The sequence below is a fragment of the Mus caroli genome, unplaced genomic scaffold (assembly GCF_978045245.1).
Source record: "Mus caroli unplaced genomic scaffold, Mus_caroli_1 scaffold_2, whole genome shotgun sequence".
NCBI lineage: Eukaryota > Metazoa > Chordata > Mammalia > Rodentia > Muridae > Mus > Mus caroli.
In genome coordinates, this window is record NW_028227257.1 from 94,259,708 (window position 1) to 94,331,796 (window position 72,089).

At 37.1% G+C, this 72,089-nt stretch overlaps 3 protein-coding genes and 1 pseudogene across 3 annotated transcripts; 2 read left to right on the plus strand and 2 right to left on the minus strand.

Annotated features, from left to right (window-relative positions):
* Positions 1-16,211: 16,211 nt before the first annotated feature.
* LOC110289613 (olfactory receptor 8U3) lies at positions 16,212-17,171 on the minus strand. Its single transcript, XM_021155895.2, has one exon. It carries the CDS (start codon positions 17,169-17,171, stop codon positions 16,212-16,214), a length of 960 nt encoding a protein of 319 aa, XP_021011554.1.
* Positions 17,172-17,183: 12 nt separating this feature from the next.
* Positions 17,184-43,326, plus strand: LOC110306415 (E3 ubiquitin-protein ligase RNF6 pseudogene; annotated as a pseudogene).
* A 3,114-nt stretch (positions 43,327-46,440) lies between these two features.
* On the plus strand, positions 46,441-47,409 carry LOC110289508 (olfactory receptor 8U3-like). Its single transcript, XM_021155739.2, has one exon. It carries the CDS (start codon positions 46,444-46,446, stop codon positions 47,407-47,409), a length of 966 nt encoding a protein of 321 aa, XP_021011398.1. The 5' UTR covers positions 46,441-46,443.
* Positions 47,410-54,736: 7,327 nt separating this feature from the next.
* Positions 54,737-55,669, minus strand: LOC110289931 (olfactory receptor 5M9-like). Its single transcript, XM_021156341.2, has one exon. The coding sequence runs from the start codon at positions 55,667-55,669 to the stop codon at positions 54,737-54,739; it is 933 nt and encodes a 310-aa protein (XP_021012000.2).
* Positions 55,670-72,089: the final 16,420 nt, after the last annotated feature.

The following is a 72,089-nucleotide window of genomic DNA, read 5'->3' on the forward strand; positions in this document are numbered from 1 at the left end:
AAGATCTTGTTTTGGGCCTTCTCTTTGGCCAGGAGTAGGTCCAAACACCAGATATCTGTGCACCTTCCCTGTAAGAGGAGAGCTTGCCAGCAGAGAGTGTTCTAACCACTGAAACTCAGAGGAGAGAGCCTGTCTCCCAGGTCAGCTGATAGACATTAATCAGAATAACCAGAAGAACAATCTCTAAACAGAGACAACTATAACAACTAACTCCAGAGATTACCAGATGGCGAAAGGTAAACCTAAGAATCTTACTAACAGAAACCAAGACCACTCACCATCATCAGAATCCAGCACTCCCACTTCGCCCAGTCAGGGCACCCCAACACACCCGAAAAGCTAGACCTAGATTTAAAAGCATAACTCATGATGATGGTAGAGGACATCAAGAAGGACTTTAATAACTCACTTAAAGAAATACAGGAGAACACTGCTAAACAAGTAGAAGACATTAAAGAGGAAGCACAAAACTCCCTTAAAGAATTGCAGGAAAACATAACCAAACAGGTAGAAGAGATTAAAGAGGAAACTCAAAAATCCCTTAAAGAACTGCAGGAAAACACAACCTGTTTGGAAGGAGATGGAATTGAATAAAACCATCCAAGACCTAAAAAGGGAAGTAGACACAATAAAGAAAACCAAAGTGAGGCAACGCTGGAGATAGAAACCCTAGGAAAGAAATCTGGAACCATAGATGCAAGCATCAGCAACAGAATACAAGAGATGGAAGAGAGAATCTCAGGTGCAGAAGATTCCATAGAGAATAGGCACACAACAATCAAAGAAAATGGAAAATGCAAAAAGATCCTAACTCAAAACATCCAGAAAATCCAGGACACAATGAGAAGACCAAACCTACGGATCATAGGAGTGGATGAGAATGAAGATTTTCAACTCAAAGGACAAGCAAATATATTCATCAAAATTATAGAAGAAAACTTCCCAAATCTAAAGAAAGAGATGCCCATGAACATACAAGAAGCCTACAGAACTCCAAATAGACTGGACCAGAAAAGAAATATCTCCCAACACATAATAATCAGAACAACAAATGCACTAAATAAAGATAGAATACTAAAAGCAGTAAGAGAAAAAGGCCAAGTAACATATAAAGGCAAGCCTATCAGAATTACACCAGATTTTTCACCAGAGACTATGAAAGCCAGAAGATCCTGGACAGATATTATACAGACACTAAGAGAACACAAATTCCAGCCCAGGCTACTATACCCAGCCAAACTGTCAATTAACATAGATGGAGAAACCAATGTATTCCACGACAAAACCAAATTCACACATTATCTTTCCACGAATCCAGCCCTTCAAAGGATAATAACAGAAAAAAACCAATATAAGGATGGGAACCTTGCCCTAGAAAAAACAAGAAGGTAATCCCTCAACAAACCAAAAAGAAGACAGCCACAAGAACAGAATGCCAACTTTAACAACAAAAATAACAAGAAGCAACAATTACTTTTCCTTAATATCTCTTAATATCAATGGACTCAACTCCCCAATAAAAAGACATAGACTAACAAACTGGCTACACAAACAAGACCCAACATTTTGCTGCTTACAGAAAACTCATCTCAGAGAAAAAAATAGACACTACCTCAGAATGAAAGGCTGGAAAACAATTTTCCAAGCAAATGGTATGAAGAAACAATCCGGAGTAGCTATTCTAATATCTGTTAAGATTGAATTCCTACCCAACATCATCAAAAAAGACAGGGAGGGGCACTTCATACTCATCAAAGGTAAAATCCTCCAAGAGGAAATATCAATTCTGAATATTTATGCTCCAAATACAAGGGCAGCCACATTCATTAAAGAAACTTTAGTAAAGCTCAAAGCACACATTGCACCTCACATAATAATTGTGGGAGACTTCAACACACCACTTTCACCAATGGACAGATCATGGAAACAGAAACTAAACAGGGACACAGTGAAACTAACAGAAGTTATGAATCAAATGGATCTGGCAGATATCTACAGAACATTTTATCCTAAAACAAAAGGATATACCTTCTTCTCAGCACCTCATGGTACCTTCTCCAAAATCGACCACATAATTGGTCACAAAACAGGCCTCAATAGATACAAAAATATTGAAATTGTCCCATGCATCCTATCAGATCACCATGGACTAAGGCTGATCTTCAATATCAAAATAAATAATAGAAAGCCAACATTCACGTGGAAACTGAACAACACTCTTCTCAATGATACCTTGGTCAAGGAAGGAATAAAGAAAGAAATTAAGGACTTCTTAGAGTTCAATGAAAATGAAGCCACAACATACCCAAACTTATGGGATGCAATGAAAGCATTTCTAAGAGGAAAACTCATAGCTCTGAGTGCCTGCCAAAAGAAACTACAGAGAGTACACATTAGCAGAATGGCAACACACCTAAAAGCACTAGAACAAAAGGAAGCAAATTCACCCAAGAGGAGTAGACAGCAGGAAATATTCAAACTCAGGGGTGAAATCAACCAAGTGGAAACAAGAAGGACTATTCAAAGAATCAACCAATCAAGGAGCTGGTTCTTTGAGAAAATCAACAAGATAGATAAACCCTTAGCCAGACTCACTAGAGGGCACAGGGAATGCACTCTAATTAACAAAATCAGAAATGAAAAAGGAGACATAACAACAGATCCTGAAGACATCCAAAACACCATCAGATCCTTGTACAAAAGGCTATACTCAACAAAACTGGAGAACCTGGATGAAATGGAGATGTTTGTAGACAGATACCAGGTATCAAAGTTGAATCAAGATCAGGTTAATGATCTAAACAGCCCTGTATCCCCCAAAGAAATAGAAGCAGTCATTAATAGTTTCCCAACCAAAAAAAAGCCCAGGACCAGATGGGTTTAGTGCAGAGTTCTATCAGACTTTCAAAGAAGATCTAATCCCAGTTCTTCACAAACTATTCCACAAAATAGAAACAGAAGGTACTCTACCCAACTCATTCTATGAAGCCACAATTACTCTGATACCTAAACCACAAAAAGACCCAACAAAGGTAGAAAACTTCAGACCAATATCCCTTATGAATATTGATGCAAAAATCCTCATTAAAGTTCTTGCTAACCGAATCCAAGAACACATCAAAACAATCATCCATCCTGACCAAGTACATTTCATTCCAGGGATGCAGGGATGGTTCAATATACGGAAATCCATCAAGGTAATCCAGTATATAAACAAACTCAAAGACAAAAACCACATGATCATCTCGATAGATGCAGAAAAATCATTTGACAAGATCCAACACCCCTTCATGATAAAAGTCTTGGAAGATCAGGAATTCAAGGCCCATACCTAAACATGATAAAAGCAATCTACAGCAAACCAGTAGCCATCATCAAAGTAAATGGTGAGAAGCTTGAAGCAATCCCTGTTAAATCAGGGACTAGACAAGGCTGTCCACTTACTCCATACCTATTAAACATTGTACTTGAAGTCCTAGCCAGAGCAATTAGACAACAAAAGGAGATCAAAGGGATACAAATTGGAAAAGATGAAGTTAAAATATCACTTTTTGCAGGTGATATGATAGTATAAATAAGTGACCCTAAAAATTCCACCAGAGAACTCCTAAGCCTGATAAATAGTGATGGTGAAGTAGCTGGATATAAAATGAACTCAAACAAATCAATGGCCTTTCTCTACACAAAGAATAAACAGCCTGAGAAAGAAATTAGAGAAACAACACCCTTCTCAATAGTCACAAATAATATGAAATATCTTGGCGTGACTCTAACTAAGGAAGTGAAAGCTCTGTATAATAAAAACTTCAAGTCTCTGAAGAAAGAAATTATAGAAGATCTAAGAAGATGGAAAGGTCTCCCATGCTCATGGATTGGCAGGATCAACATTGTAAAAATGGCTATCTTGCCAAAAGCAATCTACAGATTCAATGCAATCCCCATCAAAATTCCAACTCAATTCTTCAATGAATTAGAAAGTGCAATCTGCAAATTCATCTGGAATAACAAAAACCTAGGATAGCAAAAACTCTTCTCAAGGATAAAAGAACCTCTGTCTGGAATCACCATGCCAGACCTAAAGCTTTACTACAGAGCAAATGTGATAAAAACTGCATGGTACTGGTATAGTGACAGACAAGAAGACCAATGGAATAGAATTGAAGACCCAGAAATGAACCCACACACCTATGGTCACTTGATCTTCGACAAGGGAGCTAAAACCATCCAGTGGAAGAAAGACAGCATTTTCAACAAATGGTGCTGGCACAACTGGTTGTTATCATGTAGAAGAATGCGAATCGGTCCATTCCTATCTCCTTGTACTAAGGTCAAGTCTAAGTGGATCAAGGAACTTCACATAAAACCAGAGACACTGAAACTTATAGAGGAGAAAGTGGGGAAAAGCCTTGAAGATATGGTTACAGGGGAAAAATTCTTGAATAGAACAGCAATGGCTTGTGCTATAAGATCGAGAATTGACAAGTGGAAACTCATGAAACTGCAAAGTTTCTGCAAGGCAAAAGACACAGTCAATAAGACAAGAAAACAACCAACAGATTAGGAAAGGATCTTTACCTATCCTAAATCAGATAAGGGACTAATATCCAATATATATAAAGAACTCAAGAAGGTGGACTCCATAAAATCAAATAACCCCATTAAAAATGGGGCTCAGAACTGAACAAAGAATTCTCACCTGAGGAATACCGAATAGCAGAGAAGCACCTGAAAAAATGTTCAACATCCTTAATCATCAGGGAAATGCAAATCAAAACAACCCTGAGATTCCACCTCACACCAGTCAGAATGGCTAAGATCAAAAATTCAGGTGACAGCAGATGCTGGCGAGGATGTGGAGAAAGAGGAACACTCCTCTATTGTTGGTGGGATTGCAAGCTTGTACAACCAACTTGGAAATCAGTCTGGCGGTTCCTCAGAAAATTGGACATAGTAATACCGGAGGATCCAGCAATACATCTCCTGGGCATACATCCAGAAGATGTCCCAACAGGTAAGAAGGACACATGCTCCACTTTGTTCATAGCAGCCTTATTTATAATAGCCAGAAGCTGGAAAGAACCCAGATGCACATCAACAGAGAAATGCCTACAGAAATTATGGTACATGTACACAATAGAGTACTACTCAGCTATTAAAAAGAATGAATTTATGAAATTCCTAGCCAAATGGATGGACCTGGAGGGTATCATCTTGAGTGAGGTAACACAATCACAAAGGAACTCACACAATATGTATTTTCTAATAAGTGGATATTAGCCCAAAACTTAGGATACCCAAGATATAAGATACAATTTGATAAACGCATGAAACTGAAGAAGAATGAAGACCAAAGTGTGGACACTATGCCCCTTCTTGGAATTGGGAACAGGACACCCATGGAAGGAGTTACAGAGACAAAGTCTGGAGCTGTGATTAAAGGATGGATCATCTAGAGACTGCCATATCCAGGGATCCATCCCATAATCAGCTTCCAAACGCTGACACCATTGCATATACTAGCAAGATTTTGCTGAAAGGACCCAGATATAGCTGTCTCTTATGAGACTATGCCGGGGCCTAACAAACACAGAAATGGATGCTCACACTCAGCTATTGGATGGATCACAGGGCTCCCAATGGAGAAGCTAGAGAAAGTACTCAAGGAGTTAAAGGGATCTGCAACCCTATAGGGGGAACAACATGAGGAACTAACCAGTACCCCGGAGCTCTTGTCTCTAGCTGCATATGTATCGAAAGATGGCCTAGTCGGCCATCACTGGAAAGAGAGGCCCATTGGACTTGCAAACTTCATATGCCCCAATACAGGGGAATGCCAGGGCCAAAAGAATGGGAATGGGTGGGTAGGGAAGTTGTGGGGGGGTATGGGGGACTTTTGGGATAGCATTGGAAATGTAATTGAGGAAAATACGTAATAAAAAATATTAAAAATTAAAAATAAAAAGAAAATGTATTAGGGATGCTCCACTTCTTTTTTTTTTTTTTTAATATTTTTATTACATATTTTCCTCAATTACGTTTCCAATGCTATCCCAAAAGTCCCCCATAGCGCCCCCCCACTTCCCTATCCACCCATTCCCATTCTTTTGGCCCTGGCATTCCCCTATATTGGGGCATATAAAGTTTGCAAGTCCAATGGGCCTCTCTTTCCATTGATGGCTGACTAGGCCATCTTTCGATACATATGCAGCTAGAGACAAGAGCTCCAGGGTTCTAGTTAGTACATCATGTTGTTCCAACAATAGGGTTGCAGATCCCTTTAGCTCCTTGGGTACTTACTCTAGCTTCTCCATTGGGAGCCCTGTGATACATCCAATAGCTGACTGTGAACATCCACTCCTGTGTTTGCTAGGCCCCAGCATCGTCTCACAAGAGACAGCTATATTTGGGTCCTTTCAGCAAAATCTTGCTAGTGTATGCAATGGTGTCAGCGTTTAGAAGTTGATTATGGGATGGATCCCTGGGTATGGCAGTCTCTAAATGGTCCATCCTTTCATCACCGCTACGAACTTTGTCTCTGTAACTCCTTCCCTGGGTGTTTTGTTCCCAATTCTGAGAAGGTGCACAGTGTCCACACTTTGGTCTTCATTCTTCTTGAGTTTCATGCGTTTAGCAAATTGTATCTTAAATCTTGGGTATCCTAAGTTTTGGGCTAATATCCACTTATCAGTGAATACATATTGTGTGAGTTCTTTTGTGATTGTGTTACTTCACTCAAGATGATGCCCTCCAGGTCCATCCATTTGGCTAGGAATTTCATAAATTCATTCTTTTTAATAGCTGAGTAGTACTCCATTGTGTAAATGTACCATAATTTCTGTATCCATTCCTCTGTTGAGGGACATCTGGGTTCTTTCCAGCTTCTGGCTATTATAAATAGGGCTGCTATGAACATAGTGGAACATGTGTCCTTTTTACCGGTTGGGACATCTTCTGGATATATGCCCAGGAGAGGTATTGCTGGATCCTCCGGTAGTACTATGTCCAATTTTCTGAGGAACCGCCAGACTGATTTCCAGAGTGGTTGTACAAGCTTGCAATCCCACCAACAATGGAGGAGTGTTCCTCTTTCTCCACATCCTCGCCAGCAACTGCTGTCACCTGAATTTTTGATCTTAGCCATTCTGACTGGTGTGAGGTGGAATCTCAGGGTTGTTTTGATTTGCATTTCCCTGATGATTAAGGATGTTGAACATTTTTTCAGGTGTTTCTCTGCCATTCGGTATTCCTCAGGCGAGAATTCTTTGTTCAGTTCTGAGCCCCATTTTTTAATGGGGTTATTTGACTTTCTGGAGTCCACCTTCTTGAGTTCTTTATATATATTGGATATTAGTCCTTATCTGATTTAGGATAGGTGAAGATCCTTTCCCAATCTGTTGGTGGTTTTTTTGTCTTATTGATGGTGTCTTTAGCCTTGCAGAAGCTTTGTAGTTTCATGAGGTCCCACTTGTCAATTCTCGATCTTACAGCACAAGCCATTACTGTTCTATTCAGGAATTTTTCCCCTGTGCCCATATCTTCAAGGCTTTTCCCCACTTTCTCCTCTATAAGTTTCAGTGTCTCTGGTTTTATGTGAAGTTCCTTGATCCACTTAGACTTGACCTTAGTACAAGGAGATAGGAATGGATCGATTCGCATTCTTCTACATGTTAACAACCAGTTGTGCCAGCACCATTTGTTGAAAATGCTGTCTTTCTTCCACTGGATGTTTTTAGCTCCCTTGTCGAAGATCAAGTGACCGTAGGTGTGTGGGTTCATTTCTGGGTCTTCAATTCTATTCCATTGGTCTATTTGTCTGTCACTATACCAGTACCATGCAGTTTTTATCACAATTGCTCTGTAGTAGAGCTTTAGGTCCGGCATGGTGATTCCACCAGAGGTTCTTTTATCCTTGAGAAGAGTTTTTGCTATCATAGGTTTTTTGTTATTCCAGATGAATTTGCAGATTGCACTTTCTAATTCGTTGAAGAATTGAGTTGGAATTTTGATGGGGATTGCATTGAATCTGTAGATTGCTTTTGGCAAGATAGCCATTTTTACAATGTTGATCCTGCCAATCCATGAGCATGGGAGATCTTTCCATCTTCTGAGATCTTCTATAATTTCTTTCTTCAGAGACTTGAAGTTTTTATTATACAGATCTTTCACTTCCTTAGTTAGAGTCACGCCAAGATATTTTATATTATTTGTGACTATTGAGAAGGGTGTTGTTTCCCTAATTTCTTTCTCAGCCTGTTTATTCTTTGTGTAGAGAAAGGCCATTGATTTGTTTGAGTTAATTTTATATCCAGCTACTTCACCGAAGCTGTTTATCAGGCTTAGGAGTTCTCTGGTGGAATTTTTAGGGTCACTTATATATACTATCATATCATCTGCAAAAAGTGATATTTTGACTTCATCTTTTCCAATTTGTATCCCTTTGATCTCCTTTTGTTGTCGAATTGCTCTGGCTAGGACTTCAAGTACAATGTTGAATAGGTATGGAGAAAGTGGACAGCCTTGTCTAGTCCCTGATTTTAGAGGGATTGCTTCAAGCTTCTCACCATTTACTTTGATCTTGGCTACTGGTTTGCTGTAGATTGCTTTTATCATGTTTAGGTATGGGCCTTGAATTCCTGATCTTTCCAAGACTTTTATCATGAATGGGTGTTGGATCTTGTCAAATGCTTTTTCCGCATCTAAGGAGATGACCATGTGGTTTTTGTCTTTGAGTTTGTTTATATACTGGATTACGTTGATGGATTTCCGTATATTGAACCATCCCTGCATCCCTGGGATGAAACCTACTTGGTCAGGATGGATGATTGTTTTGATGTGTTCTTGGATTCGGTTAGCAAGAACTTTATTGAGGATTTTTGCATCAATATTCATAAGGGATATTGGTCTGAAGTTTTCTACCTTTGTTGGGTCTTTTTGTGGTTTAGGTATCAGAGTAATTGTGGCTTCATAGAATGAGTTGGGTAGAGTACCTTCTGTTTCTATTTTGTGGAATAGTTTGTGAAGAACTGGGATTAGATCTTCTTTGAAGGTCTGATAGAACTCTGCACTAAACCCATCTGGTCCTGGGCTTTTTTTGGTTGGGAGACTATTAATGACTGCTTCTATTTCTTTGGGGGATATAGGGCTGTTTAGATCATTAACCTGATCTTGATTCAACTTTGGTACCTGGTATCTGTCTAGGAACTTCTCCATTTCATCCAGGTTCTCCAGTTTTGTTGAGTATAGCCTTTGGTAGAAGGATCTGATGGTGTTTTGGATGTCTTCAAGATCTGTTGTTATGTCTCCTTTTTCATTTCTGATTTTGTTAATTAGGATGCTTTCCCTGTGCCCTCTAGTGAGTCTGGCTAAGGGTTTATCTATCTTGTTGATTTTCTCAAAGAACCAGCTCCTTGATTGGTTGATTCTTTGAATAGTTTTTCTTGTTTCCACTTGGTTGATTTCACCCCTGAGTTTGATTATTTCCTGCCGTCTACTCCTCTTGGGTGAATTTGCTTCCTTTTGTTCTAGTGCTTTTAGGTGTGTTGTCAAGCTGCTAATGTGTGCTCTTTCTAGTTTCCTTTTGGAGGCACTCAGAGCTATGAGTTTTCCTCTTAGAAATGCTTTCATTGCATCCAATAAGTTTGGGTATGTTGTGGCTTCATTTTCATTGAACTCTAAAAAGTCCTTAATTTCTTTCTTTATTCCTTCCTTGACCAAGGTATCATTGAGAAGAGTGTTGTTCAGTTTCCACGTGAAGGTTGGCTTTCTATTATTTATTTTGTTATTGAAGATCAGCCTTAGTCCATGGTGATCTGATAGGATGCATGGGACAATTTCAATGTTTTTGTATCTGTTGAGTCCTGTTTTATGCCCAATTACGTGGTCAATTTTGGAGAAGGTACCATGAGGTGCTGAGAAGAAGGTGTATCCTTTTGTTTTAGGGTAAAATGTTCTGTAGATATCTGCCAGATCCATTTGATCCATAACTTCTGTTAGTTTCACTGTGTCCCTGTTTAGTTTCTGTTTCCATGATCTGTCCATTGGTGAAAGTGGTGTGTTGAAGTCTCCCACTATTATTGTATGAGGTGCAATGTGTGCTTTGAGATTTACTAAAGTTTCTTTAATGAATGAGGCTGCCTTTGTATTTGGAGCATAGATATTCAGGATTGATAGTTCCTCTTGGAGGATTTTACCTTTGATGAGTATGAAGTGCCCCTCCCTGTCTTTTTTGATGACTTTGGGTTGGAAGTCAATCTTATCTGATATTAGAATGGCTACTCCAGCTTGTTTCTTCAGACCATTTGCTTGGAAAATTGTTTTCCAGCCTTTCATTCTGAGGTAGTGTCTATCTTTTTCTCTGAGATGAGTTTCTTGTAAGCAGCAAAATGTTGGGTCTTGTTTGTGTAGCCAGTTTGTTAGTCTATGTCTTTTTATCGGGGAGTTGAGTCCATTGATATTAAGAGATATTAAGGAAAAGTAATTGTTGTTTCCTGTTATTTTTGTTGTTAAAGTTGGCATTCTGTTCTTGTGGCTGTCTTCTTTTAGGTTTGTTGAGGGATTACCTTCTTGTTGTTTCTAGGGCGTGGTTCCTGTCCTTGTATTGGTTTTTTTCTGTTATTATCCTTTGAAGGGCTGGATTCGTGGAGAGATAATGTGTGAATTTGGCTTTGTCGTGGAATACTTTGGTTTCTCCATCTATGTTAATTGAGAGTTTGGCTGGGTATAGTAGCTTGGGCTGGAATTTGTGTTCTTTTAGTGTCTGTATAACGTCTGTCCAGGATCTTCTAGCTTTCATAGTCTCTGGTGAAAAATCTGGTGTAATTCTGATAGGCTTGCCTTTATATGTTACTTGGCCTTTTTCTCTTACTGCTTTTAGTATTCTATCTTTATTTAGTGCATTTGTTGTTCTGATTATTATGTGTCGGGAGGTATTTCTTTTCTGGTCCAGCCTATTTGGAGTTCTGTAGGCTTCTTGTATGTTCATGGGCATCTCTTTCTTTAGACTTGGGAAGTTTTCTTCTATAATTTTCTTGAAGATGTTTGCTGGTCCTTTGAGTTGAAAATCTTCATTCTCATCCACTCCTATTATCCGTAGGTTTGGTCTTCTCATTGTGTCCTGTATTTCCTGGATGTTTTGAGTTAGGATCTTTTTGCATTTTCCATTTTCCTTGATTGTTGTGCCCATGTTCTCTATGGAATCTTCTGCACCTGAGATTCTCTCTTCCATCTCTTGTATTCTGTTGCTGATGCTTGCATCTATGGTTCCAGATTTCTTTCCTAGGGTTTCTATCTCCAGTGTTGCCTCATTTTGGGTTTTCTTTATTGTGTCTACTTCCCTTTTTAGGTCTAGTATGGTTTTGTTCATTTCCATCATCTGATTGGATGTGTTTTCCTGTTTCTCTTTAAGGACTTCTACCAGTTTAATTGTGTTTTCCTGTTTTTCTTTAAGGACTTGTAACTCTTTAGCCATGTTCTCCTGTAGTTCTTTAAAGTCCTTCTTGATGTCCTCTACCATCATCATGAGATATGCTTTTAAATCCAGGTCTAGTTTTTCAGGTGTGTTGGGGTGCCCTGGACTGGGCGAAGTGGGAGTGCTGGGTCCTGATGATGGTGAGTGGTCTTGGTTTCTGTTAGTAAGATTCTTACCTTTACCTCTCGCCATCTGGTAATCTCTGGAGTTGTTATAGTTGTCTCTGTTCAGAGGTTGTTCTTCTGGGGATTCTGAGTATCCTCTGTCAGCAGACCTGTACAGACTAAGTTTGGCGGAGTCCCGGAGCCAAGATGGCGCTCCCTGCAGGGCAGGTCACTGTTCTCCGGCTGGGAGGGTGTCTGATGTCTGCGGCCCCAAAAGGGTGCTGCCTCAGCGGTTCTGTGGCTCCCACCTGTCCCAGAAGCTGTCTGCCTCTGTGGTCCTCACTCTGACCTGTACAGACTAAGTTTGGTGGAGTCCTGGAGCCAAGATGGCGCTCCCTGCAGGGCAGGTCACTGTCCTCCGACTGGGAGGGTGCCGGATGTCTGTGGCCCCTAAAGGGTGCTGCCTCAGCAGCTCTGTGGCTCCCGCCTGTCCCAGAAGCCGTCTGCCCCCGTGGTCCCCACTCTGACCTGTAGAGACTAAGCTCGGCGGAGTCCCGGAGCCAAGATGGCGTTCCCTGCAGGGCAGGTCACTGTCCTCCGACTGGGAGGGTGCCGGATGTCTGCGGCCCCAAAAGGGTGCTGCCTCAGCGGCTCTGTGGCTCCCGCCTGTCCCAGAAGCTGTCTGCCTCTGTGGTCCTCACTCTAACCTGTAGACTAAGTTCGGCGGAGTCCCGGAGCCAAGATGGCACTCTCTGCAGGGCAGGTCTCTGTCCTCCGGCTGGGAGGGTGCCGGAAGTCTGCGGCCCCAAAAGGGTGCTGCCTCAGCGGCTCTGTGGCTCCTGCCTGTCCCAGAAGCCGTCTGCCCCCGTGGTCCCCACTCTGACCTGTAGAGACTAAGCTCGGCGGAGTCCCAGAGCCAAGATGGCGCTCCCTGTAGGGCAGGTCACTGTCCTCCGACTGGGAGGGTGCCGGATGTCTGCGGCCCCAAAAGGGTGCTGCCTCAGCGGCTCTGTGGCTCCCGCCTGTCCCAGAAGCTGTCTGCCTCTGTGGTCCTCACTCTAACCTGTAGACTAAGTTTGGCGGAGTCCCGGAGCCAAGATGGCGCTCTCTGCAGGGCAGGTCTCTGTCCTCCGGCTGGGAGGGTGCCGGAAGTCTGCGGCCCCAAAAGGGTGCTGCCTCAGCGGCTCTGTGGCTCCTGCCTGTCCCAGAAGCCGTCTGCCCCCGTGGTCCCCACTCTGACCTGTAGAGACTAAGCTCGGCGGAGTCCCGGAGCCAAGATGGCGCTCCCTGCAGGGCAGGTCACTGTCCTCCGACTGGGAGGGTGCTGGATGTCCGGGATGCTCCACTTCTTGACAACAAACTGATGTTGACCAATTCCTTAAAAGATTTTACTCATCAACACATTTATTCATTTAAATGCTCATATTCCTGATGAGTAAATGAATATTTTTTATTAATATTATTTTTAGTGGTGTGAATAGTATGCAATATTCTTTTTTTGTATTTTATTTAATTTTAATTTTTTAGTTACTTCATATCCTGTTTATTTCCCCCGTTTTGGTCACCCTTCCCACAATCCTTCCCATTCCCCAACCCTTTACCCTCTGAACTCCTCCCTCCACCCCAACCCTCCATCCTGACACTTCAAGTTTCTGAAAGGATATTATGCTTCCTCTCCAATTGAGGCCAAGCAAGGCAGCCCAGCTAGAACATATTCCATGTACAGGCAACAACCTTTGGGATAGCCCCTCATTCCATTTGTTCTCCATGTATCTTCCCTGCTCTTTGAGCCCCCTTGGCCATGCCAAGATGCCCTTAGCAGCCTGCTATTCCAGGGGGACATCCATTCTCCTACCTCTTCTTCTCTACCCCCATCAGACTCTTGGACCATATAAGTAAGCTTCCCTTCCCCCATGTTCTCTGAGTCCTCTGGGCCAAACCAAGTTGCCCTGACAGTCTGTTTGCCCAGGTAGACCTCCATTCTCCTTCCACCTTGCTGCCCACCTTCATCATATCTGAGGCTCCTGAACCTTACAGAAGTGCACGTCAGAAACCATACAGTCCAAGGATACCCATCATAGGCCTGCCAAACCAGGAACATTGAGATTCATGCCTCCCCCCCCCCTTCCCAATAGCTATGACAACAAGAACATCCAGGGACCAAAATCATTCAGATGGCTAAAGACCCTCAAAAGAATACAATCAACAAAATCCAGGGCAGTATGACACCTCCAAATCACAACTATCCCAATAGAGCAAGTCATGGATATCCTAACACACCAAAAACTAAGACTATGACCTTAAATTCAATCTTAAATTTTGGTTCTTTTATATGTAATTCCAACTTTTTATAACATAAATCTATGAATACCAGACTAGCATCCAGATCTTTTTCAATGAGGCATATTGTCTACAAAATTTAATTATCCTCAAAATTCACAATTTTAGTTGTTAAATCAGACTACATAGTTTTTATTACTGAAAATTGATTTCTCAAAGTTATCATCTAATGTCTTCAAGTGTTATATGCACCCATATTCAAACATATGTGTATACAAACATATAAATAGCAATAATACTAAAATAAATATTTTGTATTAATATAAGAACATCACAAATACCATAGACAGGGGTATAAAAATTAAGAATTTATTTAAATATACATTGGAACAAAAATGAAAAATAATAATTTTGATGGCTTGACTAAAGGACCATATGTCAAGTTTACGTTATTCTCTGAAGGCAAATTCCAGAGACTATTTTGGGGCTAACTCACCTGCTCTGGGACTAGCTTAGTAATATTATTATTGAGTACTCAGCCCATGTCCTTTGGAACATTTCACAAGAAAACCCTGGCTTACATTAATATGTTATTGTTATCATTAAAAGAACAAAAAGTATTAATAAATATAAAGGCTTCAGCCCAATGTTTAAGTATCATTGTGAACAGTTATTTCTCTGAAGGCAAAAGAAACAAAAAGATCAAGAAAATCAAAGTCCTTCAAATTAGTTGCAAGCACTGTGAAGGTTTGTATCTGATACAGTGAGTGTGAACTGTGTACTTTGGGTTTTTATGTTTGTGGCAGGTGAGGTAAATATGTTCTTCTGTCTATATAAATATATACATACAAACTGAAGTAATGAAGGCAATCACTTCTTCAGATGTGCTGACTTGGAAATTAGAAGCCAGTCACAGTGGCTTAGGAAAGAATCAAAGAACCCAGAGGCCCAGGCAAGATCACACATTTAAAACCACCATGCATCACATAGCTCATTTGAAATTACTGTGAGATTCATGAAGAAACCCTGTGTCCAAAAAATCATGCAAATAATAATGAAAACAAACAGAGAACTATTTGAATTCACAATTATGGTAGAAGATATCTGCCTCACCTACAAAGTAAGTACAGAGAGAAAATCACCACCACAGGTTGAAAGCCTTAAAGCCGATCTTACTGAATGGCTGTCAGTATTGTAATCTTACTTTTTTTCTTTTATTGGATATCGTAATCTTCAATAATGGAAAATAATAGAGCAACTGACTACTTTAATCACTTTTCTGAAATACCCAAACACTATGTATACATCTATTGAGTTACTAATTTTAACTTCATTTAATGATCTACAAATGTATTTGAATAAATGTAAGACAAATAAATGTCATGAAAACATATAGTACTTCTAACTAAATTAATAAATTTGCAAGTATAGCTTTTAGATAACTCATGCTCTTTGAATTTCATGTAAAAATTGTGGGACATGTATTCACCTTGTTAGAGTGCTTGCTTAGGATGCATGAAGCCCTGGATTTAGTCTACAGCATGTCTGTAACCTCAGCACTCACGAGGATATGATGGAGCAGAAGCTCAATGACATTCTCTTCTATGTAATGATCCCTGGTCAGCATGGACTACATGTCAACCTCTCTCAAAAAAGAAAGTGTTCTTTACATCTCAAACCTAGCCTCAGAATAAGGTAATTGTCTAATACCTTTCATTTCTGACAAACACAGTTTTACAACTTTGCACAGTCCATATACACATGAATTTGTGTTTATCATGTCCATAAGGCCATGTATGCAGTTAGGCAGATTGTAAATAAACTCCATGAACCTGGTAGTTTTATTTGGTTATAATACATGCTATTACTTGACTAAGCATCAGGCAGGTAACAGAACACAAAAGTGAGTTTTGTTCCTCAGAAGGAATGAAAATTCTCCAAATCCCCACGGATTAAACTTTGGTCTCGCATGGCAATATCCTAACTGACACTACATTTGCTCCCAATAGGTTTGGTTCTAAACATTTTCTAGAGAATGACCAATTTGCTAACTTAGGATATCAAAAGTGTACTTCATAGTTCTGGTAATGGATTCACGGGCTTTTTCATAATTCTGGCCTTTAACTAAAATACACATCTCCTTTGCTTATAGTATATGCTAGTGATTACTATGTGCAGTGAATACCACTGTGATCTATCAAGCAAATAGATTATATTGTGTTCCCATGATCGACTTGTAAACTCACAGGAAATGTCTAAGACTATTAAAGTAAGAGAGACATTTTTCAACTGCTTGGGAATAAATTACATTTAAAAGTTTGGTTTACTTCCCTGCTCAGACATAATAAAATATGATGTCATTATTTACTTAATCTTAATATTTTTAAGGTTTCATACCCTTTATCCAAAGCTTTCTTAGAAGCATCTTTCACCTCTTTGTTCCTAAGACTGTAGATGAGGGGGTTCAACATGGGGATCACCACTGTGTAAAACACTGAAGCCATTTTGTCTGTGTCCAGGGAATGGTTGGATTTGGGCTGTAGATACATGAAGATGAGTGTACCATAAAAAATAGTAACAGCTACCATGTGGGAGCCGCAGGTAGAGATGGCCTTGCGTCTTCCCTGGGTAGAGCGGATTCTCAGGATGGCAGCAATGATAAAGAGGTAGGAGGTGAGAACTATGGAAGAGGAACAGATCATATCAAAGCCAGCAAAAGCAAATATGAGAATTTCCTTCATGTGCGTGTCTGAGCAGGACAGAGCTAAGAGGGGAAGGTCATCACAATAGAAATGGTTGATTACATTAGGTCCACAATATGTCAAGCGAAAGGTGATGATTGTATGGAAAAGGGCAACTAGAAAGCTGTACACATAAGGAACGGCCACTAATTGAATGCACACTCTCTTTGACATCAGTGTTGAATAATGCAGGGGGCTGCAGATGGCCACATAGCGATCATAGGCCATAGAGGCCAGAAGGAAACACTCTGTGATCATGAAGGTAAGAAAACAGCCCAGCTGTGTTGCACAAGCATGGAAAGGGATAGTGTTGCGCTCTACCACGAAGTTCACCATCATCTTTGGTGTGATAGCGGACGAGTAACAGAGGTCAACAAAGGCTAAGTGACTGAGGAAGAAGTACATAGGTGTGTGGAGTCGAGAGTCAACCCTGATTATGACAATCAACCCAAGGTTGCCTAAAACTGTGACCAAATAGATCGTCAAAAACATCACAAAACATGGGGCTTGGAGTTCTGGCCTGTCTGTGATCCCCTTGAGAATGAATTCACTGACATAGGAGATGTTCACTTCAGCCATTGACTCTCGAAGATGGTATGGATTTTACTGCAGGTGAAGAATAAAAACAACATTTTTCAGTGCTCAAGTGAGTCCTGGAAAAAGAAAGTTGCCAGTGCATTCCTGCTATTAAGTATGTCACCCTGGTAGCATTTTAATTATAGTCCGTCTTATTACAGAGACAAGAGTTATTTTCCTACAAAAGAGTCTTCTGAAAACATACTTTGTTTTTTTTTACCTAAAATTAATGGAAATGATTGTTAAATAAACACAATAATAAACCATGTGGGGAATTGAGCGTGGATTTTTTTTTTTTACTGTTACTTTGTTTTTGAAACATGTAAAGGAAGGCAGCAAAAAAATACATAATTTGCACATATAGGTATATTTCTAATTTTTAATTTAAAATTTGTATTTTTTCCATAACATATATAGAAGATAATGTCAAGATAATTTTTTTATCTTCACATAGCAATATAGTATAATATCCTATATAATTTTCCTATGTCCTTTTCCATTTAGGGATTAAATACTTCATCATGTATAAATTAAAAAAATTTCATAAAAAATGTGCAAACACTGGATATTTTCTAAATGTGTTCTTCAAAAATTTCATACATATATAGAATATATCTTAATCATGTATCTATCACTATTCCTCTCTTCAAATGTACCATGTCCTTCTAACACATCTCTCGCAAATTCATATTTTATTTTCTTTTATAAATTGCTGGCTCAAATCAGTGGTACATATATGTTCATAACTATGGGCTAAACCTCTGGTGCCTGAACAAGCTACCACAAGTTTGCTATTGTAGTGGCTAGTAGTTTTCAAACTCATAATTGCTCAAAGCACTGGAAAGACTGATAATGACACTCTAAAAGGGACAATTTTATTCAAATTTAAAATTAAATATAATTTTGAGTATATTACCAAAAAATTAAAGATACTTCAGATAGTGTATTAAATAAGCTATTCTAAATTACAAGTTTATGCATGTATGCATTTTTCCATAAATCTGTGTCAATGTAGCTAAAATTACCCATAAAACTTGATGTTAGTTGAACATTTAACAATGTTATAAGGAAATATCATATTGTAAACAGCCTATAAAAATATGTGAGGTTTAAGTGAGTGATTTTTATGTAGTTTGAGAGTAATAACAAAGAAGAAACTGTGAGAATTTTTTCTCTCAAAATCCTTTATGTTGTCTTAGTTTCTGTTCTATGCTGTGACAAAACACCATGGCCGATTTATCTTTTAAAAGAAAGCATATAATTTTGGTCTCATTGTCTCAGAAGGTTAGAGACTATGACTATCATGGCAGAAAAATAGGGCCAAGCCAGGCAGGGATAGCTCTTGAGCAGTAGTGAGAGTTTACATCTGATCCATAGCACATGGAAGAGTTAACCAAGAGTAACTTGAGCTACTGAAACCTCAAAACTTACCCCCAGTGACAGATGTCCTCAGGAATCCTTTCCTAATCCTTTCTAAACAGTTCTACCAACTGTAGGACAAACATCTAAATACATGAGCCTGTGAGGACCATTCTCATTGGAAAGACCATGATGTGTCAATTTTAATTGATTAGATCTATTAGGTTTTTTTCTGTTTTAATTAAATACGATTTCTATCTCACATAGCTTATACTTACGCATAGCTCCTTATGTTGATTTATTTAAGTAGGTTAATTCTTGAGAGTTTCTTGTTTTTCCTGGGCTGAAGGGTATCCATTCTTTGTTATTTACATTTGAAAAAGAAAAGAAAAAGAAAGCAGGTACTATTAGTGGTAACATAGAGGAGAGGAGTGCCTGGAGTCCTTGCTTCTAGTCACCAGTGTGCTCTGCAGACTGTAGTGGTGGCTCAGTTTAATTTTGAGAAAACAAAGCATTACTACCACATAAATCTGTTTTAATATTGTCTAATTTACAACTCCAGATCCTCTAAATCTATCTATTCTTTTAAAATGTTTTCTTGTTGCTTCCAACTCATTTCTTAGTTCATTCTGCAATTGCCATCTTTATGACTGATTGTTTCTCCCAACATTTCCATATCTCTGTTAGTTTTAGATGAAATCCTTATAAGCCATCGACATATTATCCTACACATTTTGGGTAAAATGAGTGATATTTCATGCTTTGTTGAAATCATCGTACATCAATCTTGTCCTAGAGAATTTCCTACTCATTAGAGATGCCAAAATTTTTCGAACAACTCAATGCAGTCTAACATGAACCCCTGTTTTTGGAGTTAGCATCCAGAAATCAGCATCTTTAAAATCCCCAGAATGTTGTATAAATTACAATGAGTCTTCTTTGTGACTCCTAGCCTATATAGCACTTTCCCCAGCTGGATTGACAGTGAAAGCCAAGCAATATTTTCAGTTAATTTTCTTCTATTTTTTTCATCGTTGGCTAAGGTTAAATTTGGATTACCAGGGTGTAGAGTTTAAGTCAAAGAACCATTTGCCAGACCTCAAGGTATACAAATATTTTGGTTTCTGAGAGCTAGAACTTTTAATTCTTTTATTCAAGGTATCAGAGGTATAAAACATATTTCATTCATGACAAATTTTAAACACAAATTAATTTTGATATTAATCATTCATAAAATTGAAAATTCACATATTAATCATTTTATAGTAAAAAATGTTTACCACTAGAAATTCTCTTTTCCTCTTTCCTATATATAGGTACATATGTATATATAAACATCTATAAATCATAATTACCTTTTTAGCAGAAATTATTAACAGAAAATTTAAGTGTTTACTAAACTGTATTAGTTGAGGAAATATTGATCATCTTTTATATTAATTTACCTTTAACAAAAATCATGAACAAATCCAACTAATTTTTCAATATTTATTAGTTTTCTTTACTTTGTCCTCTTCTTGTCTCTACATAATCTTTTTGCCAATTTATTTTCTGAAATATATTTACTGGGGAAATTAAATTTCTTTTTAAATCGATTGTTCAATGAGTTTGACTCTTTAGGCTTTTACAGACTTTAGAATCTGACATGGCAGTAGTGCTTTCCACAGAAAGGTTATTTACTAGTTAAAGAAAAGAGAAAGTAATGACTCAGACAAACACTTTTTGCTATATTTTCTGCTTAGTATTACAGGTATTCCTTAGGGTCTCTGTTAGCATCTCTCTATGCTAACATCTTTAAGTTTTCTTTCTTCCTTTTCTTCTCATCAAGGCATAGCAACCGAGCTACAAGTTACGTATACTATATATCACAGGTTCTCAGCCTCAATCCCTACTTCAACTCTCACTAGCTCTACACATAAGGCAAACACATACATATCATATTAGTGGACATAAAAGATATTGGTCTTCCAGTAAATGGTAATAGTTCAATTGATTATTGCACTGTAGATTTCAAAAACCTAAAATTTAAATCCATATTCAAGTACTGAAAGTTTTCACATATGGTGGTATATGACTCTAGTTATAGCTCTTAGAGCCAAGACAGTAAATTGCTGCCTTGATGATTTCTTTTGTAAAAAAGAAAGAAAAACAAAAAGATAGTGTATTTTATTTCCAACTGCTAATAGAAGCAAAGACCAAAGATTAAAAGTATTTGCTTTGTAAATATGGTTACCAGCATTTTAATGAAAAGCCATGATGCTCATAAGATGATTTCAAGCATCTTGTCTGATCACAAGTATCTTCTCCATTCATCACAGAGTGTGAATTCTCTCTGGTGAACATTATAGCAATTGAGAAGATAAATTCTAAGAGGTTACCCTAGCTTGTGTGTGGTGGGAAGATACACACAAGGAGGGAGGGAAGGAAGGAAGGAAGGAAGGAAGGAAGGAAGGAAGGAAGGAAGGAAGGAAGGAAGGAAGGAAGGAAAGAAGGAAGGAAAAGAATGGAGGGAGGGAGGGAAAGACAGAGACAGTAGGTTAAAAGTAGTAATTTAGCTGGGCATTGGGGCACATGCCTTTAATCCCAGCACTTGGGAGGCAGAGGCAGGGAAATTTCTGAGTTCCAGGACAGCCTGTTCTACAGACTGAGTTCCAGGACAGCCAAGGCTACACAGAGAAACCCTGTCTCAAAAAACCAAAAAAAAAAAAAAAAAAAAAAAAAGTAGTAATAGTAATTTAGGCAAAACATATGTTAAGAATGCAGTAAAGACATGAAACATAGAAGATGATTTGATGTTGTTTACTACCACAGTTCACTAAAGGTGAAGCTTTCTAATGGGAAATTGGTGTGCCCAGCAGGATGACTGGTATCTTGGAACCTAAACTCCATCCGTCTTACCTTCATAGCAATAAGCTTGGCTTCCAGTGAGCTCATTCTGAAGTTGTCTTGGTGATTTATGTCCTAGGTCCCTCAAGATCTCAGCCTCTCCTGAGATATCCTGAAGTTATTCAATTCCCTTAAGTGCTTTCCTCAGTGGAAGACAAGCTGTATAAATTATATTGTGGATTTTCAAGAAATCTCTTCCTTAGAATCCTGAAGGAACAATTTCCAACTTAACAATTAAATAGTTCCTTTAGACCTAAGGAGCTGAAGGGGTTTGCAGCCCCATAGGAGGAACAACAATATGAACCAACCAGACTCTCCAGAGCTCCCAGGAACAAAATCACCAACCAAAGAGTACACATAGTGGGACTCATGGCTCCACATGCATATGTAGCAGAGGATGGCCTTGTCTGGTATCAATGGGAGGAGAGGCCCTTGGTCCTGTGAAGACTTGATGGCCCAATGTAGGGGAATGTCAGGAAAGGAAGTGGGAGTGGGTGGGTTGGTGAGCAGGGGGAGGGGAGATGGGATAGGGAGTTTTCACAGGGGAAACCAGGAAAGGGCATAACATTTGAAATGTAAATAAAGAAAATATCTAATAAAAATTGTATTTACACAATGATTCCATTTATTTTGGATTTAATTCCAGCCATAGTTCAGAGAATAATACTCTTGAGTATTACCTTCCACTATATATACATGGTTCTTCAAATGTTTTAAAAAATGTGTTTTAAAAACAAAAAATATAGTACATTTAAAGCAAATGTAAATGTTACAAATGAAGACATCATAATAACATGAAATGTTTTACTCACAATCACTATGAAATCTAGCTTTGTAAAATCAGAAGTAATTATTAGATTTTGGAAAAAATGCACAATCAAATTAAATAAACCTATTCCTTTTTTATGATATTTTTGAGATTGAATGAGTAGACATGTGCAAAGAGGTTGATAAACTATAATTAGTAGTATTTAAAAGAGTTTATTACAAAACCAATACAATAGCAGTGATAAAAATACTAGGAAGATAACCCTAAAAATAAATAAGAAACAAATATTACCACAATCCACCTCTTAGTGAATATGAAAAAAAATTAAGTCCTTCTCATGATAATTTTATTATCTTTAATGAAAAAGATGGATCTTTTTCTTTTAATGATCCTCATAATTAATTTGTGTGATTGTCTTTCTTCTGCCAATGTGTATGTGTTTGTATGTATATGTGGGTGAGAGAAAGTATTGTACATATGACTTAAAATTCCATTTTGTGGGCATATATGCTTAATGAACTATTTTTTCTGACTAATTTGTATCTCTATATCTTCTACATGTAGATTATTACGAAAGGTGGTACTCTCTTTACATGCACTCATTTTTTAGGACTTCTATTTACACATGCAGTGTTTGTCTTGTAAATCAAAATTTATAATTAGAAATTCTAACTCATAGTAAAATTCACTTTCAATTTCAATCCCAAATTAAGTATATTGTAAAATAAGTATCAAGTGTATATGCGTATTTGCAAAATGTAACTAAAGCTATATGTCTTTTTTATTGAATATGTTCTTTATTTACCTTTCAAATGTTATCCCTTTTCCTGATTTCCCCCCTCCAGAAAAACCCTATCCCATCCCCCCTTCCCCTGGTTCTATAAGGGTGTTTTCCCCTACCCCTTCACCTGCTTCTATGAGGGTGTTCCCCAACCAACCCACCCACTCCTGTTTCCCTGCCCTGGCATTATCCTACACTGGGGCATCAAGCCTTTATAGGACCAAGGGTCTCTCCTCCCATTGATACCAGACAAGGCTATCCTCTGCTAACATGCAGCTAGAGCTATGGTTCCCTCCATGTGTAATCTTTGGTTGGTTGTTTAGTCCCTGGGAGCTCTGCGGGGATGGTGTCTGCTTGGTTGGTTGGTATTGTCATTCCTCCCATGAGGTTGCAAACCCCTTCAGCTCCTTCAGTCCTTTTTCTAATTCTTCCATTGGGGACCATGTGCTCAGACCAATAGTTGGCTGCAAGCATCCACCTCTGTATATGTCAGGATCTGGCAGAAACTCTTTATTGAGGTATCTTTCTCATAATCTCTTGCTCTATTCAATCCAGCTACTACCTATAACCAAAGCCATTCATGAGTATGTTAAAACATCCTATTGAGAAACAGAATACTTTGCATTATTAGCTGAATCCCATCTGAAATAAAAAAAATCATATAATATTTCATTCTTTGTCTTTCATGATTTCGTGATATTATTGCATAGTCTACTTTTCTCCCATCTCACTAATTTTAAATTTGGACTCACTCTTCCCTTTTTAAATATCTACACACAGACACACACACACACACACACACACACACACACACACACACACACACACACACACACATACTGGGAGCCAAAATCAGGATTTCTGGGAGAGCCATAAACAATCATTCCACCCCAACTCTCCTCTTTTGAGCTATGTCTCCATTTATCATTTTATAATCAATTTTGTTAGCAACCACAATTAAAATAACTACTAGTATTGTATTCATATTTTTATTAACTTATTTATTTACTTTACACTCCAATCATAGCTTCTCCTCCCAGTCCTGTCTTGTCAACTAACTGTCTCCTTATACTGAACTCTTTCCTTTTTCCTCAGAGGAGAGGCCTCCCACGTCCTGAGAGTTAGAGGTTTTTTTTTTTTTTTTTTTTTTTTTTTTTTTTTTTTGGCTTGTTGGGTGAGTAGCAACAAAGGCCTAAGTATAGGCACATATAGTATTTTGGGTTATTTCATTTGTTTTAGATTGCTTTAATTTTCAAAATAGGTATGATGCTGAGTTTTGTGTTTATATTATTCCTCTGTTATTCCTCTGGGAGAGAGGTCAAACTGAAGGTTTTTGTGGTTACTGGCTCAAGGATATGCTGATTTGGGAAAAAAAAAGTTTTGTCTTTCTGTTTTTAGGAAAGGTAATTAGGTTGAGCAGTGGTGGCACATGCCTTTAATACCAGATCTTGGTAGGCAGAGGCAGGCAGCTTTCTGAGTTTGAGGTCACCTTGGTCTACAAAAATAGTTCCAGGACAGCCAGGACTACACAGAGAAATCCTGTCTTGAAAAAAACAAAGGAGAAGAAGGAGAAGGAGAAGGAGAAGGAGAAGGAGAAGGAGAAGGAGAAGGAGAAGGAGAAGGAGAAGGAGAAGGAGAAGGAGGAGAAGGAGAAGGAGGAGAAGGAGAAGGAGGAGAAGAAGGGAAGAAGGAGAAGAAGGAGAAGAAGGAGAAGAAGGAGAAGAAGGAGAAGAAGGAGAAGAAGGAGAAGAAGGAGAAGAAGGAGAAGAAGGAGAAGAAGGAGAAGAAGAAGAAGAAGAAGAAGGAGAAGAAGAAGAAGAAGAAGAAGAAGAAGAAGAAGAAGAAGAAGAAGAAGAAGAAGAAGAAGAAGAAGAAGAAGAAGAAGAAGAAAAAGAAGAAGAAGAAGAAGAAGAAGAAGAAGAAAAGGAAATTAAGGTATTATTGTTGGAGTTTGCCAAAAGACCCTCACTCACAAAGACCATAGAAACCAAGATCACTGCAAACTGCAAGATTTTTTTTTTTTTAATTGATCCAGTGTATTGGGACCTCTCAGCACACAGGCTAGAGGAGACCCAGAATGAACAAAGAACATACTTTTTATACCTTGTAAGGGGCAGATTTAGGCAACAGGTCTAGCTGACTTATTCTAATTGGTATAGCAAGTAACCTTTTCAGGCACTGGGTGGTTTGCATGAGGTGACTACCTTTGGCCTGGTCTCTCATTTCACCTGCCCTTATGTTTTTAATTTTTTTTTCAGGATGGCCAGCTTCCTTATCTGGCTCTGCACTTGGCCTGCTAGTATAGTTCAGAAAGTCCCTTCAGAGAGGAAAGGGGCTGGGTGGTCTTGAATTTTTTTTGTTGTCCTATTTGTCTAGCTAGAACTGCAAGTCCCATACTGAATAGTTAGGGAGAGAATGGGAAGCTTTTTCTTGTTCCTGAGTTATTTTAAGTCTCTCTATATTTAATTTTATGCTCTCCATTTGCTTGCTGTGTATTATTTTCATTATGTTTAGGTTATGTGCCTTGTATCCCTGATCTCTCCAAGACTTTTAACATTAAAGACTCTTGTATTTTGTCAAAGATTTTTCAACGTCTAATGAGATTATTATGTGATATTTTTCTTTCTATTTGTTTATATGGTGGATTATGTTGTTGGATTTTTGTGTATACAACCATTCTCTCATAGTGAATGAAGTTTTTGATGTGTTCTTGGATTTGGATGTGAGTACTTTATTATTTCTTACATCTGTGTTTATGACAGAAATTGGTCTGAAATTCACTTTTTTGTTGCGTTCAGGCTGACTATGGCTTTATAGAATGAGTTTGACACTGTTCCTTCTGCTTCTATTCTGTGGATTAGTTTGAGAAGTATTGGAATTAGCTCTTCAGTGAATGTTTGGTAGAATTCTGCACTAAAATCATGTGGCCCTATGAGACCTTGAATGGCTGCTTCTATTTCATTAGAATTTATAGGAATGCCTAGTTTACTTGATCTTGATTTAAGTTTGGTATGTGGTATATGTCTAGAAATTCATCCATTTCATTAGATTTTCCAGTTTTGTGGAGTACAAAATTTTGGATATAATGATTTTTTTTTTTAATTTCCTCAGTTTCTGTGGTTTTCCATTTTGTTTCTGATTTTGTTAATTCGGATAATGTCTCTTTGATTCTTAGTTAATTTGGTTAAGTTTTGTATATCTTTTTTATTTTCTCAAAAATACCTACTCTAGGTTTAGTGTTTTATATATATATATATATATATATTTTTTTCTCTTTGTTTCTATCAGATTGATTTCAGACCTGAGTTGGGTTACATCCTGCCATCTACTCTTCTTGGGTATGTTTGCATCTTTTTTTCTAATTTTAATGTTTGCTTATAAGTTGCTAGTATGATACCACTCTTATTTCTTTATGAAGTCATTTAGTGTTATGAAATTCCTCTTAGCACTGCTTTAATTTTGTCCCATAAGTTGTGCCTTCATTTTCATTGAATTTCAGAATGTTTTTGATTTCTTTGTTTACTTCTTTTTTTTTTTTTTTTGACCTAGTGATCATTGAGCAAGAATTGTTCAGTTTTTATTAGTTTGTACGTTTTGTGTTGTTTCTGTTGTTTTTTAATTCAAGCTTTAACCCATGGTGGTCTGATAAGATACAGTGGGTTATTTCAATTTTCCTGTATCTGTTGTGAGTTGCTTTGTTGGAGAAAGTTCTGTGAGTAGCTCAGAAAATGGTATAGTCTCTTGTGTTTGCGTGAAATGTTCTGTATATATCTGGTAAGTCCATTTGATTTGTAACATCCTTTAGTTTTATTATTTCTCTGTTTATTTTCTGTTTTAATGACCTGTCCATTTGTGAGAGTAGAGTATTAAAGTCTCCCACTATTACTGTGTGGAGTTCAGTCTGTGATTTAAGCTTTGATCATATTTCTTTTATGAATGTAGTAACCTTGTATTTGGGGCATAGGTGTTCAGAATTGAAACATTATCTTGGTGAATTTCTATTCTAGTAAATATTAAGTGCCCTTGCCCATATCATTTGATTAATTTTGGCTGAGAGTCTATTTTATTAGCTCTTAGAGTGAGTAGTCTAGCTTGATTCTTGGGTACACTTACTTAAAAACTCTACTCCAGCATTTTACTCTGAGGTAATACCTATCTTTGATGCTGAGGTGTGTTTCTTGTATGCTGTAGAATGATGGGTCCTCTCTGCATTCATTCTGTTTCCAGTACCAAGAAGGGGTTTTACATCTATAAACAAGTTTTAGCAAAAAACTTCATGGGAACCCTCAAACAACTCAGGCTTTTTTCAAGGTTATACATTGTTCTCCAAAAACTGTCAGTAAGGTCTTATTGAACATGGAGAAAACTACTTTATTTCTATGTAGGACCTTTTCACTCTTATTGACTCTTTTTCAAGATACTGGAAGGTTCTTTTAATATTACCAAAGAAGAAAGGTATTAACCAACACAGCTAATCCTTTGATATAGTTACTGGCTGCTTTTCTGTGTCAACTTGACACAAGCTGGAGTTATCACAGAGAAAGGAGTCTCCCTTGAGAAAATGACTGTATAGGCATTTTCTCAATTAGTGATCAACAGTAGGAGGGCACATTATGGGTGGTGCCATCCCTGGGCTGGTAGTCTTGGGTTCTATAAGAAAACAAGCTGAGCCAGCCAGGGGAAGCAAGCCAGTAAAGAACATCCCTTCATGGCCTTTGTATCGGCTCCTGCTTTCTGACCTGCTTGAGTTCCAGTCCTGACTTTCTTTGGTGATGAACAGCAATGTGGAAGTATAAGCTGAATAAAACCTTTCCTCCCCAACTTGCTTCTTGTTCATGATGTTTTGTGCAGGAATAGAAAAGCTGCTTAAGGCAATCTACAATAATAAACTCTGTGGCAGAAAGCATGTGGGAATGACCAATATCTGATTTGATTTCACATACATTCCTTGAGATCAAACCTATTCCTGTCACTACTTGGGTGTTTAAGAACCTGAAATTAGATAGTCCAGAGACCTAAGAGAGAGAGAGAAAAAAAAAAAAAAAAAAGCCCTCCCATTCTGGTCAAGGAACAAGGCAAGAAGATGACTCCTAATGCTATTCTACCATACTCATAGATAAGTGTCTCACTCAGCCATCACTGGAGAAGCTTCCTTCTGATGTAGATGAGAATAAAAACAAAGACCCATAGCTCCATAATGTGCAGAGAGTGAAATACCTTAGAACACTCAGTCCTCAATTGGATTTACCCATCAAATCTCTTCTCACAGCTCAGGAAGCCTTGTGGAAGTGGAAGCAGAAAGAATGTAAGGGCCAGGGGCATGCAGAGCACCATGATAACAAGGTACTCCAAACATAATTGGACCAATGAATACCTGAATTCACTGTTCAAGTTGTATATGATCTGCATAGCTCTGTGCCTGATGTAGTCCCAACACTAGAGGCAAATAATCCGTTATCCCTAGCCCAGAAGGTATCTCCAATTGATAACCACTTGCAAGTGAAAAATTAATTTTATATAATAGAGTTTCACTCAGCATACAAATGATTTTTAAGGCTAAGCACCATGCCCTGGAGTAGATAGGTAAAACAATGTAAACTCAATGTAATTTTGGGAGTTGTTAATTATTATTTTTTTATCATCATCATCATCATCATCATCATCATCATTATTCAGTTTACATACCAATTGCAGTCCCACTCCCTCTTCTCCTCCCAATCTCACCTCACACAGATCATCCTTCCATTTCCTCTGCCCTTCTCCTCTGAGAAGGGGAAGACCCCTGCCCCCTGGTATCAACCCTCCATTCCCCAGAACATTAAGTCATAGCAGAACTAACTGCATCCTCTCCCACTGAGGCCAGACAAGGCAGCCCAGCTAGGGGAAAGTGATCCAAAAGCAGGCAGCAGAATCAGAGATTGCCCCTGATCCAATTGTTAGGGGACTCACATAAACACCAAGCTGCATGTCTGTTGCCTATGTATAAAGGGACCTAGGTACAGCCCAAGATGCTTTTTGGTTGCTGGATCAGTCTCAGTGAGCCCCCATGAGGGATTTTTCTTATGTATTATGATTTATGATTTTGTTTTCTTAGGGAATTACTCTGTGTGTCAATATGTGTCTCTGTGACTATATTGTTTCTTGTGTCTACTCTTTTAATCATTGTATGTTTGCTTTGTCCTGTTCTGTTTTGTTTTTATTTTACCTTACTTTATCATTAGTTATTTTTATTTTTCTTATATATCTGTTCTTTTTAAAAATCTGTTCTTCTTTATGTTAAAAAATATTTTATTTATTTTTTATTCATATGAGTACACTGTATCTGTTTTCAGACACACCAGCAAAGCGGATCATATCCCATTACAGATGGTTGTAAGCCACCATGTGGTTGCTGGGAATTGAACTCAGGACCTCTTGAAGAGCAGTCAGTGCTCTTAACTGCTGAGCCATCTCTCCAGCACTATATCTTTTCTTTTTATATTAAGAGATCAAGAGAGGGTGTGGGTTAGTGGGTGAGAAACCCCACTTTAAATAAAAATCAAATAAATATAACAAAATTTTCATATCTACCTTTAATTAAATATTTTAGTCTATATAAAATATCAAAAGCACCTTCAAAATTCATAATATATAGAATACATTTGTGTTTTACTCTTTCATATGGAATTCTTAGTGTCTCATGAGTCATTATTTTTATTATGTTTTCTCTGGTATATTATTTTAGTTATTTCATTATAAGTAATATAACTTTTGTTTATTAAATGTCTATATTCTGCTGAAGAAGCACTGACTCTTCAAATTGACTCAATTACCTGTTAGGCTGCAAAACAATTAGTGTGGAATAAAATAAAATCATGTTATTAATTGCAACTATATTTATAGTTTACTATGTCACTCATATTGTGACAGACAGCATTTCAAGATCTATTGAGATTACAGCATTTGGTCTTGGTAGTGGATTATAAATATTGTATTTATTACTATTTTAGGGTACAAAGCTGAAACATAAATGTTTCAAGAACCTTTTTGAAGTCACATCCCAACAAATGAGTAAAGCTGAACTTTAAGTCAAAAAAACATAATCACATCTCAGTCTTCTTCCTTGATTTCTAATTGTAGAACTCCTGACTCCCATAGACTGTATCTGCCAGGGATATGTGATACCTGAGTTACATTGAGTGTGGCCACTAAGAAATATCAGGGCAGAGGACACCAGGAAGAGAACACAGGGTACTTTATCTTCTTTCTCACTCTAATATTAGAGTGAGAAAGAAGATACAACTTATATATAGTACTTATATATATAAGAATTCCATATATAGACTTGGCAGATGTTTCTAGACAAGTCTGCCTTCACAGAACTCCTTTCAGCTGTATTTTAGTCAAGAGACAATTCTCATCAGGTTTCTCCACTCTCTGCATTCCCTTTACCCACTGAGCTGGTGATAAGTTAAGGATGTATTTATGATTCCACTTGCTCACAACTCTTAGTCTGAAAAGAAGTATTCACTGATCCTTCTCAAAAATCTGATAATTCTCTAAGTGCACTAAAATTCTTTACATTTTTCTTGATAATAATATACTATGACAATTTATGGGAAGGAAAATTCTCTCCTAATCCTTTGGTGAAGACCTAAAACCTTTAATGAAATGTGACATTTTAATATTTTTAAAAGTTGATGGGACTGGGTGCTTGAGAGTTGGCTGTGATTAAGAAAATGGGCTGTTCTTCCAGAGGATCAGAGTCTGATTCCAAGCACCGACACCCACACCCACAGTGGCCCATAGTCATCTTTAACTTCAATTCCATAGAATCTGAAGCCATCTTCTGGACCTCACAAGTACCACATGCACATTGAAATATATACATGCAGGGGGAAAAAAAACCCAGACATATAAAATAATAAAACAAAAATGTTCTTAAAGTTTGTAAAAACTGGTAGAATTTCTCAAGAAATGATAGATACTTTGAACAGTGCTTTGATAATTACACTTTAGTATGTTTAATCTTCATTTTGTCTTCATAAGAGCAAACATGTAAACTTGATATGAAACATGTTTAGATGTGCAAGAGAAAAAAATGTAGGAACTAAATTTATGTTTTAGTTAGTAATCATCTTCATAGCATTATAATGTAATACCTGAAATAGTGAAAATTTATAAGAGAAATGTGTATTTTAGCTCATGGTCCTGGATGCTCCAGTAGCCTGACTGATCTGGGCCTCCTAAATTTGCAGGGGAACATGGTTCAGCAACTACTTATGGTATAATTCAGAATAAAAAAAGAATAAGGATTTCTGAGGACCTACAATTTTCTTAGGTGACTTAAGGACTTGAAATAAGGCTCTATCTCCTAAATATCCAGGTTTTACCTGGTGACCATATCTCTCAATGACTATGTAAGAGCTACCATATGTGGCATTTTTTCTTTTTTATTAGTTATTTAATTTATTTACATTTTAACTGTCATCTCCCTTCCCAGTCACGCCCCCATGAGCCTCCCACCTCATCCTCCCTCCCCTTCACTTTTGAGAGGGTGTTTCCCCACCCACATATCCTCTCCCACCTCACCCCTCTAGCATCCCCCGTCTCTGGGGCATCGAGCCTCCATTGAATGAAGCACATCCCCTCTCACTGAGGTCAGACAAGGCAGTCCTCTACTACATATGTAGCAGGGGCCACAGATCAGCCCCTGTATGCTCTTTGGTTGGTGGCTTAGTCTCTGGGAACTTTGAAGTGTCTGGTTAGTCCTATGTCCCCTTTAGATCTTTCAGTCCGTCAGATTATTGCACAGGGTTCCCTGAGCTCAGTGGTTAGCTGTAAGTATCTGGATCTGTCTCAGTGAGGTGCTAGTAGAGAGATCTCCCATGCTCATGGATCAGTAGGATTAACATAGTAAAAATGCCCATCTTACTAAAAGCAATCTATAGATTCACTACAATTCCTATCAAAATTTCCACTCAATTCTTTGTAGGCAATTCTCAACTTTATATAAAGTAACAACAACAAACAAAAAATAAAAAATAATAAAACAGGCTAGTGAAAACAGTTTTCAACAATGAAAGAATTTCTGAGGAAATCACCCAAGCTGTACTACAGAGCAATAGTGATAAAAAAACCATATGGTATTGATATAGAGACAGACAGGTCGATCAATGGAATAAAATAGAAGATAGAGAAATAAACCTACACACCATACACCTTTCTAAACATGTTCTAAACAATGAGATTTTCTTAAAACAAACAAACAAACAAACAAAACCCATGTAAAGTGTTGATCAACTTTTTTTCCTAGGGCTGATTTTTGAACATGTGTCCTATCACATATTTGCAATTACATTACACCAAACTGTATCTCATGCCCTTATATTTTTCTCCTACTAGTAATCTAGTAAGGAAAAATGATTAAATAAAGTAACTTATCCCCTAGATGTGAACTTAACATCTTGAATCTGAATGTTAGTACCATGACATTGAAAATCATTTTAGACTGTATACTCAAACTAATAGTTTTAGAACTAGGATTTACAAATAAGAGAGAGAACATAGGAGCACTTGTCTTTTTATACTTGAGACACTCAATTTAATATAATGTTTTCATTTTTTCTGTGGCATTAAATAGAATCTCACTATGTATATGTAGTATACCTTCAGTGATAAGTTAAAGGATATTTGGTGTGTGTGTGTGTGTGTGTATAACAAGAATAGTTAAATAAAAAGAGGTCATAAATATGACTACAGCATATGTAAGAATTGGGGAATAGAGAGATGGAAATGATATAAATATAATAGCAAATTCTCAAAACCTAAAAAAAAACTAAATGTAAATTAAAAAATAAAAGCAATATAATTATGTGGCCAGCAGGAAAATAAAAAGAATTTCAGTGACATAGTTGAGGAAAAGACACAAGTCCAGCTGCCTCCAATGAATGACAAAGGAGGGGGAAATAGCAGAGAGGAACAGGCCATGGGATTCATACAGTCATATAAGTCATATACATCTTATCTAACTCCTGTAGTGGAGAAAAACAATGCAAATGCATTGTAAGAATGTTATCAGAAACGTTTTCAAAATGTCCTTTAAAATTTTAAGTAGGAAGCCTAACTTAGTGTAATGCTATGTCAAGATTTGAAAAACTAAATGGGAACAGTAACATGACATTAATAAAATGACAAATTAAAGAAAGAAAAATTCTAGTGTCTATGTAAGAAACTAAAAGAAACAAGAAAGGAAGTTTGTTGTCTGGGTGATTAAGAGCACTTGTTACTCTTGCAGAAGACACAAAATTTAATTCTTTGTACCCATATGGCAGATCAAATCATTTAGTTTTGGGTGATCCAGTGTCCTCTACTTGCCTCCATAGGCACCAGACACACAGTTGGTGCATGTAAGTATATTCAGATAAAACATCCATATACATAAAATAAAATAAATCTATTTAAAAAAAAAACAATTGAAAGAGTGGCCTGTTTCACTATATTGGTAGGTTAAAAATGGAAATCTTAGTTAAAAGTCGGCCATCAATGGAAAGAGAGGCCCATTGGACTTGCAAACTTTATATGCCCCAATATAGGGGAATGCCAGGGCCAAAAGAATGGGAATGGGTGGGTAGGGAAGTGGGGGGCGCTATGGGGGACTTTTGGGATAGCATTGGAAATGTAATTGAGGAAAATATGTAATAAAAATATTAAAAATCAAAAAAAAGTGCCTTGCCTAAGATATTTGATCTTAATAATTATATGGTAGAAAAAAGATATATCAAGCCACCATAGTAGATACAGGGGAGATACCATAACTTATTCCAATGTGGGTAAATATCATACTCCACTCTGAAATAGTATGGAAGAGTGGGACTCTAATCCTAAGGATAGAGGGAACATTAACCGATTTAAAATGACTGTAAGAAAACAGGAGGAATAAAGTAGATTCTGGATAAACAAAACAGACTGAGCTGTTAATAAAAACAGGTTATGCTGATCAAACATCACCTGGGGTGAAAGATGAATAAGCTGCTTGCATATTGAGAGTGGGTAGAGAGGAGTGTTCAGAGGTCCTTGATAAACTGACTAAGCAAGGTTCTGTTCTAACACAGATTTTTAAGAACACAGATGGGCTTATAGAGAAGCTTGATGTACGAAGTAAAATGCCCTCAAGTAAATAATCTTACCCTATCTTTTATCTACACTTCTATCTTTCCATCTGTCTATTTAAACAATACAATACTCATTATTTCTTTATACTAGTTTGTTATTGTTACTAAAATATAATATAGTGTGTGTTTAATTATAATTTAATAAATAAATACATATAATTTTTCCTATATTTGTATGTAATACAGTAACTAAAAGCATCAATCTTGCATGTAGGCAAATTATATACATAATTTGGGCCTTTTCTTAACTGAAATATCTTTTAATATCTTTTAATATCTTTTTAATATCTTAAAAAGTTTAGCAAAACATATAGTACTTGTGAGAATCAATGATACACTGTATGGGTATGTTTTAAGAAGATACTTAGGACATATCATATTCACTCTTATTATTAATATTGACATTAAATAGTTCTGTGCTGCAAATAGTATTTTCATTTTGTAATTGAGGCTTGAACTTTATAATCTTCCCAAGAGTGCCCAGGCAAATTGTGAAAGATTCTAGGCACAAACTAAGTGAAAGTCAGATCAAAAATTTCCCACTAAACTGTTCTGTTTCCCAGAGGAATAGGTTTCAATGTAGAAGAAAGAACCATCCTTGGAGAACCACAATTATCTCAGTATATTCAAACTAAATTCATTAATCTTAATGAAAAAGTTGAAACTTTATGTTTGCTGAGACTGTTTTCAGTTAATATGTCCCCATGAAAAAGCCAAAGAAACCTTCACTTTAATAAGGCCCCTGGAAACTGATTAGCAAGTAAACTATAGTTACAGTATAGGGAATTCTCTTTGCTATGAGTAGTTTTATAATAGGACCCAGAGAGAGTATTTCATCATCAAAACTATACAAACTATGGCTTCAGTTTCGTTCCCCAAATGATCAGTAATTATTAATTAGAATCAAGAAATGAAAAACTGCACTTAACGAAAACATCACTTTGCTTAATACCTTAGATCCTCTGAAGTTTTGACATCTGATAAGAATTAGAATTACTAAACTCTCTGTTTTCATATTTTACAGTATAGTCAGCAGTCGCAGGAATTCAGGAACCCCTAAACTTTGAGATATTAAAATGCACCACATAATTAGAAAATACACTCACTCACTAAAACTTTTCAAAGTCACTGGGAAACTGCAGCTACTAACCTAACTAAAATGTTTGACATTTCTGCTGGACATAATACGTTCAAGGAAACTAAGAGACAGATCCTCCTTTTCTCAATAGAGTAATACAGGTATCAAGCGGTCAAGCATCAAACTCAAATATGCACCTGCACATCTTAACACTGAACGGTGTTTTATTGTGTATGTGCAGCTTAAATAAGTGTGATAGTCTGTAAGCTTCAATAATTAAATAGATCACTATTTTCTGCTTATGCATAACATGCATTTTGAGCTGTGCTGAAATAAGATGCTTATGACTATGATCATTTCCTACAGGAACAATCAGCCTCGAATACTAATTTTTAATAACTCTTCCTGGTTGAAAACCCCTCACATAAATTTGCTTAAATGGGAAGTATGAAAATTTTGGTATAAAGCATTAAGAAATAATATCATGCATGCTTGTTTACAAGGGGAAGCATCACAGAGGATATGTACACACAGGCATAAGTCCCTTGAATTTCACAAGGAACCCTGAAAGTGGTCATTGTGAGAATTAAGTGAAGAAAGTCTATGCTCAATGGAATTTAGATTAAAATGAAAGGGAAAGTGAATAAACAGAAATCATTATGGTATACACTGAGTAAATTCATATTTGTCAGTTTTTAGATAAGAGTAAAATACTATCTTGTTTTCTAATTTTATTTACTATATTATACAAATTTGCAAACACAAAATTGAAACAGAAGTCATAGCTTGTCAGTATTGAAACCTAAGTCAAGAATTGTGTTCACTGTCCCAATTCATAAACAGGCCTCCAAAAGAGAGCTTGCTACCTTGCTGTGTATAGTGTAGCAGAAGTTCAAAGTAGAAATTGTGATTTCATGTTCAGCAGTGTTTATAAGTTATAAAGAAAAGGTATGGCCACAGACAAAATGGACACTACAAATACAATGTGTAGAATTAGCGAACAGCTTAAACTTTTTTTGTCAGGATAATGTGTTCATTTGCATTACAATTTTAAGTTATAAAGATGATTCTGATGAGTTTTTTACAGCTTGTGGTTATTAGTTTGAGTCAATACATTAAGGAAAAGAAAGAGTGAGAGAGAGAGAGAGAGAGAGAGAGAGAGAGAGAGAGAGAGAGAGAGAGAAGGAGAGAGGCTGAGCATTTGCTCATCTTGCAGATGATCAGAATTAGCGTTTTAGCATCCACTTCAGGGGTGGGTCACTGTAGCTAAGCTCCAGGAGATGTGACACCCACTTCTGGCCTTTGTAGATCCCTGCACATATATGCACACATAGACACAGACACAAGCACATATACATACATAAAAATAGAAAATTAATCTTAAAATATAAAAAAAAGACTTTCATTAAATTTAAGCTTTAAGTATTTATTAAAAATAAAAATAAATTCAGGATTAGGAAAGCAGGAATTAGAAAATACAACATAATAAAGCTTCCATATTTTGAATCACCTTTGATTATCATATAAGTAAGTGAAATAGAGAAATAGAAATCTCTTTTGTCGTCATTACTTCCTCCATAATACCTTGTGTAGAGGGATCTTTGGTAGGGTGACAGATAATGGGACACATAGGAGATATAGAAAGCTAGCAAAACCTGAGATGAAAGTCTAAAGTATTAGCAAGAAGAGAGAGTCCTATTATTTCTGAAGATTGTGCAAGTAGTACCTGTGGAAAATGTTTGAGTAATGACATGGTATTAGTGAGGTCAGTTACAAATATTCATGTATACAAATAAATGCACCTATGTTTAATGGTTTAACCATACATCACATCAATCACAAAATCCTACTGACTATAACACAGAAAGGAAAAAGCAGGTTCTAGGAAAAAGCTAAGTGGCTGAAGTAATTGCTGCATAGCATGAGGATCTAAGTTCAAATTTCCAACATTCATGTAAAGCTAGTGGGCATGGTGGCACTAAAATCTCAGAACAGAGTAGGCAGAGACAACTGGTAAAACATGCTGGCTAGCAAGATCAGCTAAATGTGTGAGTTTGGAGAGACTCTGCTTCAGTACATAATGTGGAGAATAATCAATGAAGACACTGATAATCAGCTTCTGGGCTCTATTCTGAAATGCACACACATGCTCATGTAATCACATATAAAGCACACATACATGAAACATGTGCATACTCTCATATATACCACACACATGTACTGACATAAAAAGAAAAGGTTTAGAGAATGGCTATAAAAAAAATACTTGATAAAATTCAACATAGGACATTTTAATTTCATAAATAAAAGTTACTCCTAATATTTCAAAAAAGTCAATTCTCCCTCCAAACTAAATTACAAATATAATGCATTAAAGCCAAATGGACAATGGCTTTTCTTTTTAAATATATATTCTAAATGTATGTGTACAGATACAAATGTACATAAATATGTAATGTATATGTATAATTTATAAAATGTATTCATTATAAAATATGAATAATTTCACAGTATTTTTCAAGAATACATAATTTAGGAAAATAGTTTGTCTTATGATAAGATTTGTTAACTATATAATAATCTTAACAACACAATTCAAAATGGTGCATAAAAATTCCATTAATCAACCTATGCAGAAACTAGAGAAATTCACTAAGTTTATACTAGTATTAAATAATATTTAATTGTTAGTATTTAAAACCATCTATACTGGACTAGTATTAGATAATATTTACGTATTCTTTAATCTTTCCTATATATAATTTCAAATAAAATAATGACAAATTCTATTTAGAGCAGGTTCCTATGCTACAACTTCTCATATAGTCATAGATTTTCTTCCTAATGGAGTATAGTTTTGGAAAACATGTTCTGCTCTGCATTTATATCACACTCCTCCACCATAGCATACTCCTTAAAATCATGAATTTTATCTATATTTACTCACTACTGTGTCTCAAGTGCATTGGACAATATTTTTTAAATTAGGTATTTTCTTCATTTACATTTCAAATGCTCTCCCAAAAGTTCCCCAGACCCTCCCCCCCAACTCCCCTACCCTCCCACTCCCACTTCTTGGCCCTGGCATTTCCCCGTATTGAGGCATATAAAGTTTGAAACTTGTAATTTCTTGGTATTCTCCATTCCCTCTGGCTCCTACACTCTTTCTGCTTCATCTTCTAGAGGGTTCCCTGAGGTCTGAGATAAGAATTTGATAGAGAAACCCCACTTAGGGATGTGGGTTCCAAGGCTTGTATTGTTATATTTTTTAAAATGAATGAATGAGTGAGTGAATAAATGAATGAATGAATGCATAAATGCATGAATGAATGGAAACCTAGCTACTGGAATAGTAGCTATCAACTTAAGTGCCACTTATACCTGATGGAATAGGAAGACCAGTTTTTTCCAATAGAGTGACAGCAAGTATGTCAACAATCCAGGATAGTCCTCATGTTCAGTAGTAGTTGACGGATATACAATGTACACCACATTTTTTTGTGTGCTATTATATTATTCCACGTTGACGGGGAGAGGATCTATAAGGACTTGGAGGAGAGAAAGGATATTTACCAAAATACACTTGAATTTTAAAATTCTTTTAAATAATAAAAATATAAGTACCATAAAAGAATATAAATGTCATAATTTTAATTAGTGACAAAAACAAGATGCCCAACTATAAAGCAAAAAGGGGATGACATGACACTTTAGGCTCTGGTTCTTCAGAATCTACTGCTGAGATCAGTGAAGAATCTCTGACAGCAGAATTGACAAAGCAGGAGCAAGATGGCTGGCTATCCATGAAATTCAAAAAGTTACAATCAAGGAATTTATAAAAACTTTATTTTATATGATATATGTACCTGGGGTCTTTTCATGTACCATAGAGCATGAAAATTATTTTTCTTTCTATTTTAGGGAATTGGATATTATCATCTAATCTAAAGACTAAGAGAAAATCTCATATTTATTTAGCAGTGTTTTAAAAATCAAAATAAATAATAGCAAAAAACCCAGCTATCTGTAACTTTAAAAGTAGTTAGAGTAGATGATTAATTTTGTTTTATGAGTATATACATGCAAGAATACATATACTTTATTTTTACACATATACTTTATGTCATAAAAGATTTTGTGCAAAATCAAAGATTACAGTGAAATAACTCATATCTATTATTGTTTTTTAAATTATAAAATTTTTTAACCTTATAGGGTAACAACCTGATTTTTAGGTTCTTTTATGAGATTATAACTACATCTTTTCTCACATCCATTTCCTTACTACAAACCCTCTCATGAACTCTTTTTTAAAATCTGGGCCTCACCTTTTATTAATTAATTGCATATATATATGAATGAATAAAACAGATAAATTATTCAATTCCCTAGTTGATAAATTGTTTAGACAACCAGTTTAAGCTTGCCTTGACTTATTCCACTTATGAGGAATTTAAATTTCTCAAAGTAAATGCTTAAATGTATGCACAAGTTTACTTATATACATATCCATATATATGTAGTAAAAAAAAAAAGGACATGGATTTGTGAGGGAGATTACATGAAAGAGTATGAAATGCATTAGATGGGTGGAAAGGATATAAATATAGTGCTAATATATGAAGTTCTCAAAAATATTTTTAGAGCCGGGCAGTGGTGGCACACACGTTTAATCCCAGCACTTGGGAGGCAGAGGCAGGCAGATTTCTGAGTTCGAGTCCAGCCTGGTCTACAGAGTGAGTTCCAGGAAGGCCGGTGCTACACAGAGAAACCCTGTCTCAAAAAACAAAAAAAACAAAAAACAAAAAAAAAAATTTAGAGAGGTTCCTGAGTCCAGTTTGTATATTGGAGTAGGGATTTCATTTTAACCCCAGTCTGGGGCCTCAGTTAACAGAATGAGCAGCTCTCAAAAAAGGCACAAAATTAGAAGCATGGATACAGTCTCATCTGTTAGAAGAATGTCTGAAGAAAAAGAAGGAAACTAGAAGTCTCAGTATAAATTCATCTAGATCTAGATCAGGTGGTAGTGGAGAAGAGATCTCATTTCAAGAAAATGAGAGAGGATGGCAGCAAAAGTGTCTCCACAGAGAAGTCTATTATCAGTTTATTGATGAGCTCAATGATGAAGATTATTGGCTAATGAAAGACCATAATCTTTTAGGCATCCCTGGAGAAACAACATCAGAGGGGCTACAGCATTTCTTAGATAGAGCAAAGGAATAACTGGCATCTCAGCCTGGTTGGGACAGTGGGATGAGTGACCGAGACTCAGAAAACCCTAGAGCACATTCAGATGGGGATCTCTGCTGTGGTGGCTGAACACCTTTTGGCACACTGGGAATGTGACATGAAGCAGACAGAATGGGAACCAAAGCTGGAGGACTGTGAGTCGAACAAACCTGAACAGTGGCGAGTTCGGGTTTAGCTTGAAGATCCACATAAACCCTGACAACAGAGGTTCTGAAACGCATGGAGCAGACTCTATGGACATTCCTCTGTCAGGTGTTAGAGAGCATAGACAGCAAAGACCATCAAGTCCTATGGCTAGGCGAACCGGAAGCCAGACCTGCGTGAGTTCCAGTGGTAGAGTTCCCAGGGGAGCAGGCGTGGTGTGAGGAGGCAGGGTTCTGTGCAAGGATTGTTCACAGCACTGGGAAGGCTAAGGAATAGAATTAGAGCAGCACTTGGCATTCCCAGAGTTAGTGCCCCTCGCACTAATGTTCTTAACACACACCCCCCCCACCACACACACACACACAAACTAGTCACTCTACTCTCAGGCAAAGTGAATGACAGCGGTTTGGAGCAATACATATTTTGGAAAATGGGGCTAGAAGTAATGTTACAGTGAGGAACACAAACCAAAGATTAGAGCCAATAAGAATACGTCCTGCTTTCAGAAGTCAAAGCCTGTTCCCTATTCAGAGACAGAATGGCACTGTTCATTATAATTTCCAAAGGCAGAGTGACAGATACAACAAACAGGGAAAAACAGGTCTGTTAGGCAAGGAGTGTAACTTGGGTCTTTTTAGAACAAGGTAGAGAACACAGAGGTACCGATTATACCCTGCTGTCAAACTCAAGACTTCTCTCAAGAATAACTGCAGAATTCTATTCCATTGACCTCCCTGCCTGTCTCTGTAACAAAACCATACCTTTTTTTTCCCCTCCCACTATTGCTCTGTGATACAGCTTGAGGTCATGGATAGAGACTCCCCCAAAATTTCTTTTATTGTTGAGAATAGTTTTTGCTATTCTGTTTTTTTTTAATTCCAAATGAATTTGCAAATTGCTTTCTAACTCTATGAAAAATTGAGGTGGAATTTTGATATGGATTACATTGAATCTGTAGATTGCTTTTGGCAAGATGGCCATTTTTACTATATTAATCCTGCCAATCCATGAGCATGGGAAATCTTTCCATCTTCTGAGATCTTTGATTTCTTTCTTCAGAGACTTGAAATTCTTGTCATAAAGATCTTTAACTTGCTTTGTTAGAGTCATACCATAGTATTTTATATTATTTGTGACTATTGTGAAGGATGTCGTTTCCTTAATTTCTTTTTCAGCCTGTTTATCCCTTGAGTAGAGGAAGGCTACTGATTTGTTTGAGTTAATTTTATATCCAGTCACTTTGCTGAAGTTATTTTTCAGGTGTAGGAAATCTCTGGTGGAATTTTGGGGGACACTTAAGTATACTATCATATTATCAGCATCAGTGCTATTTTGACTTCTCATTTCAAATTTGTATCCCTTTGACTTCCTGTTGTTGTGTAATTGTTCTGGCTAGGACTTTGAATACTATATTGAATAGGAAGGGAGAGAGTGAGCAGCCTTGTCTAGTCCCTGATTCTAGTGGGATTGCTTCAATTTTCTCTCCCATTGGTCTGATGTTGGCTACTGGTTTGCTGTATATTGCTTTTACTATGTTTAGGTATTGGCCTTGAATTCCTGATCTTTCCAAGACTTTTAACATGAAGGGATGTTGAATTTTGTGAAATGCTTTTTAAGCATCAAACCAGTCACCCCAGAGCTCCCAGGAAGGAAACTACCAACCAAAGAGTACACATGGAGGGACCCATGGCTCCAGCCCCATATGTAGCAGAGAATAGTCTTATCCGGCATCAATGGGAGGAGAGGATCTTGGTCCTGTGAAGGCTGGATGCCCCAGTGTAGGGGAATTCAAGGGTGGGGAGGTGGGAGTGGGTGAGTGGGGGAACACCCTCATAGAAGCAGGGGGAGGGGGATAGAGGGTTAAGGTGGGTAATGGGGAAAGGGGATAACATTTGAAATGTAAATAAAGAGAATATCCAATAAAATGCAGAAATCTCAAAAACAACAAACAAACAAACAAAAAAACAGTAGAACAAGGAGAATCCAGCAGGTACTAAGCTGCCACACAGTGCTGCCATCCAGCAGTCATACTAGACCTGCAAGTCAGAAGGATTCTTTGTGGAGAAACTAGAGTTTCTCTTCGTAGGATTTCTGAGAATGAGGTGGTTGAGTCATCCTCCGTGGCTCTTCGTTCAATTTTAAGGCAGATCATGACTGGGTTTGGAGAGCTGAGTTCTCTAATGGAGTTAGCGCCTGCATCAGATCATCAAAGCAATGATCAGAGTTTACTAGAGGTGTACCTAGAACTGAGTAATAGAGATGCAGCTGATGACAGTGGTCAGCATGGTTCCTCACAGGCCAGTCAGGCCCAGGAGGACAGTGCTGAAATGCTAGCTGTGAGTGAGCCCACCCTGCCCCAGGTTCGCACCAGTGACCATAGAAGTAGAAGGCAGTTATGAAGGAAAGACACTGTAGTCAGGGCTGGAACATTACCCATTCTGCACTGTGCTCATTTCTTCTTACTGTGTGAAGGAAGTGATGATCCAATTCATGGTTTAACCAAAAGGTAGACTGACAATCTTTCCACCAGGAGTTAGGAGCAAAACGGGGTTGACAGTGAGTTAGGTCAAGTGTGTGGCATGTGCATCCGTGACTATGTGGCTGGGAACAAGCTCTGGAAGCTGCCTTATCTGCTTGAGTTTCACATTCACTGTATTGATCACTGGTTGTCAGAGAACTGCACCTGCTCCATCTATCAATGGCCTGTCTTAGAATTCAGGGCCACAAACAATGGGTAAGATATATGAGGTGTTCAGTGCTGTGTGTTACGGGAGCCACATAGTCGAACACTTTTCTTGAGTTACTTATGGTATGGTAACCAAAACAAAACACCTATCAGATTATAGTTAGCACTATTTTTTGTGTGCTTTTTGTTTTAAACTTGTTACAAAGAGTTTGTTTATACAGAAATTTAAAATGCAGATTTTAAATTATCCAAAAGTAAATAATAGTTAATATTGATAGAACCAAATAACCTTTAAAATGTTATAATTCTGGTAATTTTATCATGCTAAGCACTTTCGTATCTACACAACTCAATATGTTAGGAATCTAGATTCTTTCTCCTAATACTACAGTAGCTTTTTCTGGGATTTCCACTTTCAGCTCAATGTTTCATTTAGACACTACTGTCTGCGTTTTTGTAGACTGTTAGGCTGAATGTCTGCTAGATACACTTGATGTTATTAGAAATCATAATTTAAGATGTGACAGACTGTATGTATATATGCAGGTATATAACTGTGGGAACATATCCAGGCTGAAAGCTATAAGCTTGAGACTTAAGCTTTGGGCCTTAGATTGTACATGGCACAGTGTTAACAGTGACAAGATCATTTCTAAGAGGAAGTGAATTAAGATACAGTTTTAAGATAGAGATTGCTTACTGAAGTGTTGTTGACAATCTGTCTTATTAGAGATGTAAATAAATAAAATGTCCAATGTAATAGCCAAAATGAATTCAAGGCTACTCAGTACCTTCCCCCTCGAAGAGGACTTTCCAGACTGTACTAGTAGGCCAAGTGCAGAGCCAGATAAGGAAGCTGGCTGACTAAACAAGCGTAAAAACATAGTTTTAGTGGTCAAAATGCTTAAGCTTGCAGCTACCAAAATAATATTAGCTGTTCTTAGATACGTAACCATAACAAGATTAGCAATTATCCTGCCACCCAGCCCACATTGAATTCTGAAAAAGACCACAAACATCCCTGAGCTTGTCACTAGAACTCCCATGAAGTTGATAGCTGTGACGTTAATAGCTAATCCATGAGTTCAAAATGTACTATTACTTTGCTGACCAAATCATAAAAACCCACCATGGGGGCTGGCAAAGTGAGTCACTATACCAAAGGGTTACTTAGTCACTATACAAACCAACCAATGCCTGAAACAGTTTCTTGCTACACCAATGAGAACCCCGTTGTTCAAATCTGCCCTTTCCAGAGGTATAAAAGTGTGTTCTTTCTTTGTTCTTGGTCTCTCCTCTGGCCTGCTTGCTGAGAGGGGAGTCCCCAACATGTTGGATCAATAAAAATCCTCATGCGTTTTGCAGTGATGTCAGCAGGCTCTGTGATCTTTGTGAGTAAGGGTCTTTTGATGAATTCCAACACCAGTTAAAAAAAATATGATCTCATGATACCTTTGCCTTTGGTGGCCAGTAATTTTCTCTTTAGCTTTTCCAAATGGCAGTTAGACCCAGGAGAGCCAGTGACCTTGGAGACTACTGTGCAAAGAATACTAGGAATTAACACTGACTAAGAAACATCCCAGTAGCATATATACACTATCTTCACTCACTAACTTAGAAAAGACACTTGTAGAGGATTGCAGCATTTACACTAAGATTTTTTCAGTAATCAGGTAAGAAGAGAAATTCTGCTGAGGGTTAGCAATAGAAGTCGTCTTCAAGCTTTCCATTAATTTTTCTACTAAGAAGTCCAACTGTTCTGAAATTACACAATGCTGATGTCTACAAACATAATATGTCAATAATCCTATGCATAAAGTAAGTATTCGCTCAACTGTTCCTTGGTTCTTAAAAATAGTAGAGAAAAAATGATTAATAAAATAAGCAGATCTTGTGCAAGAAAGGATATTTGTTTGACTAAGAATTCTTTGTATTGTAGGAGGAAAACTGAATGAATTAAAATAAAGTATAAATCAAATACAGACTTGTGGATGGAGGCAACACACAAAAATGAGAACAATCTTTTTAAGATGTGAAATTCAGAAACCATATGTCATTTGAAGAGATTTCATCCAAGTGTTTTGAAACTTTTCCTTTTACTATGAATACTCAGGAAAGAAAATGTCTTATCTTGGTAATCTTCTAAAGGAAAGTTGCCTGTGTTAGTAAAGCCCCGATTGTTTCCTTCACAGCATCTAAGGAGAGGTTTGTGACAGACATCTGGAAATGGTAGTGCAGTCTCTACATTCTCCTATCAAAAAGTGGATCAGTATTCATTTTGTCTGATTTTTCTCTTCCATTTGACACCTGAAAGGCGAATCTGAGTTATTAACACTTTTCTAAATACCAGGTGAGTTCACAAGATTAATTCTAACACCATTCTTTCAAAATGGGCTTTGGTCTACCAATTACAAATTAGATAGTTGATAGAGAAAATTTATGGTAGCATAGATGTATGGATAGATGAATGGATAGATACATAGACAGACAGAAACATAGTTACATAGATGGTAAATAGATGATGGGTAGATGATAGAGAGCTATAACTACATATAGACATATATCATATACATGAATGTACACACATATATCTACATAACACCGTATATATATATATATATATATATATATATATGTGTGTGTGTGTGTGTGTGTGTGTGTGTGTGTGTGTGTGTGTGTGTGCATGTACGAAAATAGTAGTAAATGTATATGATTGGTATCTAGGTTTTCAATAACACATAGAGTAAAAATATAGTATTAAGTTTAGGTTAAAACGAAGGAAGGTAAATTAAAATAATAAATTTTCAGACTACACACACAAAACTATTAGAAAATTTCTGTCTACAAAAGACTATTGCGGCTCAGAGGGTAGTACTCTTTCTGTTTCTAAGACTGTTTGCTAAGCAAATAATCAACCATTAAACAAAACCAAACAGCCCAATAGGTTTCTCTCTGTTTCTAATATTTGAAATTAATTGCTTGCTTTAGAAAATTAGAATCCACTGGGGGAGTGAAAATTTTATTTTCTTGCTAGGCTACTGTATTGACATCAACTCAGAAACCATAACACATAAGAGCTGTATTTGATTACAATGCCTTTGCCTCACTAATAATTTGTGTTAATCTTATCTTATTTCATTTTGCTTTGCAGCTGTTAAGACTTGATGAAATGGCTGGAAGTAATGCCACTGGTGTGACAGAATTCATTCTCTTGGGGTTTGCAGTCCAGAGAGAGGTAGAAATCATTCTCTTTCTGCTCATTCTAGTGGTCTACAGTCTGACTTTAGTGGGAAATGTAGGGATGATTTCACTAATCAGGATGGATTCTAGACTTCACACTCCCATGTACTTTTTCCTCAGTAATCTGGCCTTTGTAGACCTTTGTTATTCCTCTTCAGTAGCCCCCAAGTTCCTGGAGACTCTCCTCAGTAACAGAAGGTCTATATCTTTCTATGCCTGTGCAACCCAACTCGGTTTTTTTCTGAACTTTTTGATTTCAGAGATGTTTCTCCTTGCAGTAATGGCTTATGACCGCTACGTGGCCATTTGTAATCCTCTTCTGTACATGGTGGTCATGTCCCAGAAGGTATGTCTACGACTTGTAATGGGCCCTTATTTTTACAGCTTTGCTGTTGCTTTGCTCCACACAGTAGTTACTTTCAAACTGATTTACTGTGGCCCCAATATAATCAATCACTTTTATTGTGATGATGTCCCTTTGATGGCTCTTGCCTGCTCAGACACCAGCCTCAAGGAGATTTTAATATTCATTTTTGCTGGATTCAACATGATCAGTTCTTTGACCACTGTCCTGATTTCTTACTTATACATTGTGGCTGCTATCTTAAGAATCCAGTCCACGGAAGGAAGGTGCAAAGCCTTTTCAACATGTGCTTCCCATCTGACAGCTGTGACTATATTCTATGGGACACTCATTTTCATGTATTTGCAGCCAAAATCAAGCCACTCTCTCGACACAGACAAAATGGCCTCAGTATTCTACACGATTGTCATTCCCATGCTCAATCCTATGATCTATAGCTTAAGGAACAAGGAGGTAAAGAATGCTCTCAGGACAGCTCTTAAAAAATGCTACTTGTTACCTCTAATGCACCTCAAGAAAGGAATTTCCTGACTTTAAATCTTTGAAATAAATTCATTTTTATCATACTTCTGAAGAGAAAAGTGCTTTCATTCACATGCTACATGCTAGCATTCTCTAGCAAGACAAGCACAATGAAAGATAGGTAAAAAATAGATCAGATCATAGATAGATAGATAGATAGATAGATAGATAGATAGATAGATAGATAGAGATAGGTAGGTAGATAGAGGTAGGTAGATAGATGGATAGATAGATAGAGTATAAATATATTTGCATCTAGGAGATGATTTAGTGAATAAAATACTCCATACAAGCCTGATTTTATCACCTTGAGTTCCAGTATTTCTGTGGTAAGATGGGAGTCTGAGATAGAAAAATCCCAGAAGCTCATTGGCCAACTAACATGTCATAAGTGATGACTAACAGTCAGAAATCTTGTCTCAAACATGGTGGAAGGTAACAGACTGCACCTGTATCTTTGACCTCCACATAAATGTCATGGAACAGGCTTACCTTTGCTCACACATGAACACAAACATAAACGCACACACACATACAGGCACCCCTCTCCATATACTAGAGAGAGAGAGGTCAGATTTTTTTCAAAAGACACTATATTAAGATATTATTTACTGCATATGTAGCTCTGGTGTCATTAATTTTCAGCACCTATACAGCTGAAAGAATATATTTTTTGGTTTTCTATTTTCCTGTTTATTATATTTAAAAGATAATGGATGAAGCAAAAATGTGATCTTCCAGGAAACTCTTCTAAAATTTGCTTATTTTGCTTTATGCAAATGAGTGGCTTGCTTGTGGGTATGTAAGAGCATCATGTGCATGTGTAGTATGCTTCCTGCTAGAAGAATAATGGTGACATATTCCCAGACCAATTATTTGGTACAGAATCTCTAACCCAGCCCCTATGTAAAAGAAGTAAGTGCTCTTAACTACTGAGGTGTCTCTTCAAACCCTTGGATATCTTATGATCCTATGTAACCCCTTGCTTGTCTATAGCAGATATGCTTATCATTTCTTTTAACTATACCTCTAACAACCACAATAGTGTTTAATTTCTGAAATTACTTGATGTAGCAATTAATTTTATGTGCCAAGTGGACTATGCAATATCTACATAGCTGGCAATACTTTATTTCTAAGTGTGTCCATGAAGATACTTCAAGAATTGGTTAGCATTTATAATCAGCAAAGTAACCCTTATTAACGTGTGCAAGCATAACATGACCTATTGAAGACAAAACTAGAATAAATAATATAGTAAATGTTTGGTTTTCTCTTGATTCTTTAAACTGAGGCAACAGTTTTTCTTCCCTCTTACATATCAGTGTAAAAGTCACTTTTATGTTTCTGATATAATTGTCATTTCTAAGGCACACTGTTCAATAAGCTCACCCTTTCTTGTTTTCTCTGAACTCTTGCTGGCTGGTTCTACTCAAGTATTCTAGCTGAAATTCATGTCCAAGCTGACTGATTCAAACTGGTTTCTCTCAGCTTCTCACTGAATTGTTCTGCCTGGCCAAAAACTAATTTACCAATCTGTTCTAATCTTCTAACTCCTTCTCATTCTCTGTTTCATTCTGTCTTTACCTGTGTTGATCTTGTTCTTTCTGTAACCTGCCTGATGCCAGGAGCCTTCCTGGCTAGAGACAGTAGAGACAGGGGGCAGAGTAGGATGATTTGTGTACACAAATATCCGATAGAAGTAATTATCTGACTAAACATCCATCACCTGTCACAGCTCCACAGGTTCAAACTATAGCTAAGTTAAAAACCATAACTAAGTTATTAGTGAAGTTTTGCATAGATAAACCCAGTCAATATTTTATCTTCTGTCCTAACACCTATAATAAATAATTAGTTCTCTTTTTATGACATTTGGTTAATTGTTTTACAATCTCTAGGAATGTGATCTGAGTAGTATAAAGTCTGGTTACTATCTAGAAGCAATTAACTAGTGACACATGGGAGACTGGCAGAGTTCTCATTGTAGATTTGACTATCAGAAAAGGATCTCATAATAGTCCCACTATAAAAGAGATTATCTTTTTTTGTTTTTTTGTTTGGTTGGCTTTTAAATTTAATTTTAATTGTAATTCATTTTTTATACTCCATATTCCATTTTCGCTCCTCCCCACCCATCCTCCAACTTCACCACATCCCACATCTCCTTCCCACCCAACCCCTTCTCCATGTGGATGCCCACACTTCCCACCCTACATAACTTCTAAACTTCCCAGGTCCTCCAGTCTCTTGAGGGTTAGGTGCTTCATCTCTGAATGAACACAGACCTCAAAGTCCTCTACTTTACATGTGTTGGGATTCTCATATCATCTGGTGTATCCTGTCTGTTTGGTGGTCCAGTGTTTGAAAGATCTCGGGGGTCAAGAATAATTAAGATTACTGACCCTCCTAAAGAATCTCTCTTCTCCTCAGCTTCTTTCAACCTTCCCTAATTCAACAACAGGGGTCAGCTGCTTCTGTCCATTGGTTGGGTGCAAATAACTGCATCTGACTCTTTCAGCTGCTTGTTGGGTCTTTTGGAGGGCAGACATGGTAGGTTCCTTTTTGTGAGCACTCCATAGCCGCAGTAATAGTGTCAGACCTTGGGATCTCCCCTTGAGCTGGATCCCACTTTGGATCTGTCACTGGACCTTCTTTTCCTTAGGATCCTTTCCATTTTCATCCCTGTAATTTTTCAGACAGCAATAATTATGGGTTACAGATGTGACTGTGGGGTGGCAACCCCATCCCTCACTTGATGTCCTGTCTTCCTGCTGGAGGTAGGCTCTATAAGTTCTCCCTCCCTACTGTTGAGCATTTCATCAAAGGTCCCTCCCTATGAGTCTTGGGAATCTCTCACCTCCCAGATCTTTGGTGCATTCTGAGGGGACTCAACCTCCTATTTCCTGAGGTTTCCTGTTTACATTCTTTCTGCTGGCCCTCATGGCTTCAGTCCTTTTCCCCCACCCAATACCAGATCAGGTTCCCCTCTATACCCCACTGTCTTCCCCACCCTGTCCACTTTCCCTCCCAACTCTATCCCTCCTTCCCTCCCTCCCTCCCTACTTGTGATTGCTTTCTTCTCTCTCCCAAATGGGACTGAGGCATCCTCATTTGGGAACTTAAGCTTGTTGAGCATTTTGAATTCTGTGGACGGTATCTTGTATATTCTATATGATTTTTTTTCTTTTTTCTTTTTCTTTTTGGCTAATATCCACTTATTACTGAATACGTGCCATGTATGTCTTTTTGAGTCTGAGTTACATCAATCAGGATGATAATTTCTAGTTCTATCCATTTGCCTGCAAATCTCAGGAAGTCCTCATTCTTAATACCTGAGTAGTATCTATATATCTAAATCTATATCTATATCTATATCTATATCTATATCTCTATCTCTATCTCTATCTCTATCTCTATCTCTATATCTATATCTATATATATATATATATATATATATAGAGAGAGAGAGAGAGAGAGAGAGAGAGAGAGAAATTATAGTCTAACATGGTCTAACATTTAGGTTTATCATTTTAGAAAATACTAACGTGGAACCAATTAACATATCTCTTGACAAGTTATCATTTTCATTTTGTAAATCTGTTTCTGGAGGCTGTATTTTTTTCTGTTAACTATCTCAAGCAAAATTGAAGATAATGAATCAATTACTTAAGTGAAATAGTGATTTCAAAATGTCTTTTGAAATATTGAAAAATGAAGATATTAGAATAGAATAAATGTGTAGTAAAATATCTTAAAACCAAGTGGCCAATATTGTGGTTGTCAATAGTCTAAGAGTTGAACTGTGTTTGGGAGTATTTGAGGAAAACTGACTCAAAAACTTTTTAAACACATAATACGGTAGCTAATAACTGTGAGAATATAGTATTTCATTCCTTCTAGACTCAACAATGTCCACTGGTAAGGGATAACTGTACAATCTCCATTTTTAAATTGTACTTTTAATCAGTTTAGAAACTAGTAGGTCTTCACAGTCTTATTCATATAAGGTTAGTTTAGTATAACTCACCATTTGCATACTCCCTATCTCCCTGCCTCCATTCTACACAAACCTTTAAACACAGTTTAAATAATAACCTCATGCTTTAATATCTCAAATATTCTACAATCGCCCCCAAATATATTTAAGTTGTGTCTTGAGAGAGCATGTTTACATGTATTTTTTCATATGCATTTCATTTTGATTAACACCTCCTTCATTTTGCATCTTGAATTACATGATCCATGCCTGCCACACAGCTTTTCTGCTCCCAAATGTCCCCTTTCTATTTTCACTTTACCTTTCTTGCATTATACAGGTCTCTAAATGAGGTCTCTTTTTAGTTTCTTAGTTTCCACATGTGCCATGTCCTTATATAAAACTCAAAAAAAAAATAGGAGATTGAAAACTAGGGTCTACACATGAAAAAAATTGCTGCATTTGTCTTACTCTTAAGTAGGCATTCATCTTTGAAAACTGTATGGTCTTAATTTATTTCACACTATTTTAAAATAGATGTCATATTTAAATTTAAATTTTAGAGATTCATGACTTGACATTTTATCACATGGAGCCATGTTTTGGGGGATTTTAAAATTTAAAAAGCCTTTTGAATATTAAAATTTAAATCATGTCATTTATTCCTGTGTTGTATAAAATATTAAATTTCTTTCCAAACTTTAAATATTTATATTAGGGCCCAGGCTTCTTGCAAACATAAAGCCAACACTGGGCCAGTTTTAGCCCATTATCACTAATGAGCCAAACCCCAATCTGAGTAAACAATGTTAGAAAATTTCTCTGCCAATATATTTTTTATTTTCTGAGTCATTATTATTATTTTATTACAATTTAAAAAAATTAAACACAGTTAAGTTTAGTTTAATATTTTGATATATGCCTGAATTTTATATTCATTAAAGCAGCATAATTAGCATACTGTCATCTAAACATTTGCCCATTTTCCGAGTTGAAAAATTCAAAATAGTCTTCGATATATTTCATAGCATAAATATTATTAAATATAGTCATTTTACTATATAGTGCAAAGCTAGGAATTATTTATGCCTTCTGAGTACTTTGAATATTTTGAAAAACTTTCTTTTTTCTCTTTTTCTCTATAAATCAGAGAAACCATTACATATTTTTGGCAGAAAATTTATTCAGTAAGAACTTATGACAACCACAGAGAGGGTTTTCCAAATGAGTCATGGAGCAACTATAGGACCCAAAAATCTCGTAGATGATCACTTACTCGAAGGAAATAAGATCAATAAGCTGAATTAGTTCAGTTCTCTTCAGAGTAGCAAAGTGTAAGAAACATGTAAACTAGTGTTCTTCAGTGGATGAATAGATCATAAAGCCATATATGAATCAATGAAATATTATTCATCCAACAAACTATGAACGTCTATCATTTTCCTAATAAAATCGATATGGAAGTCTCAATATTGGGTGAAAGACATAACTACTACAATACTTGTATAAAAAGATGTGGAAAAACTAGGCACAAACTTGTATATGGAAGAACAGAGGATTTGGGGGAGAGGAAATGTAGGAGATGAGGATGGGCATAGTGGAGGGAAGGAAAGTTGTGGTCAGGGTGTACCATATGAGAGAAAAATGAAGAAAAGGAAAGGAAAAACTATATTTATGTTACCTGAACTCACTTACTGGATAAAGAGAATGAGGTAAAATAATTAACTATATATTAATTTTCAAATGTTCAAACTAATGGAGAAAAAAGCATAAAGAAGGAATGATATATTTAGGCTCACAGTCTCAGAGGTCTTAGTGCATGATTCTTAGGACATAGTGCTGACAGCCTGTAGTAAGGAAGAACATCATGGTATTTCTGGTACAATAGAAGCAAGCAGACTGAGAATGAACTGGAATCAAAAGCTCCTCTTCAAAGGCATAACCCAGTGACCTACTTCTTTCATCCAGGCCCATATCCTAAGTTTTCCTCACTCGTACCAATGCCAACAGTTGATCGCAAAGTCTTCTGCATGTGCTTTTATGGCAATTATGATTCAAACCATAACACAGCTATTTGATACTATACCTAGATTTATTTTTATATATGACTCAGAAAACTTCATTAATCACTATCTTAAATATTAAGCATCCATTCATGGTAATCATTAATGCAGTGGTGAGGTATTTCAACAGGATTTTCTTAACATACTAATCTGACCACAGTAGAGCTTTACTAGTTCAAGTAACTGATAATACAGAAAAGATAAAAGACATAACACAAGCTTAAAAATTATAGTCATTATAAGGGACCTTCATGGTGTCCTAATTCTTATAACCCATTCACCTTTAAATATGAAGATATAGTAAGATAGGTGTTAGAGTATGGGTACTATATTATCCTAAACATATGCTTTTATATCTTGATTTAACATAACCATTTCAGTGACCACAATTCTCTTTATTCTATGACCATTTCAAAATGTATATAATAAATTGTAAGGACTTTCAATCCCATTATGATCTCTCATATTTCTCCTACTGATACTTTTCATCTTCCAACAACTTTTTTACTTTCATTTCATGTGTGGTTGTGCACACATGAATGTGTGTGTGTGTGTGTATTCACCTTCTTAGTTTCTTTAACTTTAATTGTATGTGAACAGGTAGGAAATTATTTATTGGAACAATCAATAGAATCAGAGGGGACATCATTGGAGAACACAATGGCCTTTTCTTCAGCAACCAGTTACTATCAGTAGTCCCTTGGGGAATGGAGGCACATATTTAAGAATAGGTATTTTATCAGCAAACTGAAAAATGAACCAATATAAAACATAAACAGTATTATCTACGGAAAATTTATATTGAGTGAGAAATCTTAGGTTATGCTAAGATACTTCATATTCTCAATGCAGTAACATTGCTAAAATTTCATTTGTATATAAACATTTTATAATATCATTTGCATATAAGATATTCAAATTTCTATACTCTGAAAATAAATTAGTTCTGTTATTCCTACTGAAACTATAGATTTTATAGTGAAGACAAATATGGATATCAAAAGGATTAAGTCATAATATTTAACTCTTCTAGGGGACTTACACTTTAATAGTTGTTAATCCAAATTAATTTGCAAATACCTCCAATAACTGAATAATATTGGTTTTCATAATATAGTTGGGTATTTAAGAAAACACATGCTTAATAAAGAACAATCATGCTGTAAAGCATCACTGTGGATAACTGTATCTTTTGAGTTTGTATAAGGGTTCTATGTAGAAAGACTTTCAAGCTGAGAATTCTATGCTTGTTCAACACATTTGGATAAACATGCTTCTAAAATATGTTTTGATTTCATTTCCTCAAGTTTGCCTTGGCAACTATCTTGGAGACTGCTTCTTTCACATCTTTGTTCCTGAGACTGTAGATCATGGGGTTCAGCATAGGAATCACACTGGTATAAAAGACAGCCACCATCTTTCCCTGCTCCACAGACTCCTCCGTTGGCCTTCTGAGATACATGAATATGAGGGTTCCATAAAACATGGAAACAGCTGTTAAGTGGGATCCACAGGTGGAGAATGCCTTTCTCCTGCCATCAGCCGAGTGCATGCGTAACACAGCTACTACAATGAGCACATATGAAATGAGAACCACTGACAAGGAATATGTGAAGTTAATGCCAGCAATGACAATCATTGTGTACTCTTTGATATGCACTCCTCCACAGGCAATCTTGATGAGAGGAGGATCAGCACAATAGAAGTGGTTGATTTTAACGTTTCCACAGAAATACAAACCATATGTCCACAGAGTGCAAATCAGACTCACAGAGAATCCATAGACATAAGGCACAGAAATGAGGCGGATACAGACAACCCTGGACATCTTGCTGCTGTAGAGCAAAGGGTTGCAGATGGCCATGTAGCGATCGAAGGCCATCACTGCCAGAATAAAAACCTCCACGAGCACCAGAGCAATGAAAAAGTAGCACTGTATCAAGCATCCAACATAAGAAATAGTTTTTGTTTCTGATAATAAGTTTTCCAGCATTTTGGGGGTAACATTTGAGGAGAACAACACATCCACAAAGGACAAATGACTTAGAAAAAAATACATAGGACTCTGAAGCTGCAGGCTGATGCTGATCAAAATTATCATACCAATGTTGCCCAATAGAGTGACCATGTAAACAACCAAGAACACCACAAAAAAGAGAACCCGGAGTTCCTGACGCCTTGTCAATCCAACAAGAAGGAATTCGGTTACATCTGTAAAATTTGGCATTGCCTTAATATTATGTCTTTGTTTTCTGCAAAGAAAAATGTATTTAAGTACATTTTTTCATTCTTAAAGCATTTTGATTTAAAATTTTCTTATGCTTACTAGATACTTTATGAGACAATATATTTTTATATGTTTAGTAATGAGTTAAATACGCGATATGTAAAATGGTTTGTTTGATCATGCCACAAAATTATGTCTAAAGTTTCAAATGTGATACAGGGTAGCCTATTAAACATTTTAGTTAGTGTATTATTATTGAATTTAAAATGTTTTAAATTGTTAGAATAGTGAAACTTGCAGAAACTTACATATCAAGTTTTCCATAGTCATCCTTTGTTGAATGAAGATTTTCTATTTAGTGTGGCTTATCTGAAATACTCAGTCATACAATGAAAATTGACATGTAATCACTCAAACTGTGATGAAATTCTGTTAATTCAGTACTTGAGGGGAGTTTGCAAAGAAGTTTGAACTTATATTCACATGAAAATCTCTTACAAGAGGAAGGAGGGGACACTATGGTTAGTATTTTATTGTATGATCAATGGATAAATAAAGAATTGATTATTGCCCTTCCGGTCTGACCAGCACCAGGGTAACTAGGGCTCAGAGTCAGCTGACACCCGCCAGCTACCCAGGACACCCGCCACAGGATCTTAAGACTTCTGATGAGTGGAACACAGAGTCTGCTCCAATCCAATCACACAGGACTGCATTAGTTAGGGAAGCAGAAAACGCGGCCTATGTAGGGGCACAAGCCCCTTCTGGTCTGACCAGCACCATGATAGCTAGGGCCCAGAGTCGGCTCACACCCGCCAGCTACTCACAACACCAGCCACGGGATCTTAAGACTTCAGGTGAACTAGCCACCCTCCTGGCCAGAGGACAGGTCTCCACCCAGCCCGAGAGCCCTTTGCCTCAGGATCAACAGGAGCCATCTTGGTTCCGGGACTCCGCTGAACTTAGTCTGCACAGGTGAGAGTGTGCACCACAGAAGCTGACAGCTTCTGGGACAGGTGGGAGCCACAGAGCCTCTGAGGCAGTGCCCTTTTTGGGCCCCAAACATCTGGCCACCTTTCAGGCCAGAGAACAGGTGACCACCCGGCCCATGAGCCCTTTGCCTCAGGATCTGCAGTAGCCATCTTGGTTGAGGACTCTACCGAACTTAGGAACTTAGTCTGCACAGGTGAGAGTGTGCACCACAGAACCTGACAGCTTGTGGGACAGGCAGGAGCCACAGAGCCTTTGAGGCAGTGCCCTTTTCCAGCCCTAGACATCCGGCCACCCTCCAGGCCAGAAGACAGGTGTCCACCCAGCCCAGGTGCCCTTTGCCTCAGGATCAGCGGAAGCCATCTTGGTTCCGGGACTCCACTGAACTTAGTCTGCACAGGTGAGAGTGTGCACCGCAGAAGCTGACAGTTTCTGGGACAGGCAGGAGCCAAAGAGCTACTGAGGCAGCACCCTTTTCGGGCCCCAGACATTCAGCCACCTTCCTGGCCAGACGACAGGTGTCCACCCGGCCCTGGACGCTTTTGCCTCTAGATTGGCGGTAGCCATCTTGGTTCCGGGACTCCACCTAACATAGTCTGCACAGGTGAGAGTGTGCACCACACAAGCTGACAGCTACTGTGACCTGCCAAAGCAACACAGCTTCTGGGAAAGGTCCTGTTTTGGGCCTTCATCTTCGGCCAGGAGGAGGTCCAAACACCAGATATCTGTGCACCTTCCCTGTAAGAGGAGAGCTTGCCTGCAGAGAGTGCTCTGACCACTGAAACTCAGAGAAGAGAGCCTGTCTCCCAGGTCTGCTGATAGAGGCTAATAGAATCACCAGAGGAACAATCTCTAAACAGAGACAACTATAACAACTAACGCCAGAGATTACCAGATGGCAAAAGGTAAACATAATGAACTTACTAACAGAAACCAAGACCACTCACCATCATCAGAACCCAGCACTTCCACTTCGCTCAGTCTAGGGCACCCCAACACACCGGAAAAGCTAGACCTGGATCTAAAAGCATATCTCATGATGATGGTAGAGGACATCAAGAAGGGCTTTAATAACACACTTAAAGAAATACAGGAGAACACTGCTAAACAGTTAGAAGACATTAAAGAGGCAGCACAACAATCCCTTAAAGAATTGCAGGAGAAAACTGCTAAACAGGCAGAAGACATTAAAGAGGAAGCACAAACATCCCTTAAAGAATTGCAGGAAAACCAGACCAAACAGGTGATGGAATTGAATAAAACCATCCAAGACCTAAAAAGGGAAGTAGACACAATAAAGAAAACCCAAATTGAGGAAACACTGGAGATAGAAACCCTAGGAAAGAAATCTGGAACCAGAGATGTGAGCATCAGCAACAGAATACAAGAGATGGAAGAGAGAATCTCAGGTGCAGAAGACTCCATAGAGAACATAGGCACAACAATCAAAGAAAATAAAAAATCCAAAAAGATCCTAACTCAAAACATCTAGGAAATCCAGGACACAATGAGAAGACCAAACCTATGGATAATAGGAGTAGATAAGAATGAACATTTTTCAACTCAAAGGACCAGCAAATATCTTCAACAAAATTATAGAAGAAAACTTCCCAAATCTAAAGAAAGAGATGCCCATGAACATAAAAGAAGCCTATAGAACTCCAAATAGACTGGACCAGAAAAGAAATTCCTCCCGACACATAATAATCAGAACAACAAATGCACTAAATAAAGATAGAATACTAAAAGCAGTAAGGGAAAAAGGTCAAGTACCTGGACAGATGTTATACATAAACTAAGAGAACACAAATTCAGCACAGGCTACTATATCCAGCCAAACTCTCAATTACCATAGATGGAGAAACCAAAGTATTCCACGACAAAACCAAATTCACACATTATCTTTCTACAAAACCAGCCCTTCAAAGGATAATAACAGAAAAAAAACAATACAAGGACAGAAACCACATCCTAGAAAAAGCAAGAAGGTAATCCTTCAACAAACCTAAAAGAAGACAGCCACAAGAACAGAATGCCAATTCTAACAACAAAAATAAAAGGAAGCAACAATTGCTTTTCCTTAATATCTCTTAATATCAATGGACTCAACTCCCCAATAAAAAGACATAGACTAACAGACTGGCTACACAAACAGGACCCAACATTTTGCTGCTTAGAGGAAACTCATCTCAGAGAAAAAGATAGACACTACCTCAGAATGAAAGGCTGGAAAACAATTTTCCAAGCAAATGGTAGGAAGAAACAAGATGGAGTAGCCATCCTAATATCTAATAAAATCGACTTCCAACCCAAAGTTATCAAAAAAGACAAGGAAGGGCACTTCATACTCATATAAGGTATAATCCTCCAAGAGGAACTATCAATTCTGAATATCTATGATCCAAATACAAGGGCAGCCATATCCATTGAAGATACTTTAGTAAAGCTCAAAGCACACATTGCACCTCAAACAATAATAGTGGGAGACTTCAACACACCACTTTCACCAATGGACAGATCATGGAAGCAGAAACTAAACAGGGACACAGTGAAAGTAACAGAGGTTATGAAAGAAATAGATCTGACAGATATCTACAGAACATTTTATCCTAAAACAAAAGGATATACCTTCTTCTCAGCACCTCACTGTACCTTCTCCAAAATAGACCACATAATTGGTCACAAAACAAGCCTCAACATATACAAAAATTGTCCCATGCATCCTATCAGATCACCATGGACTAATGCTGATCTTCAATAAAAAAATAAATACTAGAAAGCCAACACACACGTGGAAACTAAACAAAACTCTTTTCAATGATACCTTGGTCAAGGAAGGAATAAAGAAAGAAATTAAGGACTTTTTGGAGTTTAATGAAAATGAAGCTTCAACATACCCAAACTTATGGGATGCAATGAAAGCATTTCTAAGAGGAAAACTCATAGCTCTGAGTGCCTCCAAGAGAAACTAGAGAGAGCACACATTAGCAGCTTGACAACATACCTAAAAGCTCTAGAATAAAAGGAAGCAAATTCACCCAAGAAGAGTAGAAGGCAGCAAATAATCAAACTCAGGGGTGAAATCAACCAAGTGGAAACAAGAACAACTATTCAAAGAATCAACCAATCGAGGAGCTGGTTCTTTGAGAAAATCAACAAGATAGATCAACCCTTAGCCAGAATCACTAGAGGGCACAGGGAAAGTATTCTAATTAACAAAATGAGAAATGGGAGACATAACAGATCCTGAAGAAATCCAAAACACCATCAGATCCTTCTACAAAAGGGAGGCATAACAGATACAAAACACCATCAGATCCTTCTACAAAAGGGAGACATAACAGGGAGAAATGGGAGATATAACAGATCCTGAAGAAATCCAAAACAACATCAGATCCTTCTACAAAAGGCTATACTCACCAAAACTGGAGAACCTGGATGAAATGGACAAGTTTCTAGACAGTTACCAGGTACCAAAGTTAAATCAAGATCACATTAATTATCTAAACAATCCCATGTCCCCTAAAGAAGTAGAAGCAGTCATTAATAGTCTCCCAACCAAAAAAATCCCAGGACCAGATGGGTTTAGTGCAGAGTTCTATCAGACCTTCAAAGAAGATCTAATCCCAGTTCTTCACATACTATTCCACAAAATAGAAACTCTACCCAACTCATTCTATGAAGCCACAATTACTCTGATACCTAAACCACAAAAAGACCCAACAAAGATAGAAAACTTCAGACCAATATCCCTTATGAATATTGATGCAAAAATCCTCAATAAAGTTCTTGCTAACCGAATCCAAGAACACATCAAAACAATCATCCATCCTGACCAAGTAGGTTTCACCCCAGGGATGCAAGGATGGTTCAATTTACAGAAACCCATCAACGTAATCCAGTATAAAAACAAACTCAAAGACAAAAACCACATGATTATTTCGTTAGATGCTGAGAAAGCCTTTGACAAAATCCAACAGCCATTCATGATAAAGTCTTGCAAACATCAGGAATTCAAGGCCCATACTTAACCATGACAAAAGCCATCTACAGCAAACCAGTAGCCAACATCAAAGTAAATGGTGAGAAGCTGGAAGAAATCCCACGAAAATCAGGGACTAGACAAGGCTGTCCACTCTCTCCCTACCTATTCAGCATTGTACTTGAAGGCCTAGCCAGAGAAATTAGACAACAAAAGGAGATCAAGGGGATATAAATTGGAAAAGAAGAGGTCAAAATATCACTCTTTGCAGATGATATGTTAGTATATACAAGTGACCCTGAAAATTCCACCAGAGAACTCCTAAGCCTGATAAACAGCTTCAATGATGTAGCTGGACATAAAATTAACTCAAACAAGTCAATGGCCCTTCTCTACACAAAGAATAAACAGGCTGAGAAAGAAATTAGGGAAACACCACCCTTCCAATAGTGACAAATAATATAAAATACCATGGCATGACCCTAACTAAGGAAGTGAAAGATCTGTATAATAAGAACTTCAAGTCTCTGAAGAAAGAAATTAAAGAAGATCTCAGAAGATGGAACTATCTCCCATGCTCATGGATTGGCAGGATCGACATTATAAAAATGGCTATCTTGCCAAAAGCAATCTACAGATTAAATGCAATTCCCATCAAAATTCCAACTCAATTCTTCAAGGAATTAGAAAGAGCAATCTGCAAATTCATCTGGAATTACAAAAATCCTATGATAGCAAAAACTCTTCTCAAGGATAAAAGAACCTTTGGTGGAATCACCATGCCTGACCTAAAGCTGAACTCCACAGCAATTGTGATAAAAACTGCATAGTACTGGTATAATGACAGACAAGTAGACCAATGGAACAGAATTGAAGACCCTGAGATTAACCCACACACCTATGGTCACTTGATCTTTGTCAAGGGAGAAAAAACCATCCAGTGGAAAAAAGACAGCATTTTCAACAAATGGTGCTGGCACAACTGGAGGTTATCATTTTGAAGAATGCGAATTGATCCATTCCTATCTCCTTGTACTAAGGTCAAATCTAAGTGGATTAAGGAACTCCACATAAAACCAGAGACACTGAAACTTATAGAGGAGAATGTAGGGAAAAGCCTCGAAGATATGGGTACAAGGGAAAAATTCCTGAATAGAACAGCAAAGGCTTGTGCTGTAAGATAGCAAATTGATAAATGGGACCTCATAAAGTTGCAAAGCTTCTGTAAGGCAAAAGACACCTTCAATAAGACAAAAAGACCACCAACAGATTGGGAAAGGATCTTTACCTATCCTAAATCAGATAGGGGACTAATATCCAATATATATAAAGAACTCAAGAAGGTGGACTCCATAAAATCAAATAACCCCATTAAAAAATGGGGCTCAGAACTGAACAAAGAATTCTCACCTGAGTTATACCAAATGGCAGAGAAGCACCTGAAAAAATGTTCAACATCCTTAATCATCAGGGAAATGCAAATCAAAACAACTCTGAGATTCCACCTCACACCAGTCAGAATGGCTAAGATCAAAAATTCAGGTGGCAAGGATGTGGAGAAAGAGGAACACTCCTCCATTGTTGGTGGGATTGCAAGCTTGTACAACCACTCTGGAAATCAGTTTTGCGGTTCCTCTGAAAATTGGACATAATACTACTGGAGGATCCAGCAATACCTCTCCTGGGCATATATCCAGAAAATGTTCCAACCAGTAAGAAGGACACATGCTCCACTATGTTCATAGCAGCCTTATTTATAATAGTCAGAAGCTGAAAAGAACCCAGATGCCCCTCAACCAAGGAATAGATACAGAAAATGTGGTACATTTACACAATGGAGTACTACTCAGCTATTAAAAAAATGAATTTATGAAATTCCTAGCCAAATGGATGGACCTGGAGGGCATCATCCTGAGTGAGGTAACACAATCACAAAGGAACTCACCCAATATGTACTCACTGATAAGTGGATATTAGCCCAAAAACTTAGGATACCCAAGATATAAGTTACAATTTGTTAAACGCATGAAACTCAAGAAGAATGAAGACCAAAGTGTGGATACTGTGCCCATTCTTAGAATTGGGAACAATACACCCATGGAAACAGTAACAGAGATAATGTTTGGAGCTGTGACGAAAGGATGGACCATCTAAAGTCTGCCATATCCAGGGATCCATCCCATAATAGCTTCCAAAATCTGACACCATTGCATACACTAGCAAGATTTTGCTGAAAGGACCCAGATATAGCTGTCTCTTGGGAGACAATGCTGGGGCCTAGCAAACACAGAAGTGGATGCTCACAGTCAGCTATTGGATGGATCACAGGGCCCCCAATGGAGGAGCTAGAGAAAGTAACCAAGGAGCTAAAGGGATCTGCAACCCTATAGGTGGAAGAACATTATGAACTAACCAGTACACCAGAGCTATTGACTCTATCTGCATATATATAAAGATGGCCTACTTGGACATCACTGGAAAGAGAGGCCCATTGGACTTGCAAACTTTATATGCCCCAGTACAGGGGAACGCCAGGGCCAAAAAGTGGGAGTGGGTGGTTGGGGAGTCTTGGGGACTTTTTGGATAGCATTGTAAATGTAAATGAGGAAAATACCTAATTAAAAAATAAAAAAATAAAAATAAAAATAAAGAATTGCTTATTATCTTAGGGCAATTAGTATGATTATTTTTTCATTGTAAATTTTGTAACATTTAAAGTTTCAGCATGAGAACTAAGTAGAACTCATTTATTCCTATACTCATTCTGAAGAGGATAGATATTTTATGATTTTGATATACAGAAGATATAGTAAAATTCACATATACAAATGACTTTTTAATCAATGAAACTTCATTGAGAATGTGCAAAATACCCTAGTAAGAGCTTTAGTTTCTCTCAGTTTGGGAATTAGCGCTGAAGTTAAGGGCTTTCATATCTACAACAACTTTGACCAAACTAAGTAGTCTATATTTTCCAATCAGAATTTAATTTTCCAGTACTTATAAATAGTATGCCATTTTTACATATAAAATATAGTATCCTGACAGTAGAAAACATAAATTAAAACTGAGTTTGTTCAGTCATAACTAAATGTGTGCTGTTTTATGGCATGTAATTATAACTTTGTAATAACAGAGGATCTCTTGATTATGGAACTCCTTAAATTGCCCATGTCTGTAACTACCTGTGAAATATATATATATATATATATATATATATATATATATATATGTGTGTGTGTGTGTGTATCTCAAACTGTCACACATAAAATTTTAAAAGTGTTCTGATTGTTGCTACACCATTGTATTCCATATATATTTATCCATCAAATATTATTTCAACAGTGAAAATTTGTAAAAAGAAATTTCTAGTGACACTGTACGAGGTTTATAATATTTGTATAAATTCAAATAACTTCATTTGCATGAATAGTGTTATAGAACTTTTCTATCTGCATATTTGATTTATAAATGACAAAATAGAAGCACTTAGAGATTTAGCTGATCTCCCTGGGTCAGAGGTCTGCTAACTTTAGGCCCACACAACAAAGCAATTGATTTGACTTTTGTACGTTTAATATAGTTCTTTCAATCTTATTTGATAACTTACCCTACTAGCATACTAATTCTAATATTGTTGATTATTCTCCAACACAGATACAAACCATTCATTTTCTACATAAACTTCTATTAATTAATTTAGGCTTTTGTAACCTCAGAGTGCTATAGGCTTTAGAGACAAAAGCCCTTACTTTATTCTACCCTAAACTCTGATGATCTCTCTGACAATTGATAAATCACAAGTGACTTAAGTAAGAACAACGCTTTATTACAGAAATGAGTATCATCTAGAAAAACAATAGAGTCTATAATTTACAGAAAAGAAAATTTTCTTGAATTAACATTTAATTTTTTCATAAAGATAAACAACAAATTGTACATTATTGAATTACTTACTCCAATTTTGTTTTTAAAATATACCCAAATCCATTTTTGTATATTTTAAAACAAGCTGGACAGTGGTGGCGCACGCCTTTAATAACAGCACTTGGGTGGCAGAGGCAGGTGGATTTCTGAGATTGAGGCCAGCCTGGTCTACAAAGTGAGTTCCAGGACAGCCAGGGCTACACAGAGAAACCCTATCAAAACAAAACAAAACAAAAAAAAAAAAACAAACACTAAAACAAAACAAATAACAAAACAAAATAAGCAGCCCAACAAATTCCTTTGATAACAAATAAGTCCATGAAGATGTACTAATTTTCTTTGCAATGTTTCACCTATAATTCCTACATCCAAATGTTACAGTCTCTACTTCAACTATCCCAAACTCCCTGACTTACCTTGACAGAGAAAGAGAAATGAAAATGATAATTTCTCAATATTTATTCTATAGTTTTTCTCATTAAGAACACTGAGATAATCTCCCAAAGGTACTACTAAAATAATTATGAAAGAAATGATGACTGAAATACTAGCAATGTCTCCTGGGTAGAAGTGGAGTAGACTTGTTAGAATAACTGTTCTGAAAGCCTAGAGATCAATATTCTTGACATCATCCTGTTTGTCTCCCACTGGCACATGCTTCTGTCCACTTTCCTTCATAAAATGTTAATTATGGATCCAAAAAATGGATGTCCATCCTTTTTAGTAACTATTCTGAAAAGCACAGTTTTCAAAGATAAATGATTTCAACAATGCACGCTAGATATATCTTTGTGTCAATTTCAGATGTCCAATAGAGGTTCGAAGTATGAAGTCACTTGGAAGAATTTGGGTAAATGGACAGAACTACAAGTATCCAGTAAATTAGGAAAGGAACTTTTATGTGAAGCACATCAGTAATCAAAACTACAGTTTTAATAATTGATGTGAAATTGTGCAAAAAATATCCTTTTATACAATTTTGATATATAAAGAACTTAAAATTTTTTCATAGTGTGTTTGTGATGATCTCAGCATGTCTTCTATCCTTCTCTTTCAACATTAATTGCATATGAAGACTGAAAAACATAATCTCACTTTAACAGATTTCAATATCTAAGTTCCTTTATAGGATTATGTCTAGTATATCCTGAAATTTGAGAAAAATATGAATATTAAATAACTATGAGGGAATATATTTAAGCCCAGTTTAAGCTGATGACAAGCTGAAAAAAAATTAATGCTCTTCATGAACTTTTAACTATATTCTATGTCAGTCTTGTCTCCTAAGCTAAAGAAAGAAATGTACTTAGCTAGTTTTTTCCTCTGCATCCTTCAACATCCAAAACTGAAATGTCTTAAAGTTCTTCATGCCTATTATAAATAAAGTTTATTGTATGAACACATTTGCACCAATAGATTGTGACATAATATGTAATAGCTCAAGAAAAAACTTAAAAGAAGAAAATATACAATATAATTTACACTTGTTTATCTGTGTATTTTTTTTACCACAAAGCTATTTTTAAAAAATATAAACTTGAATAAAGTAAATTGTTAAATTATCTTCACATTCTTGTATTATTTAAGTGAACAATATGAAACATATAATTCTGTGATAAATTTGTTTGACAGATTCCAATACAATTATTAAAACGTTAATAATTCTGATTAATTTTTTTCAAATTCAAGTGCAAAACTTAAGTTAGTACCAGAGACTGACAAAACAGTCTAGAAGAATGCCAGCTTAATTTACTAAGTTAATTCAAAAGGACATATATTATACAAGTACATATCCACTGTCAACTACTACCTGCCTTTTTATCAATGTGAATATAGATAGAACAAAGTGATTGAGAGAAGAAATATATGATCTCATGAATTTTAAAAATGGAAGTATAGAAAAATAATGAGAAACCTACTGTGTCTAAAATTACCTATGAAAGCATTAGACAGGTCACGGTCTTAATTTTAAAATTATACTAATTAAATGAACCTTACCCTAACTCAAAAAAAAAAAAAAAAACTGTGAAGGAAAACAAGCCAATAAGCATAATAAAAAATTACTCCTGTTCTCATATAGGAACATAACATAAATATGCTATCTTATACCTGCCAAAATCAGTTTCTAAATAGAAAAATCTCAGAGACTTACCTGATACAAATTTAAATAAGAAATAATGTATTATGCATTCTTATTTAAGCATATTAATATTTAACCTACTTGCCAAACAGTTCCAAATAGACTCATTACATGTATATTATCCATTGGAATCAATATTCTTTTTATTTTATTTTATTTTATTTTACTTTTTTTTATTTTATTTTATTTTATTTTATTTTATTGTTGGCCTTCAGGGACACTGCACTCATGCAGAATACAGACATACATCCAGGTGAAGCAACCATATATATGAAGATAATTTTTTTCATTTTTAATATTTTTTAATAGGTATTTTCCTCATTTACATTTCCATTGCTATCCCAAAAGTCCCCCATACCCTCCCCCCCACTCCCCTCCCCCCCACTCCCACTTTTTGGCCCTGACATTCCCCTGTACTGGGGCATATGAAGTTTGCATGACTAATGGGACTCTCTTTCCAGTGATGGCCGACTAGGCCATCTTTTAATACCTATGCAGCTAGAGACAAGAGCTCTGGGATACTGGTAAGTTAATATTGTTGTTCCACATATAGGGTTGCAGTTTCCTTTAGCTCCTTGGGTACTTTCTCTAGCTCCTCCATTGGGGCCCTGTGATCCATCCAATAGCTGACTGTGAGCATCCACTTCTGTGTTTGCTAGGCCCCTGCATAGTTTCACAAGAGACAGCTATATCAGGGTCCTTTCAGCAAAACCTTGCTAGTGTATGCAATGGTGTCAGCGTTTGGAGTCTGACTATGGGATGGATCCCTGGATATTGCAGTCTCTAGATGGTCCATGCTTTTGTCTCAGCTCCAAACTGTGTCTCAGTAACTCCTTCCATGAGAGTTTTGTTCTCAATTCTAAGAAGGGGCAAAGTGTCCACACTTTGGTCTTCGTTCTTGAGTTTTATGTGTTAATCAAATTGTATCTTATATTTTGGGTATTCTAAATTTCTTGACTAATATCCACTTATCAGTGAGTACATATCATTTGAGTCCTTTTGTGATTGGGTTACCTCACACAGAATGATGCCATCCAGGTCCAACCATTTGCCTAGGAATTTCATAAATTCATTTTTAATAGTTGAGGTACTCCATTGCATAAATGTACCACATTTTTTGTATCCATTCCTCTGTTGAGGGGCATCTGGGTTCTTTCCTGCTATTATAAATAAGGCTGCTATAATAAGGCTGCTATTAACATAGTGGAGCATGTGTCTTTCTTACCAGTTGGAACATCTTCTGGATATATGCTCAGTAGAAGTATTGCAGGATCCTCCAGTAGTACTATGTCCAATTTTCCAGACTGATTTCCAGAGTGGTTGTACAAGCTTGCAATCCCACCAACAATGGAGGAGTGTTCCTCTTTCTCCAGATCCTCACCAGCATCTGCTATCACCTGAGTTTTTGATCTTAGCTATTTTGGCTGGTGTGAGATGGAATCTCAGGGTTGTTTTGATTTGCATTTCTCTTATGATTAAGGATGTTGAACATTTTTCAGGTGCTTCTCTGCCATTCGGTATTCCTCAGGTGAGAATTCTTTGTTCAGTTCTGACCCCAATTTTTTAATGTGGTTATTTGATTTTCTGGAGTCCACCTTCTTGAGTTCTTTATATATATTAGATATTAGTCCTCTATCTGATTTAGGAAAGATAAAGATCCTTTCCCAATCTGTTGGTGGTCTTTTTGTCTTATTGAAGGTGTCTTTTGCCTTACAGAAGCTTTGCAACTTTATGAGGTCCCATTTATCAATTCGCTATCTTACAGCACAAGCCTTTGCTGTTCTATTCAGGAATTTTTCCCTTGTACCCATATCTTCGAGGCTTTTCCCTACATTCTCCTCTATAAGTTTCAGTGTCTCTGGTTTTATGTGGAGTTCCTTAATCCACTTAGATTTGACCTTAGTACAAGGAGATAGGAATGGATCAATTCGCATTCTTCAAAATGATAACCTCCAGTTGTGCCAGCACCATTTGTTGAAAATGCTGTCTTTTTTCCACTGGATGGTTTTTTCTCCCTTGACAAAGATCAAGTGACCATAGGTGTGTGGGTTAATCTCAGGGTCTTCAATTCTGTTCCATTGGTCTACTTGTCTGTCATTATACCAGTACTATGCAGTTTTTATCACAATTGCTGTGGAGTTCAGCTTTAGGTCAGGCATGGTGATTCCACCAGAGGTTCTTTTATCCTTGAGAAGAGTTTTTGCTATCATAGGATTTTTGTAATTCCAGATGAATTTGCAGATTGCTCTTTCTAATTCCTTGAAGAATTGAGTTGGAATTTTGATGGGAATTGCATTTAATCTGTAGATTGCTTTTGGCAAGATAGCCATTTTTATAATGTCGATCCTGCCAATCCATGAGCATGGGAGATAGTTCCATCTTCTGAGATCTTTTTAATTTCTTTCTTCAGAGACTTGAAGTTCTTATTATACAGATCTTTCACTTCCTTAGTTAGGGTCATGCCAAGGTATTTTATATTATTTGTCACTATTGGAAGAATGGTGTTTCCCTAATTTCTTTCTCAGCCTGTTTATTCTTTGTGTAAAGAAGGGCCATTGACTTGTTTGAGTTAATTTTATATCCAGCCTCTTCATCGAAGCTGTTTATCAGGTTTAGGAGTTCTGTGGTGGAATTTTTAGGGTGACTTATATTTACAATCATATCATCTTCAAAAAGTGATATTTTGACTTCTTCCTTTCCAATTTGTATCCCCTTGATCTCGTTTTGTTGTCGAATTGATCTAGCTAGGACTTCAAGTACAAAGTTGAATAGGTAGGGAGAAAGTTTGCAGCCTTGTCTAGTCCCGGATTTTAGTGAGATTGTTTCCAGGTTTTCACCATTTACTTTGATGTTGGCTGCTGTTTTGCTGTAGATTGTTTTTATCATGTTTAGGTATGGGCCTTGAATTTCTGATCTTTCCAAGACTTTTATTATGAATGGCTGTTGGATTTTGTCAAATGCTTTCTCCAGGTCTAAGGAGATGATCATGTGCTTTTTTTCTTTGATATTGTTCATATAATGGATTACTTTAATGGATTTCTGTATATTAAACCATCCCTGCATCCCTGGAATTAAACCTACTTTGTCAGAATGGATGATTATTTTAATGTGTTCTTGGATTCGGTAAACGAGAATTTTGTTGAGGATTTTTGCATCCATATTCATAAGGGAAATTGGTCTGAAGTTCTCTATCTTTTTTTGGATCGTTCTGTGATTTAGGTATCAGAGTAATTGTGGCTTCATAGAATGAGTTGGGTAGGGGACCTTCTACTTCTATTTTGTGGAATACTTTGTGAATAACTGGAATTAGATATTCTTTGAAGGTCTGATAGAACTCTGCAATAAACCCATCTGGTCCCAGGCTTTTATTGGTTGGGAGACTATTAATGACTGCTTCTATTTCTTTAGGAGATATGGGACTGTTTAGATCATTAATTTGAGCCTGATTTAACTTTCATACCTGGTATCCGTCTTGAAATTTCTCAATTTCATCCAGGTTTTCCAGTTTTGTTGAGTATTGTCTTTTGTAGAAGGATGTGATGGTGTTTTGGATTTCTTCAGGATCTGTTGTTATGTCTCCCTTTTCATTTCTGATTTTGTTAATTAGGATGTTGTCCCTGTGCATTCTAGTGAGTCGGGCTAAGGGTTTATCAATCTTGTTGATTTTCTCAAAGTACCAGCTCCTCATTTAGTTGATTCTTTGAATATTTCTTCTTGTTTTTTTTAAATTTTTAATATTTTTTATTACATATTTTCCTCAATTACATTTCCAATGCTATCCCAAAAGTCCCCCATAGCACCCCCCACTTCCCTACCCACCCATTCCCATTCTTTTGGCCCTGGCATTCCCCTATATTGGGGCATATAAAGTTTGCAAGTCCAATGGGCCTCTCTTTCCATTGATGGCCGACTAGGACATCTTTCGATACATATGCAGCTAGAGACAAGAGCTCCGGGGTACTGGTTAGTTCATCATGTTGTTCCAACTATAGGGTTGCAGATCCCTTTAGCTCCTTGGGTACTTTCTCTAGCTTTTCCATTGGGAGCCCTGTGATACATCCAATAGCTGACTGTGAGCATCCACTCCTGTGTTTGCTAGGCCCCTGCATAGTCTCACAAGAGACAGCTATATTTGGGTCCTTTCAGCAAAATCTTGCTAGTGTATGCAATGGTGTCAGCGTTTAGAAGCTGATTATGGGATGGATCCCTGGATATGGCAGTCTCTAGATGGTCCATCTTTTCATCACAGCTCCAAACTTTGTCTCTGTAATTCCTTCCATGGGTGTTTTGTTCCCAATTCTAAGAAGGGGCACAGTGTCCACATTTTGCTCTTCATTCTTCTTGAGTTACATGGGTTTAGCAAATTGTATCTTATATGTTGGGTATCCTAAGTTTCTGGGCTAATATCCACTTATCAGTGAATACATATTGTGTGAGTTCCTTTGTGATTGGGTACCTCACTCAGGATGATGCCCTCCAGGTCCATCCATTTGGCTAGGAATTTCATAAATTCATTCATTTTAATAGCTGAGTAGTACTCCATTGTGTAAATGTACCATGATTTCTGTATCCATTTTTCTGCTGAGGGATATCTGGGTTCTTTCCAGCTTCTGGCTATTATAAATAGGGCTGCTATGAACATAGTGGAGCATGTGTCCTTCTTACCGGTTGGGACATCTTCTGGATATATGCCCAGGAGAGGTATTGCTGGATCCTCCGGTAGTACTATGTCCAATTTTCTGAGGAACCACCAGACTAATTTCCAGAGTGGTTGTACAAGCTTGCAATCCCACCAACAATGGAGGAGTGTTCCTCTTTCTCCACATCCTCGCCAGCATCTGCTGTCACCTAAGTCTTTGATCTTAGCCATTCTGACTGGTGTGAGGTGGAATCTCAGGGTTGTTTTGATTTGCATTTCCCTGATGATTAAGGATGTTGAACATGTTCTCAGGTGCTTCTCTGCCGTTCGGTATTCTTCAGGTGAGAATTCTTTGTTCAGTTCTGAGCCCCATTTTTAATGGGGTTATTTGACTTTATGGAGTCCACCTTCTTGAGTTATATATATATATATATATATATATATATATATATATATATATATATATATATTGGATATTAGTCCCTTATCTGATTTAGGATAGGTAAAGATCCTTTACCAATCTGTTGGTGTTTTTTTGTCTTATTGATGGTGTCTTTTGCCTTGCAGAAGATTTGCTGTTTCATGAGGTCCCACTTGTCAATTCTCGATCTTACAGCACAAGCCATTGTTGTTCTATTCAAGAATTTTTCCCCTGTGCCCATATCTTCAAGGCTTTTCCCCACTTCCTCCTCTATAAGTTTCAGTGTCTCTGGCTTTATGTGAAGTTCCTTGATCCACTTAG

What these genes read in the sequence shown, in the direction of transcription:
- LOC110289508 (XM_021155739.2), top strand. Translation starts at nt 46,444, where the DNA reads ATGGCTGGAAGTAATGCCACTGGTGTGACAGAATTCATTCTCTTGGGG.
- LOC110289613 (XM_021155895.2), bottom strand. Translation starts at nt 17,171, where the DNA reads ATGGCTGAAGTGAACATCTCCTATGTCAGTGAATTCATTCTCAAGGGG.
- LOC110289931 (XM_021156341.2), bottom strand. Translation starts at nt 55,669, where the DNA reads ATGCCAAATTTTACAGATGTAACCGAATTCCTTCTTGTTGGATTGACA.